Source organism: Triticum dicoccoides, chromosome 3B (assembly GCF_002162155.2).
Source record: "Triticum dicoccoides isolate Atlit2015 ecotype Zavitan chromosome 3B, WEW_v2.0, whole genome shotgun sequence".
In the NCBI taxonomy this organism is placed as follows: Eukaryota; Viridiplantae; Streptophyta; class Magnoliopsida; order Poales; family Poaceae; genus Triticum; species Triticum dicoccoides.
In genome coordinates this window covers 797,896,457-797,968,545 of record NC_041385.1, presented here as the reverse complement: position 1 = coordinate 797,968,545, position 72,089 = coordinate 797,896,457, and the positions used below count along the sequence as shown (strand labels likewise).

General features: G+C 47.8%; 2 protein-coding genes across 2 annotated transcripts; both read left to right on the top strand.

The window, feature by feature from the left end:
- The first annotated feature begins 34,417 nt into the window (after positions 1–34,417).
- Positions 34,418–36,134, top strand: LOC119282311. The gene has a single exon (XM_037562581.1). The coding sequence runs from the start codon at positions 34,496–34,498 to the stop codon at positions 35,753–35,755; it is 1,260 nt and encodes a 419-aa protein (XP_037418478.1). The 5' UTR covers positions 34,418–34,495; the 3' UTR covers positions 35,756–36,134.
- An 855-nt stretch (positions 36,135–36,989) lies between these two features.
- On the top strand, positions 36,990–40,189 carry LOC119278551 (homeobox protein knotted-1-like 11). The gene is made up of 6 exons (XM_037559882.1): positions 36,990–37,235; positions 37,879–37,999; positions 39,340–39,524; positions 39,614–39,745; positions 39,854–39,990; positions 40,080–40,189. Exons 1-6 carry the CDS (start codon positions 37,005–37,007, stop codon positions 40,117–40,119), a joined length of 846 nt encoding a protein of 281 aa, XP_037415779.1. The 5' UTR covers positions 36,990–37,004; the 3' UTR covers positions 40,120–40,189.
- The last annotated feature ends 31,900 nt before the right edge of the window (positions 40,190–72,089 follow it).

Here is a 72,089-nt window from a genome sequence, read left to right as displayed (position 1 = left end):
ATGCAGCAGTGGATTCGACACTGTAGAAGCAGTAGTAGTAACATCATTGTTCGTCTTCTCGAAGAGGCGAAGAGCCGAGCGCAAACCGAACATTGCAGTTGCGAACATTGGAGCACGCATATAGCCAGGCTCTTGCATGAGACAAAATTGCTATGTGAGCCCACTATTGTATTAGTACGTACAACTACTTGCTAGAATAGCCCTGTAAACCAGAAAGGAGTATTTGCCCTTCTAGAGATTTCAACAAGTGACTAGACTACATCGAGACGGAGTACATATGGAGCAAAATGAGTGAATCTGCACCGTAAATAAATATGTAGTAGTTCTATAATTTTCCTCTCCAAGGTGCACAATATTGAGTATACTGACTAGTCTCTTTTTGACATGCATTTACGTTTTTTTTGACACAGTACACACGTAAGAGCTCATATACACGCACATACACTCACCCATATGAACGCACACACGCACGGCACTAAGTATCATCTTGAAATTTATGAAGTCACCATAGGCACCTCGTCGTCGACGGGTCCATAGGTGCTAGAATGCCAAGGAGGAAGAGGGTAGCGGTTCCCGAGACGTTGAACGGTCAATGATGCATCCTCAATTACATGCAGAGGGAATTAATTGGAGAAGCAGACTAGAGCTAGCACGATGTGAATGCAACAGAGATTGGACTCTCATATAATAAAGGCGCCCCACCACTCCAATCCATCTACTCCCAAGTCTCTGCGCAACACTGCTCACTCCAATCCAAGACCAAGTGACCAGAAGCCACAAGCACCTCTGAAGGCGATGGACGCGAGCGGCAGTCGGCTGTGCCAAATCATCCAAGGTGCCAGCCTGCGGCCCTGCATCGCGCAGCGTTTCCAGACGGTGTTGGCGACCACAGGCATCGTAGCCCTCGCCAACGCCGGCTTCGCCTCTCGCATGGACGACATGATGGTCAACTCCATCCGCAAGTTCACCTCCGTCAAGAAGCGCGCAGACGACCTTGCCGTACTGCTCCAGCCCGCGCGCCCAGGCTCCTCATTGCCTGCAGGGGCCTGAGCGCTCGCTTTACTAGGGTTGCTCTCTTCATTCTCTCATCCTCTCCAGATATAAACAAGATAGCAGTAGCGACATTTTCTCTCTACTCACCGCTAGTCACAGATCCGGCTGGATCCCTTCAGCCGGTGTGTGTAGAGGACTAAAAGGTGCATCATTCACGCGGTCATCACCGCCGAGGGAGGAAACCCACAGCTGCCGGAGGGGCCCGATCCTCTGCCCGTGTCGTTCTCTCCGACACAGCACCGACTCGAGAGGTCCTCCGACCCTTCTTCCTCCCTGCCGTATTGTTCGCAGATCCGACCTGCCGCCGCCGACATCCCGGCGACCCTCAGGTATAAGTTTTTCGAAAGCAGCCTTGCTCTACTGCCCCAGCTCCCCACGTGTCTGCATGTGCATCTTTTTCTACTCCCATCAGCTCTTCCAAAGCCACCTAAAAATTTTAGTATTATTAGAGGTAAAGATACTTCATGCATTCGAATCTAGGGCTTTGTTCAAACAACGAAGAAAGGGGGGAAAGTTGTAGCATGAATCTAGGACTTGATTCAAAGAGGAAATAATATGGTGAAAGTGGTAGAGACCGGATACCCAACCGGTCTCTTGGTTGAAAAGGGAAATAATGGGAAAACGCAGTACAAACTGGATAAGGAACAGACCTATTATTGGTTGAAAAAAGGATAGAAAGTGGCGGTTGGTGGACAAGTCAACAGAGTATGTCCAGGATTAGATTTGTTGCCATCACATAGTAAAAGGTCTCTAGGATTAGATTTGCTGCCCTACCATAGTAAAAGGTCTAAGGATTAGATTTGCTGCCCTCACATAGTAAAAGGTCTCATGATTAGATTTGCTGCTCTCACATAGTAAAAGGTCTCAGGATTAGATTTGCTGCCCTCACATAGTAAAAGGCCTCCAGGATTAGATTTGCTGCCCTCACATAGTAAAAGGTATCCCGGATTAGGTTTGCTGCCTTCACATAGCGTGAACAAGCTCGGCATCACCACTTTATGCCTCCTTGTAGGTACATTGTGCTGATGCGTCCACTGTCGCATGTCCTTATACCAACCTTTTGCTGTTTTTTTGCGGGTAAACCAACCTTTTGCTGTAAGGGCGCATGTAAAATGAAGCGATCACACTGTTACCTTAGGGACGTGTCTAACCAGTGTTATTGTTAATCTAATGCCTCCAGTGATAAGATGCAATTAAATTGTGTTACAAATGGCACTCCTGCTATTGTCCCCAGTATGATAAGTAAGTTCCTCCTTTACGCTGCTAAGTGTCCTGGTGTCCCCACGGTCCCATGCCCTTAAACCAACTCTTAAGCTGCTGTTGATTTACTGTGTTTGGTAAACAAGCAATGCCACCATTAAAGTAATCCCATATCTGAGGAATCTCATTGTTGATCATAATGCTTCTGGTAACATGAAGCATTGCTGACGTTTTAAAATTTCTACTGTCCTTGCGTGATTGCCATGAACATAATTAAGATGCTTCTTTTCATTTTGTATATGTTTCTTATATTCTTATTGACCAGCAACTGTTTACTTTCTATCATTTTGTGCAGATAGGGATATCCATTTCACCTTGTTGCTGTTGTGACCTTTTGGTGAAATGCACAAAACACTTTTTTTTGGAATGAGTGTCTTGTGCAGTTCAACTAAAATGTCACGTGGGCAACATCTCTCAATTTTGGTGGAACTGCACAAAATGGTTAAACTAAAGTGAAATCATGCTCTCCTGTCTCCTTGTTTGTGCTATGCAAACATGTTGTGCAAACAGGAATACTCTACTACAGATGTTGTGACGGTCAAGAGCAACATCTCTCAATTTTGGTGGAACTGCACAAAATGGTTCAACTAAAGTGAAATCATGCTCTCATGTCTCCTTGTTTGTGCTATGCAAACATGTTGTGCAAACAGGAATACCCTACTACAGATGTTGTGACGATCAGGAGGATTCACCAAGTTCTTCGATTGTATGACATGGCTAGCCAAGATGGATTTAATCCCGATATTCACTTTATCAAAAGGCTCTAATGGGTTGGTTCTAAATCTTGCAAGCTGGGAATCAGTGAGATGTGTAGGAATCTTTGTTGTACTTATTATTTGAATCTTATTTGCTGGTTCTGAATCTTGCAAGCTGGGAATCAATGAGACGTGTAGGCATCTTTGTTGTACTTATTATTTGGATCTTATTTGTTGGTTCTGAATCTTGCAAGCTGGGAATCAATGAGATGTGTAGGCATCTTTGTTGTACTTATTATTTGGATCTTATTTGTTGGTTCTGAATCTTGCAAGCTGGGAAACACGGCATGATGATGCAGAGGACAGCAACCATAACAAACAATTCAAACTTGGTACTATTATCTTTGTGAAAGTGCGACAAATGTGCTGATCGTGTGCGTCCTAAGAATAATAATTCTAATTGTTGTGCATGTTGATCCCGTGGCACTGATAGAACGAGCCATTGCATTGCTTGTTTTAAGTATAAATTTCTATTAAAGCTAATTAAATTTAAGTAAAGTGACCACTAACTCCTGTTATTACAGTACCAATACAGACCCGCTCGTGAACCGACGTGTGGCCGGAGTAGGTTTCTTAATGGAGGCGTTTGAATGCACCGAGGGTGCATCTTCTGCCGGGTGTGCAGTGGACGAGGGAGGGGTAGTAACGGTTGTTGCATGTACACACTCAGCTTACTGTTGTATCTAGTTCCCCAAGAGCTGAAAAACGAACTGCTGCCGGCGCCTACACACGCGTTCACTCGAAGAGACTCCAATGGCGATCCGAGGGGTGAGCCTGCTGGATATGGACTTCAGCAAGGAGTTAGTTCGCCGTTCAGTCCTATGGCTGCACCAAGTTGAATGTGATGTACACCAACGATACGGACTCGATGAAGCTCCGCCTTGCCTCAGTCCTATGGTTGCACCAGGTTCTGGAGCATTCGCCCGTTTCATCGGCAGCGCCGACTGCATCTTCTCTATGGTGGAGAGAAGGAAGAACGCGATGATTCGGCCATCTGTTGCAACAAGCTTGTCGACATCTAGAAGCAATACAAGATCATCAGCAACGGGCAGGAGAAGGACTCTGTGGTTGACCTCGCTGAGACCATCATCGACCCCTGATACGCCAACATGAAAGAAGACGACCTGAACACATGGGAGGTACCTCTGAATCTAGCCTACATAACCTACGCGGCCAAGGACGTATACGCATGCCACGACATGTACAGGCAGATCTTGGACATGAGGGCGTGTCTGCTTCCCGTAACCGACGAGTACACGGACAGCCACAACGTCATGATGAAGCGTGCCAGGAAGGTCTAGATGTTGTACTTTATCTGTTTATAAGCACCTTTATCATCTGAGTGTTTCAAGCATTAGCCTATGTGTCGTAATTATCTGTTTTGTCCGAAATATTTCTTTTAAGAACCCATTAACCTGATTGCTTTTTTTAGTGGCTATTTGCTAATGTATGTAAACTAGTTCACTTGTCTGTAAAAAAAACTAGTTCACTCGGCTGCCGTGCTTTGAATCTCCTTCCTCCCAACATATTCCTCTCCTCAGGTGGACCCAGCAGGTCTCTGAATTTTCTCCCACTTTCTTTTTCGATGTAAACTGAGTTTTCTCCCAGTACTTTCCCCTAGAACCAACTCAACTGTCCCACGTCTAGCCTAAAAAATAAAAATACCCCACGTATTATTAACTCATCAAATTAAAATGATATTTATTTCGTAAGTTGAAAGTTCTTACAAAATAATAATAATAATTGTTTATATATAACTTGCCAAGTTAACTCCTAGTGATTGCGTACCTAAGCTTGCAAAGATTTTACTGACGTGCAATCATGTGTTTATGTTTTTATAACATTTCTCCGTCTAGCCCAACATGATATTTTCACCCAACCCAGCAAGTCCGCGGATTTCTAGAAAAATGCAAATGGGATTTAAACGGGCTGCATAGATGCTACATCATTGTTTCACCCAGCCCACCAAATGGACTAAAAAACAAATGGACTGGCTGACATGTGGGCCAGTAGGTCGAAGCCTAAGAAGGCGTTGGATTTACATCCAACGGCCAACATTCTTCTTCAATCTCTCGTCTTCTCCCCCCCAGCACTGCCGGAACTGCCTGCTCAAGCCTTCGGCATCCAGTGGCGTTGTTTTGCGCTCCTGAGCGAAACGCTACCCTGCCTACGGCCAGGCCATCCCTCCACTCCGCACCTCCTGTTATTCTCTGCCGAGTGTAGGCCCACCCCGCACCCGAACCAGTCAAGTTTTCCACTCCTCTTCGTCTGCGACTCCACTGCCACGTCTTCCCCATCTCCGGGTCGTTCCAGTCTGGGGCCTTGTCGTCGTACACCGCCTTGGTGCGCTCGACGCGGCATGGTCAACATACGAGAGTCATCGGAAGAGGACTGTACGTGGAGAGCCTGACGGCTGGGACCCACAAGGTCCATGGTCGCATGCAAGGAAAGTTCCTCCTTATTACACACTGTACGTGCACTGTACGTGGGAAGGGCTTCTGTATTTCGCGAAAAAACGCCCCCCCCCCCCCGCTGACAGGTCGGACCCACCAGCTATATCTTCGTATGCAAGGAAGTGCCTCCTTATTACGCACCAAAAAATGAATACCCCATGCTAGCTGGGACCCACCATAGTGGGTGGCTCACTTGTGGGCCTACTATGTTGACGAGGACGGAGGGATTTGTCAACTTAGTCAATATGAACGATTCTAGCTCCAGTGATCGTACAATGTCCATCCAACGGCCATAGTGCTTCTTCAACCTCTAGTCTTCTTGCTCCAGCCGCCCAAAGCAGCGCCGGTCGTGTCGCGTGCTCCTGCCTCTCGTGGCCGGCTGTGATGCCGCGGAGGCCTCACCACTCCCTACTACTCCCACCGCTGGCCCAGGGTATCCCTCTACTCACCCACACCCCCTGTTATTCTGCGGCGACAGTAGCCTCACGCCGCAGCGGAAGCAGTGAACCCACGTACTCCTCTCCGCGTGGGCATCCACTGTCGCGTCTTCCCTGGCTCCTCGTCTTCCCCTTCCTAGGCCTCGCCGTCGTCCATCGCCTTGGTGCTCTCGGTGCGGTGTGGTCAATGTGGTCAACGACCGACTTCCATCGGAAGAGTACTGTACGTGGAGAGGCTGACAGCTGGGTCCAAGGCCACAGCCCGATTTTTTTGTGATTTGCCAAGTATGTCGCTTTGTCAGGCCTGTTGGGCTGCAAATCTTTCATGACGAGGAGAGCTTCATTCGGCTGGCCGAGAAAATGGCCTATCAGTAATGAGAAATGGGATGTACATTTTTAAAACACATCAAACCAGCAATTAGTTTCAAATATCTTTTTTACATTTCGAGATTTTAAATTACATTAATTTTTATGCGTGGAGAATTTGTTGGATTTTATATTGATATACATTTATTTTTAAAATCAGTTTGAACGTGAGTCGAAATTTCGGGATTAAAAACAGTCCGGACTGCACCAAAATATGCAAAATTTCGTATAATTTTTTAACCGTGGCCACAATATGGGCTATAATGCTAACAAAAAGAATATGGTCTCCAAACAAAACCTTAAGAATTAGCAAATGGGCTGTAGATTATTAGAAATAATGGCAGATGGGCTGTATGCTGTTTTCCATAGATATGAGGCTTTCCTAAAAAAAGGTTGACGCACAAGCAGTGACTGTTGGATGGCCATCCAACGGCCGTCGTGCTTCTTCAATCTCTGCTCTTCCTGCTCCAGCCGCTCAAACAAGCACCGGCGGGACTGCCTGCTCCCTCCTCCCCGTGGCCGGCTGTGCTGCCGCGCAGGCCTCACCGCCCCATCGTACTCCCATCGATGGCCTAGCCATCCCTCTACTCACCCACACCTGCTGTTATTCTCTGACGACGGTAGACGAACCAGTAAACCCTCGTTCAGTCGTACTCCCCTCCGCGTGGGAAACAACTGCGGAGTCTTCCCTGCCTCCATGTCGTTCCCTTCCTAGGCCTCGCCGTCGTCCACCGCCCTGGTGCTCTCGGCACGGCCTGGTCAACGTGGTCAACGACCGACATGCATCTGAAGTGGACTGTACGTGGAGAGGCCGACAGCTGGGTCCATGGCCACATGCAAGGAAATGCCTCCTTATTACGCGCAAAATTATGATTCCTCCACCTGACATCGGGGACCCACCGAAAGGGCCTCAGTATTTCGAGAAAAAACGTTACCGTCGCTGACAGCTCGGACCCACCACCCATATCTTCGCACGCAAGGAAGTGCCTCCTTATTACGCACAAAAAAATGAATACTCCCCCTGTTAGCTGGGACCCAGTATAGTGGCAGGCTGACTTGTGGGCCTACTAAGTTGATGGGGACGGAGGGCTTTGTCAACTTAGTCGATATGCACGATTCTAGCTCCAATGACCGTACGATGTCCATCCAACGGCCGTAGTGCTTCTTCAACCTCTGGTCTTCTTGCTCCAGTCGCCCAAACAAGCGCCGGTCGTGCCTCGTGCTCCTGCCTCCCGTGGCCGGCTACGATGCAGCGGAGGCCTAACCGCCCCCTACTACTCCCACCGCTGGCCAGGCCATCCCTCTACTCACCCACACCCCCTGTTATTCTGCGGCGACGGTAGCCTCACACTGCAGCGAACCAGTGAACACTCGTACTCCTCTATGCATGGGCATCCACTGCCCCGTCTTCCCCGGCTCCGCGTCGTCCCCTTCCTAGGCCTCGCCGTCGTCCACCGCCCTGGTGCTCTCGGCGCGGCGTGGTCAACATGGTTAAGAAACAGCTTCCATCGGGCGTGGACTGTACATGGAGAGGCTGACAGCTGGGTCCACGGCCACAGCAAGGAAGTGCCTCCTTATTACGTGCAAAATAATTATTACTCCACCTGACAGTGGGGACCCACCGGACGGGCCACCATATTTCGTGAAAAAAAAACGTTTCCCCCCTGACTTTTGGGACCCACCAGCTACACCTTCGCACGCAAGGAAGTGCCTCCGGGCAAAAAAAATGATTCGCCCCCCTGACTGTTGGGACCTACCAGCTACATCTTCGCACACAAGGAAGTGCCTGACAGTCGGGACCCACATGGTCGAAGCGTACGTAGCGTTGTCATTCTGGTCGCGAACGTGTACATACATACTGGTCGATGTAGAGGCACGCACGTGTCGTAGATGTAGAGGCGCGCACGTGTCGTAGTAGAGGCGCGCACGTAGCATGTACACGTACGTACAGCGGCGAGGGTGCAAGAAAGAAAATACGGCCACGTACGTACATACGGGCAGGGTCTCGAACGCTTACTCGCGCATACGTACATAGAAGGGTCAAAACGGAGAAACAGCGTCATCGTCCTGTTCATCGGGAGCCAACCGGCTGGGTCGGAACGGAATGCGTGGTCGTGTTCATCAGGAGGGCTTGGACGGAACAGACGATGGAAACGAGGCCTGGCGTACCACACAACGGAGGAAACGACCTTGTGTTCGACTGGCCACGTTCCAAATGGGGTCCTCTTGATTGGGAGGGGCCTGGCGTACCGCAAAATGGAGGAAACGGACCTCCTACGGTCAAAATAGGGGTTCTGTTGATCGGGAGGGGTGTGGCATACCGCAAAGTGGACGAAACGGACCTCCTACGGTCGAAATGAGGGTCCTGTTGATCGGGAGGGGTGTGGCGTACCGCAAACCGGACGAAACGGACTTGTGTTGGAGCGCTACGGTCGAAACGCGGGGGAGGGATGTGGCGTACCGCAAAACGGGACTCCACGGGATATTGTTCATCTCCACCGTCGACCTCCTCCTGCCTCCACGGGCTCCTATTCATCCAGCCTCCACCGCGCGCTAGCTACTCCACCGGCTACTGTTTAACCACCCCTCCACGGGCACCCCTCCACCGTCTACTGTTCATCCAGCCCTCCACACCACGGGGTCCTATTCAACCACCCCTCCATGGGCACCCCTCCACCGTCTACTGTTCATCCATCCCTCCACACCACGGGTTCCTGTTCATCCAGAGGCAACGCCACCGCTCATTGTTCATCCAACCCCTCCCCCCCCCGCAACACTCACTGTTCATTCCAGAGGCAGCATCTATCGACTTCAGTTAGCAGCAGTAGCAAAGGAATGCTCCATCGGGTTCTGTTAACAGCCATCAATCGATCGCTCGGGTTCAGTAACGCGTAGGCTGCAGTGCGATCGCTCGGGTTCAGTTAGAGCCCAACACCTCGCTCGGCTTCACTTAGAGCCAACGCCTCACTCACACGCGCGTACGTACGAGAGAAACGCGCATCGCTCTGCCCCCGACCTCCCACCGTAACCGGAAACTCCTCAAAATTTTCCTCCCCCTCGCTTCTACCACGGTTTTCTCCGTCATGGACGGCCCAAAGAATGTCATGCAGCTGCATCTCTGGCCCGCCCAGGACGAAAAGCCCATTTTCTATCATGATTTTTAGTCATAGAAGTAGGAGCCCACCACATCTATGATGATACCGGGTTTTGTCACAATTATCGTCATAGAAGTGTCATATGTATGACAGAAAAAAAATTCATTCGGCCCAAAATGTCACGGATGTGTCTTTTTTTTGTAGTGGGGTAGGCTGCCCCGGCAAGGTCCTTTCGGGGGTCGTGGGGGGTCGCCCCGGCAAGGGCCTTGCCGGGGGAAACCACCTCGCCTTCTTGCTCTTTATGCCTCCGCCTTGGCGCTGCTTTGACATGTCCCGCGGCTTTGATTCCCTGTCTCTGCCCTGATTGAGTGTGGCCGCAGGTGCGGCTCTGACTGCCCGTTCACAAATAAGGGGTACAAAGGAGCACCCCTACTTTAGTACACCGACAAGAGCCCCCGGGCCTGGGCCACACATAAGCGCGACACGTTGTTGGGCCAAACCCAGAACGGTGCGCAAGCAGGCGGAGCGGTTTTATTTGAGGTGGCTTTTTCCGTTCGCTGCGTTCTCCCACGGCCCGTGTTGCACGCGTGACATGGGGGTCGCGCGTGCGTCTTCCCTTATCCTGCACGCCTGTCATTCGCTCTGCGTCGCGGATGCGGTGTACGTGGCACGAGAAACAGGCGTAGTGGGACGCGTGGAGCGACGGTTCCTAGGAAAGGAGAGTAAATGAGCAGCGGCAACGAAAGAACGACGCCGCCAACCATGAAGATTACGTGAGGGGCGAGAACATCTGGATCAGCCGCCTCGTCGATGTTGCCAATAGGATCACCAAGTAGTTGGCCGACATGAAGATGCCGGAAGTGAGGTACGCCCCAGAACCGGGCACTAGCCCCAACACCAAGCTGACCATGTTCTTCGAGGGCGTTCCTGGTGCCCTAGAACAACTCGACTCCAACCGGGCGAGCTCCTTGGCCAACGAGTCCCGGATACTTTACCAAGGCGCCATGACCAAGGTCCTCACCAAGCTGGCATACTAGAACCCTGACCTCAACTTCGATGCCGCGCTGGATAGCTTGCCGGGCGATGCAGACCTCTCGGGGCTCAAGGAGCGCATCGAGCCCATCATCAGCCTCGTCGGCGGAATTCAGAGGATAGAGGGCCAGCGCCGGGATTAGGCACCCCATTTCTTGTTGCCGCTGCGGGTTCACTACCAAGACAATTCATATTATTAGTTAGAACCACAGCAACAACTGATGTAACATAACTCTGCAGTGTTTTAAATTTGACGCATGTTATTCCCCTTCTCAACCCTTCCTTGTATGTCCACCCTACGCCAATTGGGCAGGCTTGCTGGTGCGCGAACCCAGACCGCAAGGCTTTGAAGGACAGATCGTGATGACTCACAAGTATAGGGAACCTATCATAGTCCTTTCGATAAGTAAGAGTGTCGAACCCAATGAGGAGCAGAAGGAAATGATAAGCGGTTTTCAGTAAGGTATTGTCTACAAACACTGAAATTGTAAGTAATAGATAGTTTTGTGATAAGATAATTTGTAACGGGTAACAAGCAATGAAAGTAAATAAGGTACAGAAAGGTGGCCCAATCCTTTTTGTAGCAAAGGACAAGCCTGGACAATTTCTTATAATGAGAAAACCGCTCCCGAGGACACATGGGAATTGTCGTCGAGCTAATTTCATCATGCTCATATGATTCACGTTCGTTACTTTGATAATTTGATATGTGGGTGGACCGGTGCTTGGGTACTACCCTTTCTTGGACAAGCATCCCACTTATGATTAACCCCTATTGCAAACATCCGCAACTACAAAAGAAGTATTAAGGTAAACCTAACCATAGCATGAAACTAGTGGATCCAAATCAGCCCCTTACGAAGCAACACATAAACTAGGGTTTAAGCTTCTGTCACTCTAGCAACCCATCATCTACTTATTACTTCCCAATGCCTTCCTCTAGGCCCAAATAATGGTGAAGTGTCATGTAGTCAACATTCACATAACACCACTAGAGGAGAGACAACATACATCTCATCAAAATATTGAACGAATACCAAATTCACATGACTACTAATAGCAAGACTTCACCCATATCCTCAGGAACAAACATAACTACTCACAAAGCATATTCATGTTCATGATCAGAGGAGTATTAATATGCATTAAGGATCTGAACATATGATCTTCCATAAAGTAAACCAATTAGCATCAACAACAAGGAGTAATCAACACTACTAGCAACCCACAGGTACGAATTTGTGGTTTTGATACAAGATTGGATACAAGAGATGAACTAGGGTTTTGAGAGGAGATGGTGCTAGTGAAGATGTTGATGGAGATTGACCCCATCCTGATGAGAGGATCGTTGGTGATGACGATGGTGATGATTTCCCCCTCCAGAAGGGAACTTTCCCCGGCAGAACAGCTCCGCCGGAGACCTAGATTGGTTCCGCCAAGGTTCCGCCTCGTGGCGGCGGAGTTTCGTCCCGTAAGCTTGCTTATGATTTTTTCAGGGTAAAAGCCTTCATATAGCAGAAGATGGGCACCGAAAGGCCACCAGGGGGGCCAGGAGACAGGGGGCGCGCCCAGTAGGGGGCGCCCCCACCCTCTTGGCCAGGGTGTGGGCCCCCTCTGGTACTTTCTTTGCTCAATAGTTCTTATTAATTCCAAAATTGACTTTCGTGGAGTTTCAGGACTTTTGGAGTTGTGCAGAATAGGTTTCCAATATTTGCTCCTTTTCCAGCCAGAATCCCAGCTACCGGCATTCTCCCTCTTCATGATAAACCTTGTAAAATAAGAGAGAATAGCCATAAGTATTGTGACATAATGTGTAATAACAGCCCATAATGCAATAAATATTGATATAAAAGCATGATGCAAAATGGACGTATCAAATCCCCCAAGCTTAGACCTCGCTTGTCCTCAAGCGGAAGCCGAAATCGAAGAATATGTCCACAAGTTTAGAGATAGAGGTGTCGATAAAAATAAAATACGGGCATGAGGGCATCATGATCATTCTTATAACAACAACATAAATAGATTTTCTCATATGATTTCTTATGCTCAAGTAACAATCTATTCAAAATGTCAAGTATGGTTCAGACACTTCATTGAGAACTAACAAACTATAATCTCAGTCACTGAAGCAATTGCAATTTATCATAACATCAGAAAGAGTCAAGAATAGATCTTTTCAGCAAGTCCACATACTCAACTATCATATAGTCTTCTACAATTGCTAATACTCACGCAATGCTTATTGTTATGGAGTTTTAATCGGACACCAAGAAAGATAGGGGCTTATAGTTTTGCCTCCCAACGTATTCACCTTTGGGTGATGTCAACAATAATAGTTCATGCAAACTTACATCCAATTGGATATATATATATCAGGATCTTCCCAACACGAGGTGCTTGCCAAAGGATAAAATGAAAAAGGGAAAGGTGAAGATCACCTTGACTCTTGCATAAAATAAAAGACATAAAGTAAAAGATAGGCCCTCGCAGAGGGAAGCAGAGGTTGTCATGTGCTTTTAGGGTTCGATGCACAAAATCTTAATGCAAAAGAACATCACTTTATATTGCCACTTGTGATATGAACCTTTATTATGCAGTCTGTCGCTTTTATTACTTCCATATCACACGATCGTATAAAGCTTACTTTCTTCGCACTAATAATTCATACATATTTAGAGAGCAATTTTTATTGCTTGCAACATGACAACTTACTTTAAGGATCTTACTCAATCCATAGGTAGGTATGGTGGACTCTCATGGCAAAACTGGGTTTAAGGATATTTGGAAGCACAAGAAGTATCTCTACTTGGTGCTAGGAATTTGGCTAGCATGAGGGAGAAAGGCAATCTCAACATGTTTGAAAGATCCATGACAATATACTTTAACTGAGATGTGAGAAAACATAACCCATTACATTGTCTTCCTTGTCCAACATCAACTCTTTAGCATGTCATACTTAATGAGTGCTCACAATCATAAAAGATGTCCAAGATAGTATATTTATATGTGAGAACCTCCCTTTCTTTATTACTTCCTATTAATTGCAACGATGACCAAAACTATGTTTATCAACTCTCAACAACTTTTAAGCCTCATACTCTTTTTATGTGAAGTCATCCATAAGATCAACATGAACTCTTTTATTCTTTTTATTCTTTCTTTTTTCTCAAGATCATAGCAAGATAGCAAAGCCCTTGAATCAACACTAATCTTTATTATATAGCTCACGGACTTGATTACATAAAGAGATCACAAGGCCAAACTCAAAACTACTTCATACCAAAATGTTATTCTACTAGATCAATATATTACTAAAAGGATCGAACTAAGAAAAAATGTAAAGATAGGAGTGTGATGGTGAAACGATACCGGGGAACCTCCCCCAAGCTTGGCAGTTGCCAAGGGGAGTGCCCATACCCATGTGATTATGTCCTTAGAGGTGATGAAGGTGGTGATGATGATGGTGGATAATGGCACATCGAGTGTAAAAGCTCCTCCAACTTGCGGATAATGCCCTTGAGTGCAACGATATGATCCTACAACAAAATATTTTCATGTGTGAGATACTTGTTTTGTATACGAGCTAACTCAATCATCTTGAAAGCTTCAATCTTAGTTGGGGTAAAGAGATTAGGTAGAGGTTGAGGCATGTCTTCTTCTTCCATAGCCAGAGCTTGGTCCTACATGGCCTTCTTGATCCCTTCATCCTTGTTGATCTCCTCTGGTTCTTCTCTTTTCAGCTCTATCTTCAATAGCCAAGCATCCTTGTCTTCATTGTTGAAGGAGGGTGACGTCATGATGCTCTAAATCTGTAACAGAAACACCTCAAAACGAAAACAGAGGATTTTTGCGTGATACGTTGGTCAAAACCTTCAGGAGATTATATATTGATTTTTTACCGACCAAGAGAAGTATTGTGCAAGAAAACAGAGTCCGGGAGGCACACGAGGTGCCCACGAGACAGGGGGCGCGCCCAATAAGGGTGGGCGCGCCCTCCACCCTTGTGGAGGCCTCGTGTCCTTCCCGGATTACTTCTTGCTTTCCAGAATTCTTAAATATTCCAAAACGGAGAAAATTTGCCATTAGAATTGTTGTGAAGTCGGTTTACATACCGTACCACATACCTATTCCTTTTCAGAGTCTGAAACATTCTGGAAAGTGTCCCTTATGTATTCCTCCGTGTTTACGGTTTCAATAATATTAGTTTCAACATTGATAGGATTACCTGAGATATAATGTTTGATTCTTTGACCGTTCACCACCCTCGGACTTGTGCCTTCGAAGTTGTTGATTTTTATGGGACCAGAACGATAGACCTCCTCGATAACGTAAGGACCTTTCCACTTAGAGAGAAGTTTTCCTGCAAAAAATCTTAAAAGAGAGTTGAATAGCAACACATTATCACCTACGTTAAACTCACGCTTTTGTATCCTTTTGTCATGCCATCTTTTAACTTTTTCTTTGAACAGCTTGGCATTCTCATAGGCTTGGGTTCTCCATTCATCAAGTGAGCTAATGTCATATAACCTCTGCTCCCCGGCAAGTTTGAAATCATAGTTGAGCTCTTTAATAGCCCAATATGCCTTTTTTTCAAGTTCGAGAGGTAAGTGACATGCTTTTCCATAAACCATCTTATACGGAGACATACCCATAGGATTTTTATATGCGGTTCTATAGGCCCATAATGCATCATCAAGTTTCTTGGACCAATTCTTTCTAGATCTATTGACAGTCTTTTGCAAAATTAATTTGAGCTCTCTATTACTCAACTCTACTTGACCACTAGACTGTGGGTGATAAGGAGATGCAATTCTATGATTAACATCATACTTAGCAAGCATTTTACGAAAAGTACCATGAATAAAATGTGAACCACCATCAGTCATGAGATATCTAGGGACTCCAAACCTCGGAAAAATAACTTCTTTAATCATCTTAATAGAAGTGTTATGATCAGCACTAGTAGTTGTAATAGCTTCTACCCACTTACTAACATAATCAACAACAACTAAAATATGTGTATATCCATTAGAGGCAGGAAAAGGTCCCATATAATCGAAGCCCCAAACATCAAATGGTTCAATAACAAGAGAATAATTCATAGGCATTTCTTGACGTCTACTAATATTACCAATTCTTTGACATTCATCACAAGACAAGACAAACTTACGAGTATCTTTGAAGAGACTAGGTCAATAAAAACCGGATTGCAATACCTTATGTGCAGTTCTATCTCCAGCGTGGTGTCCTCCATATGGTTTGGAGTGACACTTGCGTAGGATCTGTTCCTGTTCATGCTCAGGTACACAACATCTAATAACACCATCTACTCCTTCTTTATAAAGTTGTGGGTCATCCCAGAAGTAATGTCCTTAATCATAAAAGAACTTTTTCTTTTGCTGGTATGTGAAACTAGGTGGTATAAATTTAGCAACGATGTAATTAGCATAATCAGCATACCATGGAGTAGTACGAGAAGCATTGATGGCCGCTAATTTTTCATCAAGAAAGCTATCATCAATAGGTAGTGGGTCATCAAGAACAATCTCTAACCTAGACAAGTTGTCTGCAACGGGGTTCTCAGCTCCCTTTCTATCAATAATATGCAAATCAAATTCTTGGAGCAAGAGAACCCATCTAGTAAGTCCAGGTTTAGCATCTTTCTTTTCCATAAGATATTTAATAGTAGCATGATCAGTGTGAATAGTAACTTTAGAATAAAAAATATAAGGTCTGAACTTATCACATGCAAATACAACTGCTAAGGATTCTTTTTCAGTGGTAGCATAATTTCTCTAGGCAGTATCAAGAGTTTTACTAGCATACTAGATAACATTTAATTTCTTATCAACTCTTTGCCCTAGAATAGCACCTACAGCATAATCACTAGCATACATAATTTCAAAGGGTAAATTCCAATCAGGAGGCTGAACAATAGGTGCAGTAATCAAAGCTTTCTTAAGTATTTCAAATGCTTCTGCACAATCATCATCAAAGACAAAAGGAATATCTTTTTGCAATAAATTAGTCAGAGGCCTAGAGATTTTAGAAAAGTGCTTAATGAACCTCCTATAAAAACGGGCATGACCAAGGAAACTTCTTATACCTTTAATGTCCTTGGGACATGGCATCTTTTCAATAGCGTCAACTTTAGCTTTATCAACTTTAATACCTCTTTCAGAAATTTTATGCCCCAAGACAATGCCTTCATTAACCATAAAGTGGCACTTTTCCCAATTCAAGACGAGACTAGTATCTTCACATCTCTGCAAAACTCGATCAAGGTTGCTCAAGCAATCATCAAAAGAGGATCCATAAACAGAGAAGTCATCCATGAATACCTCATAAATCTTTTCACAAAACTCAGAGAATATAGCCATCATGCATCTTTGAAAGGTAGCAGGTGCATTACATAAACCAAAAGGCATACGTCTATAAGAAAAAGTACTGAAAGGGCAAGTAAACATAATTTTTGATTGATCCTCCACTAACACAGGTATTTGAGAGAAACCAGAATAACCATCTAGAAAGCAAAAGTGTGTGTGTTTGGATAGTCTTTCTAGCATTTGATCGATAAACGTAAAGGGTAATGATCTTTCTTAGTAGCTTTGTTTAATTTACAGAAATCAATTACCATCCTATAACCTTTAATAATTCTTTGCGGGATCAATTCATCTTTATCATTAGGAACAACAGTAATACCTCCCTTCTTACGGACGCAATGGACAGGGCTTACCCAATCACTATCAGCAACGGGATAAATTATACCTGCCTCTAGGAGCTTTAGTATCTCCTTTCTTACCACTTCTTTCATCTTAGGATTTAACCATCGTTGAGGATCTCTAACTGGTTTGGCATCTTTCTCCAATTTTATTTTGTATTGGCAAAGAGTGGGACTAATGCCCTTAAGATCATCCAGAGTATATCCAATAGCAGCACGGTGCTTCTTCAGAGTTTTCAATAATCTTTCTTCTTCCTGCTCTGAAAGGTTAGCACTAATAATAATAGATATATCTTCTTTTCATCAAGATAAGCATATTTAAGATTATCAGGTAATGGTTTAAGCTCAAACACGGGATCACCCTTGGGTAGAGGGGGATCCCCTAGGATTTCAACAGGTAGATTGTCTTTCAAAATAGGACCCTTGAGGGAGTCCTGGACTAGGGGGTGTCCGGATAGCCGAACTATCATCATCAGCCGGACTCCAAGACTATGAAGATACAAGATTGAAGACTTCGTCCCGTGTCCGGATGGGACTTTCCTTGGCGTGGAAGGCAAGCTTGGCGATACGGATATGTAGATCTCCTACCATTGTAACCGACTCTGTGTAACCCTAGCCCTCTGCGGTGTCTATATAAACTGAATGGCTTTAGTCCGTAGGACGAACAACAATCATACCATAGGCTAGCTTCTAGGGTTTAGCCTCCTTGATCTCGTGGTAGATCTACTCTTGTAACACACATCATCAATATTAATCAAGCAGGACGTAGGGTTTTACCTCCATCAAGAGGGCCCGAACCTGGGTAAAACATCGTGTCCCTTGTCTCCTGTTACCATCCGCCTAGACGCATAGTTCGAGACCCCCTACCCGAGATCCGCCGGTTTTGACACTGACATTGGTGCTTTCACTGAGAGTTCCTCTGTGTCGTCACCGATAGGCTCGATGCCTCTTCGATCATCAACAACGACGCAGTCTAGGGTGAGACCTTCCTCCCCGGACAGATCTTCATATTCGGCGGCTTTGCACTGCGGGCCAATTCACTTGGCCATCTGGAGCAGATCGAAAGCTATGCCCCTGGCCGTCAGGTCAGATTTGGAAGTTTGAACTTCACGGCTGACATCCGCGGGGACTTGATCTTCGATGGGTTCGGGCCAGAGCCAAGCGCGCCGCACTGTCACGATGGGCATGATTTAGCTCTGCAGCCGGACAGTACCCCGGAGGCCGCACTCGAGTCCGCTCTGATCTTCAATTCCGAGCCGGCTGCGGAGATCGAGGACGGATGGTTAGACACCGCCTCAGGAGCTACAACCTCTACGGCGATAGAGCCGAACACTGACCTTGTCCCTCATGAAGCTCGTGACTCCGAGGTGTCGAACTCCTTGCCGGACTCCGAACCTCCCGCGCCCCCTCCAATCAAATCCGGTTGGGCGCCGGTCATGGATTTCACCGCTGTGGACATCTTTAAACACTCACCTTTCGGTGACATCTTGAGTTCGCTAAAGTGTCTCTCGCTATCAGGAGAGCCCTGGCCGGACTGCGGTCAGGACGGTTGGGATGCGGACGACAAAGAAATTCAAAGCCCACCCACCACCCACTTAATAGCCACTGTGGACGATCTAACCGACATGCTAGACTACGACTCCGAAGACATCGACGGTATGGACGACGATGCCGGAGACGACCAAGAACCAGCGCCTACCGGGCACTGGAAAGCCACCTCATCATATGACATATACATGATGGATATCCCAAAGGATGGGAATGGCGAAGGAACAGTGGAGGATGACCCCTCCAAGAAACAGCCCAAGCGCCGACGTCAGCGGCGCCGCTCTAAATCCCGCCACAGCAAGAAAGAAGATTCCGGCACCGGAGATAATAACACCCCGGAAAGTGCCGAAGACAACCCACTCCAGCAAGATTCAGCACAGGAGGACGGAGACGCCAGCCCTCATGAGAGAGCGGCAGAAGAAGAGGTAGAGGACTATATGCCTCCCTCCAGAGACGAGGCAAGCCTCGACGACGACGAATTCGTCGTGCCTGAGGATCCCGTCGAACAAGAGCGTTTTAAACGCAGGCTTATGGCCACGGCAAACAGCCTCAAGAAAAAGCAGCAACAGCTTAGAGCTGATCAAGATCTGCTAGCCGACAGATGGACTGAAGTCCTCGCGACCGAAGAGCATGAGCTCGAACGCCCCTCCAAAAGTTACCCTAAACGCAAGCTGCTCCCCCGATTAGAGGAGGAGGCGTATGAACCTGCATCACCAGCAGACAATACGGCTGACCGACCATCCCGTGGTCGCGATAGAGAGGCCCCTAGGCCCTTCACTAGAACCGTACCCCGGCATCGCTCGAAAAGCACAAAGCCACAGGGGAACGCTCCGGACTTGCGAGATATATTGGAGGATAAGGCAAGACAATCAAGATCGATCTATGGATCGCGTGGGCGCCCCATGATACGTGACGACAACCGTCGCGCCGGACACAGTAAGTCCGGCCGGGCCGAACAAAATAGACAAAGCTCTTTCGAGCTCCGTCGTGATATCGCCCAGTACAGAGGCGCCGCACACCCACTATGCTTCACAAACGAAGTAATGGATCATCAAATCCCCGAAGGGTTTAAACCCGTGAACATTGAATCCTACGATGGCACAACAGACCCTGCGGTTTGGATCGAAGACTATCTCCTTCACATCCATATGGCCCGCGGTGATGATCTTCACGCCATCAAATATCTCCCACTCAAGCTTAAAGGACCAGCCCGGCATTGGCTTAACAGCTTGCCAGCAGAGTCAATCGGGAGTTAGGAAGACCTGGAAGCCGCCTTCCTCGACAACTTCCAAGGCACGTATGTGCGACCACCAGACACTGATGACCTAAGCCACATAATTCAGCAGCCAGACAAATCGGCCAGACAATTCTAGACACGGTTCTTAACCAAGAAAAACCAAATCATCGATTGAGCCCCAGTTGAGCTGGGCGAGCATCTCAGTCGAGAAAGCTAAAACTGACCGTCATGATGAGGCGAGAGCTAGTCGCTGTTCGAGAGGTTTTTTGCGAGTCCTTAAAGACTTATGCCGCTTAGAGCGAGGAGCCGACTTTATCCGGCCCGGGCGTGGATAGCGCCCAAAATTCGGCCTTCCGAAGACTAGGGGCTTCGCCGAAATTTAAAATTATAGAATTCTATGGCTAAGTGAGAGTGTTCAAGCATTATAAGTCCGGTTGCCTTGTTCGTTGTGTTGAGCGCCTCCCTAGATGGACCCAAATATGGGAACAAGAGTGCTCAAATTTATCCCGAACACCCCAGCACTCGTGGCATGGGGGCTGAAGCCGACGACTTGCCATCTGTCAGATTTGATAAATAGCCACACAGAAGGTAATATTTTAAATTAAAATGCGTTGCTTAGCGCAAATGAACTAAGTTTTCAGCGCACAAGATAACAAAATGCGAGTCTACTCAAATATTACATCTTTGGAGCACTCACCCGCAATAGTGCGGGCGCCCTTCAGCACACTCTTATAATACATTTCGGGCGTGCGATCCTCCTTGCCCTGCGGTGGCGGGTCCGTCACAAGCTTCTAGGCATCCATCTTGCCCTAGTGCACCTTTGCGCGAGCAAGGGCCCGATGGGCACCTTCAATACAGGCGGAGTGCTTGATGACTTCAACCCACGGGCACGCATCCACCAGCCGCCGCACTAGGCCGAAGTAGCTCCCAGGCATGGCCTCCTTAGGCCACAGCCGAACTATGAGGCCATTCATGGCCTGTTCGGCCGCCTTGTGGAGCTCGACCAGCTGCTTCAGCTAGTCGCTAAGGGGCACCGGATGTCCGGCCTCAGCATACTGAGACCAGAAGACCTTCTCCGTCGAGCTCCCCTCCTCGGCCCGGTAGAATGCGGCAGCATCGGACACACTGTGAGGAAGATCTGCGAACGCTCCTGGAGAGCTCCGAATTCGGGTAAGCAACAGGTAATTAACACTCACATGCTTACTTTGCATGAAAAATGCCTTACCCGCTGCTATTTTCTTCAATGCCTCGATTTCTTGGAGGGCCTTGTAGGCTTCGGCCTTAGCGGCTTTGGCACTCTCAAGAGCCGTTGCAAGCTCAGACTCTCGAGTCTTCGAGTCATGCTCCAGGCTCTCATGTTTTTTCACGAGATCCTGGAGCTCTTGCTGTACCTCCGCCACCCGCGCCTCCTGCTTCTCTCGCTCGGTGCGCTCTGCAGCCGCATTGTGTTCGGTCACGGCCACCGCCTCCTTCAGGGTAGCCACCTCGTTAGTGGCCCCTGCAATACCCACGTTATCCTTGTCATTCTTTTTGCAACCAAAATCCTTTTCTGTAAGGTACAATTTTAATAAGGTGTTACTCACCTTCCTTGTCCTCGAGCTGCTTCTTGGCACGGCCGAGCTCGTTCTCAGACCGCTCGAGGCTTTTCTTCAAAGTATTGACCTCCACAGTCAGTGCGGCAGAGGTCAGCAGCGCAGCCTGCAATCCCATATTGACATATTTTTTACGACTCCTGCGTATATCTTTTTAGATCCTCAGTCCGGCTTTTCTTGCCGAACACCGTACCGAGCATCAGGGGCTACTGTCTATGCGGTACTATTTTACATATATCAAAATTCTTACCTCAAAGCCTGTTAGAAGGCTGCTGCAGGCTTCGGTCAGCCCGCTCTTGGCGAGCTGCACCTTCTGAATCACCGCACTCATAACAGTGCGGTGTTCCTCTTTGATGGAGGCGCCATTGAGTGCCTCCAGCAAGCTATCCGGCGCCTCCGGTTGGACGGAGGCTTCCGGCATCACGGTCTTGCCCTTCTTACGAAGGGGCCGCCCGCTGGACTCCGGAGCCACTATGGGATCCGGAGCCGAGTCCGGTGCAAAGTCTGGGAGGTTGTCATGCGACACCTCCGGGGCCTCCTCCTCCTGGCGGGTCCCTTCCCGGGATCCGACCTCGGCATCGTCCGTGTCACGGGGGGTGGAGGCGGTCGGAAGAGAATCCATATCCGACGCACCTAAGGACCCGCTCGACGAAGCGGGAAGATCGTCCTTGGGCGGACTGCAGGGTTGTATGCGGCATTAGAAAGACATCGTGTGGCAAAAAAGAAAAACCATGAAGTTATTCGGGAGTCCGGATACTCACGATCTCGCCAGGGGCTTGGCCCTTGGAGGCCAGTCCTCGTTGTCGTCACTGGCGTTGGCAGAGCAGTCCGGGGTAGAGTTTTTCCCTTCTTGGACCCTTCGGCCTCCCTCGTTGGGGAGTCCTTCCTTTTCTTCCCTCCCCCACTGGGGGAGAGGCTTTCTTCTTCTCCTCCTCACCTTGGTGAGAGGAGTCGTCCTCGGAGTCGTCGTCCGATAGCACCTAAAAACGGGAACTCTTCCGAGTCCCCGTGGCCTTCTTCTTGGCCTTCTTCTCTGGCACCACGTGGGGTGCCGAGGCCAGCAGCCCTATTAGGCGGGCGTCCGCTAGGTCCTCTGGCAATGGGGCCGGACAGATAGTCTGCTCGGCCTTCGCCAGCCAGCCCTGTCAAAGGAAAGGGAGTTTAGATCCTGCATAGAGTCAAACTATGGAAAACAAGCGTCCCGTAAAGGACAAAATCGCTTACCTCGTCAGCCGGACGCTGCGAGCTGAATCCGCGATCTTCGGTAGCGGATGCGGGAGCCTCGGCGCCCTTGAACAGCACCTTCCAGACATCTTCATACGTAGTGTCGAAGAGCCCGCTCAAAGTCTGGTGCTGCGCCGGATCGAACTCCCACATGTTGAAGCCCCGTCGTTGGCACGGGAGGATCCGGCGGATGAGCGTGACCTGGACCACGTTGACAAGCTTGAGCTTCTTGTCCACCAGCTTTTGGACGCAGGCTTGGAGTCCGGTCAGCTCCTCCGAATCACCCCAAGTCCGGCCACTCTCTTTCCAGGAGGTGAGACGTGTGGGGATGCCAGATCTGAATTCGGGGGCCGCTGCCCATTTGAGGTCACGCGGCTCGGTGATGTAGAACCACCCCGATTGCCACCCTTTAATGGTTTCCACGAAAGTGCCCTCAAGCCAAGTAACGTTGGACATCCTTCCCACCATGGCGCCTCCGCACTCCGCTTGGCTACCCTTCACAACCTTCGGCTTGACACTGAAGTTCTTGAGCCACAAGCCGAAGTGGGGCTGGATGCAGAGGAAGGCCTCGCACACGACGATAAACGCCGAGATGTTGAGGATGAAATTCAGGGCCAGATCATGGAAATCCAGGCCGTAGTAGAACATGAGCCCCCGGACAAAGGGATGGAGTGGGAAGCCCAGTCCGCGGAGGAAATGGGTAAGAAATACTACCCTCTCATGGGGCCTTGGGGTGGGGATGAGCTCTCCCTCGTCGGGGAGCCGATGCGCGATGTTGCTGGACAAATATGCGGCGCTGCGCAGCTTCTGGATATGCCCCTCCGTAACGGAGGAGGCCATCCACTTGCCTCCCGCTCCGGACATAGTTGGAGAAGGTTGAGGTGAGATGTGCGGACTTGGGCGCTGGAGCTCGAGTTCGCAGAGATGGATAAGCCAAGGAGGAAGAAGGCACAGGTAAAAGGGTTGGATCTTTATCCCCTTATATGGGCGGACAAAAACATGTGTCCCCACCGGCCTGATAAAACTCATTTATCTCCCAAGCGCCACAATCAATGGCGCGGTTGGGTTACCCACGTCTGTATTGATGGGAATCCCAGAATAAGGGGAACATGATCTCTGCTTCGACAAGACGTGCCAAGGAAACCGCTTCGCTAAACGCGCTGAGGTGGTACAATAAAAACAATTCGAGTAAAGGCTTGGTAGTGGTGTGACGTCACGCCACGAAATACGTCAGCAGATTGAACTTGTGTAAATATTATTCTCTCTACGGTGGTATGTGGAAATTATTTTGCAGAGCCGGACACTATCCTGGTGTTCACAATCTTCTATAAATTATTCAGAGGAGGAACCCGCCTTGCAATGCCGAAGACAATATGCGCGCCGGACTCGTCATCATTGAAGCCTGGTTCAGGGGCTATTGAGGGAGTCCTGGACTAGGGGGTGTCCGGATAGCCGAACTATCATCATCGGCCGGACTCCAAGACTATGAAGATACAAAATTGAAGACTTCGTCCCGTGTTCGGATGGGACTTTCCTTGGCGTGGAAGGCAAGCTTGGCGATACGGATATGTAGATCTCCTACCATTGTAACCGACTCTGTGTAACCCTAGCCCTCTCCGGTGTCTATATAAACCGGATGGCTTTAGTCCGTAGGACGAACAACAATCATACCATAGGCTAGCTTCTAGGGTTTAGCCTCCTTGATCTCGTGGTAGATCTACTCTTGTAACACACATCATCAATATTAATCAAGCAGGACGTAGGGTTTTAACTCCATCAAGAGGGCCCGAACCTGGGTAAAACATCGTGTGCCTTGTCTCCTGTTACCATCCGCCTAGACGCACAGTTCGGGACCCCCTACCCGAGATCCGCCAGTTTTGACACCGACAACCCTGTTTAAGGAACACTTCATCTATTTCCTTTCTTTCATTCATAAACATATCATTTTCATGGTCTAGCAACTATTGTTCTAACGGATCAGTAGGAGGCACGACAATAGAAGCAAGACCAATAATTTCATCCTTACTAGGCAATTCTTTATCACTGGGTTGTCTATGGAATTTAGCAAAATTAAACTCATGTTTCATATCCCCTAAGCCAATTATAACAATATCCTTTTCACAATCAATCTTAGCATTGACAGTATTCAAGAAGGGTCTGCCAAAAATAATGGCACAAAAGCTATCTTGTGGGGAACCAAGAACAAGAAAATCAGCGGGATATTTAACTTTCCCACACAAGACTTCTACATCTCTAACAATCCCAACCGGTGCAATAGTATCTCTATTGGCAAGCCTAATAGTAACATCAATACCTTCTATTTCAGCGGGAGCGATATCATGCATAATTTCTTCATATAAGGAATGAGGTATTGCACTAGCACTAGCACCCATATCACATAAGCCATGATAACAATGATCTCCTATTATAACAGAAATAACAAGCATGCCTACAACAGGTCTATGTATCTTAGCATCTGGTCTAGCAATATTAGCAGCCTGTTCACAGAAGTAAATAACATGCCCATCTATATTATCATCCAAGACATCTTTAACCATAGCAATACTAGGTTCAACATTAATTTGCTCAGGAGGTGTATAAGTTCTTGTATTACTCTTACGAAAAATAGTTGAACCTTTAGCATGATCCTTTATTCTAATAGGAAAAGGGGGTTTCTCAACATAAGTAGTAGGAACAATAGGATCATCATAAGTGATAGTATTTTCTTCAACTGCAATAGGTATAACTACTTTTACTTCAATGGGAGGATTATATTTAAACCACTTCTCCTTAGGGAGATCAATGTGAGCAGCAAAAGATTCACAAAAAGAAGCTACTATCTCAGAGTCAAGTCCATATTTAGCGCTAAATCCACGAAAAGCATCGGTATCCATAAAACATTTAACACAATCAAACTTAGGTGTCATACCCGACTTCTTACCATCGTCAGAACCCCAATATTCAGAGTTGCGTTTAATTCTTTCCAATAAATCCCACTTGAATTCAGTAGTCTTCAGCATATAAGAACCAGCACAGGAAGTACCAAGCATGTTGTGATCATTGAGAGAAAGCCGAGCATAAAATATTTTGAATAATCATTTCTCTTGAGAGATCATGATTGGGGCATGAATATAGCATTGACTTAAGCCTCCCCCAGACTTGAGCGATGCTTTCTCCTTCGCGAGGCCAGAAATTATATATGTCATTACGATCACGATGAACAAGATGCATATGATAGAACTTCTGGTGAAATTCCAATTTCAGTCGTTTATAGTTCCAAGATCCTGTATCATCACATAGCCTATACCATGTCAATGTGTCTCCCCTCAAAGATAAAGGGAAGACCTTCTTGTTGACAACATCATCGGGAATACCCGCAAGCTTAAATAATCCACAAACTTCATCCACAAAGATAAGGTGTAAATCAGGATGAAATGTTCCGTCTCCTGCAAAGGGATTAGCTAGCAGTTTCTCTATCATACCCGAAGGAATATCAAAGTAAATATTTTCAATAGGTTCAGTAGGTTAAGGAGCAATTATTTGCTCTACTGGTCGGGGCGAAGATGCCCCGAACAAGCCCCTCAAAGGATTAGTTTCCATAGTAACAAGTGACAAAAAATTTCAGCGCACTATATAAATGTTTCCTTACCAAGTTCCACTCACCAAAGGCGCTTCACTCCCCGATAACGGCGACAGAAAAGAGTCTTGATGACCCACAAGTATAGAGGATCTATCGTAGTCCTTTCGATAAGTAAGAGTGTTGAACCCAACGAGGAGCAGAAGGAAATGATAAGCGGTTTTCGGTAAGGTATTCTTTGCAAGCACTGAAATTGTAGGTAATAGATAGTTTTGTGATAAGATAATTTGTAACGGGTAACAAGCAATGAAAGTAAATAAGGTGCAGAAAGGTGTCCCAATCCTATTTGTACCAAAGGACAAGCCTGGACAATTTCTTATAATGAGAAAAGCGCTCCAGAGGACACATGCACTACAAACAAAAGACACATCCCTAACATTTTGGGCCGAACGAATTTTTTTCTGTCATACATATGACACTTCTATGACGATAATTGTGACAAAACCCGGTATCATCATAGATGTGGTGGGCTCCTACTTCTATGACAAAAAATCATGACAAAAAATGGACATCCTTTGGGCCGTCCATGACGGAAAAAACCGTGGTAGAAGCGAGGGCGAGGAAAATTTCGGGGAGTTCCCGGTTACGGTGGGCGGTCGGGAGCCGAGCGATGCGCGTTTCTCTCGTATGCGTACGCGCGTGTGTGTGAAGTGTTGGCTCTAACTGAACCCGAGGGAGGCGTTGGGCTCTAACTGAACCCGAGCGATTGCACTGCAGGCTACGCGGCGCTACTGAACCCGAGCGATCGATCGATGGTTGTTAACTGAACCCGATCGAGCGATTCCTTCGCTACTGCTGCTAACTGAAGCCGATCGATTGGATAAACAGTGAGCGTTGCGGGGGGGTTGGATGAACAGTGAGTGGTGGTGTTGCCTCTGGATAAATAGGACCTCGTGTTGTGGAGGGCTGGATGAATAGTAGACGGTGGAGGGGTGCCCATGGAGGGGTGGTTGAACAGTAGACGGTGGAGGGGTGCCCGTGGAGGGGTGGTTGAACAGTAGCCGGTGGAGTAGTGCACGGTGGAAGCTGGATGAACAGGAGCCCGTGGAGGCTGGAGGAGGTCGACGGTAGCCCGTGAAGGCTGGAGGAGGTCGACGGTGGAGATGAACAGTATCCCGTGGAGTCCCGTTTTGCGGTACGCCACACCCCTACCGATGAACAGGACCCCCGTTTCGATTGTAACGCTCCAACACAAGTTTGTTTCGTCCATTTTGCGGTACGCCACACCCCTCCCGATCAACAGGACCCCCGTTTCGACCGTAGGAGGTCTGTTTCGTCTGTTTTGCGGTACGCCACACCTCTCCCGATCAACAGGACCCCCGTTTCAACCGTAGGAGGTCGGTTTTGTCCGTTTTGCGGTATGCCAGACCCCTCCCGATCAATAGGACCCCATTCCGAACGTAGGAGGTCCGTTTCCTCTGTTCTGCGGTACGCCAGGCCTCGTTTCCATCGCCTGTTCTGTCCAAGCCCTCTCGATGAACACGACCACGCATTTCGTTCCAACCCAGCCGGTTGGCTCCCACACGTTCAGTTGCCTCCCGATGAACACGACACATTATGTTGCCTCCCCATGAACACGACGCATTTCGTTGCCTCCCCATGAACATGACGCATTCCGTTGCCTCCCCATGAACACGACGACGATGTTGTTTCTCCGTTCCGACCCAGCCATGTACACGAGCCCTGGCCATACATATGCGCGAGTAGGCATTCGAGACACTGCCCGTATGTACATATGTGGTCGTATTTTCTTTCTTGCACCCTGGCCGCTGTACGTACGTGTACATGCTACGTGTGCGCCTCTACTACGACACGTACGCGCCTCTACTACGACACGTGCGCGCCTCTACATCGACCAGTATATATGTACGTACACGTTCTCGACAAGAATGACAACACTACGTATGCTTCGACCATGTGGGCCCCGACTGTCAGGCACGTCCTTGTCTGCGAAGATGTAGCTGGTGGGTCCCAGCAGTCAGGGGGGCGAATCATTTTGGTTTTTTCTTTGCCCAGGCGCACTTCCTTGCGTGCGAAGGTGTAGCTGGTGGGTCCCAGTAGTTAGGGGGGAAACGTTTTTTTGTGAAATACGGTGGCCCGTCCGGTGGGTCCCTACTGTCAGGTGAGGAATAATTATTTTGCGCGTAATAAGGAGGCACTTCCTTGCGGCCGCCGTGGACCCAGTTCAGACTCTCCACGCACAGTACTCTTCCGATGGAAGTCGATCGTTGACCACATTAACCACGCCGCGCCGAGAGCACCACGGCGGTGGACGACGGCGAGGCCAAGAAAGGGGACGACGCGGGGCTAGGGAAGACGTAGCAGTGGATGCCCACGCGAAGAGGAGTACGAGGGTTCACTAGTTCGGCTGCGGTGTGAGGCTGCCATCGCCGCAGAATAACAGGGGATGTGGGTGAGTAGAGGGATGGCCTGGCCAGCGGTGGGAGTAGTAGGGGCGGTGAGGCCTCGGCGACATCATAGCCGGCCACGGGAGGCAGGAGCATGCGGCACGACCGGCGGTGCTTTGGGCGGCTGGAGCACGAACACCATAGGTTGAAGAAGCACTACGGCCATTGGATGGACATCGTACGGTCACTAGAGCTAGAATCGTTCATATTGACTAAGTTGACAAAGCCCTCCATCCCCGTAAACTTAGTAGGCCCACAAGTCAGCCTCCCACCAAGGTGAGTCCCAGCTAGTAGGGGGAGTATTCATTTTTTGTGCGTAATAAGGAGGCATTTCCGGTGGGTCCGAGCTGATAGCGGGGGGAACGTTTTTTTTGCGAAATATAGAGACCCTTCCGGTGGGTCCCAGGCTCCCAGCTATCAGGTGGAGGAATCATTATTTTGCACGTAATATGAAGGCATTTTCCTGTGTGGGCCCCAACTGTCAGCCTCTTCCGATGGTTGTTGTTTGTTCACCATGTTGACCTTGCTGCGCCGAGAGCACAAACGCGGTGGACGAGGGCGAGGCCCAAGAAGAGAACCACCCAGAGCCGGCGAAGCCACCGCAGCGGATGCCCACGCTGAGGGGAGAACGAGTGCTGACTAGCCGGCTGCGGGGTGAGGCTGACGTCGTCGGAAAATAACAGGATGTGTGGGTGGTTAGAGGGATGGCCTGGCGGTAGCACAGCCAGCCACGGGAGGAGGGAGCAGGCAGTCCCGCCAGCGCTGGTTTGGGCGGCTAGAGCAGGAAGATCAGAGATTGAAGAAGCATGGCGGCCGTTGGATGGACATCCAACAGTCACTGCTGTGTGTTGACTAAGTTGACAAAGCCTTGCGTACGCATCAAAAAACAATTTAGGACAGCGTCATCGTCAACCTAGTAGGCCCAGAAGTCAGCCTCCAAATCTATGGAAAACAGTAGACAACCAATTAGCCATTATTTTCAATAATTTACATCCCATTTGCTAATTCTTAAGGATATTTGAAGCCCATATTCTTTTTATTAGCATTACAGACCATATATTCTGGGCACTGCTAAAAAATTCAACGAAATTTTGCATATTTCGGTGGGGTCCGAACTCTTTTAATCACGGAATTTCGAGTCACGTTAATAATAATTTTCAAAAAATTATATCAAAATAAAATTCAAAAAACAATTCTCCGCAAAAAATGAATGAAATTTAGAATCTTAACTAGAAAGATGCCCGTTCGTTGCACGGAACATGAAGATGCATTTGTATGAGTAGTTTATCTTGTGGGAGAAAAGATGATATTTTAATGTAATTGCCAGTTGGCTTTGGTTTTTATAAGAGTAGGTAGTAGAGAAATCCTGAAAAAATGATATTTTAATGCAATTGTCGGTTGGCTTTGGTTTAAAAATTTACAGCCCATTTCTTACAACTTATAGCCCGTTTTCTGGGGAAGCCCATCTCTTACTACTTACATCCCTCCTCGTATTGAAAGATTTGCAGCCCAGTAGGGCTGAGAAAAGCAAGTAGGCCTCGGTTTTGGTATTCTCCAAAAAAAGAACTAGGCTAGCTAATTTCAGAAAGAAAAAATATATCAACTGGGCTCGTCATGTGCTTAATAAAAGCGTAAGCGTGGGCTAGACGGGTCATAGCCCCCGCACAACGCGCAGTTGAGCTCCGTCTCTGAAACTGAAAAACAACTGGGCGAGCTGATGGGTCCCTGGTGTTATCCGTTCGTTGTGTAATTTTCTCGTTTATTGACTACATTGACAATGGCGTGGAACCTAGTTGTCAAACAATTAGGAGGAAGTATTTTTTTTGGCTTGTAATAACGAGGCACCTGCTTGCAAAATGCAATGACCCTGGTGGGTCCCTACTGTCAGCCTCTCCACGTAAAGTCATCCCCCGATTCCTCTTGGTTGTTGACCATGTTGACAACGCCAGACAGCGGCCGGCACAGCGAGCTAAACAAGGCGGAGAACGACAGCAAGGCCTCGGACAGGAACAGACAGCAGCCATGGAAGATGCGGCAGTGTAGTGGCAGGTGATGACCCACAAGTGTAGGGGGTCTATCGTAGCCCTTTCGATAAGTAAGAGTGTCGAACCCAACGAGGAGCAGAAAGAAATGATAAGCGGTTTTCAGTAAGGTTTTCTGCAAGCACTGAAATTGTGGGTGATAGATAGTTTTATGATAAGATAAATAGTAACGAGTAACAAGTAAATAAGGTGCAGCAAGGTGGCCCAATCCTTTATGTAGCAAAGGATAATCCTGGACAATTTCTAATAATGAGAAAGGAGCTCCCGAGGACACATTGGGAATTATCGTTAAGCTAGTTTTCATCACGCTCATATGATTCGCGTTCGGTACTTTGATAACTTGATATGTGGGTGGACCGGTGCTTGGGTATTGCCCTTACTTGGACAAGCATCCCACTTATGATTAACCCCTATTGCAAGCATCCGCAACTACAACAAAAGTATTAAGGTAAACCTAACCATAGCATGAAACATGTGGAGTCAAATCAGCCCCTAACAAAGCAACGCATAAACTAGGGTTTAAGCTTCTGTCACTCTAGCAACCCATCATCTACTTATTACTTCCTATGCCCTCCTCTAGGCCCAATAATGGTGAAGTGTCATGTAGTCGACGTTCACATGACACCACTAGAGGAGAAGACAACATACATCTCATCAAAATATCGAACGAATACCAAATTCACATGACTACTAATAGCAAGACTTCACCCATGTCCTCAGGAACAAACGTAACTACTCACAAAGCATATTCATGTTCATAATCATAGATGTAATAATATGCATTAAGGATCTGAACATATGATCTTCCACCAAGTAAACCAATAAGTATCAACTACAAGGAGTAATCAACACTACTAGCAACCCACAGGTACCAATTTGTGATTTTGGATACAAGATTGGATACAAGAGATGAACTAGGGTTTGAGAGGAGATGGTGCTGATGAAGATGTTGATGGAGATTGACCCCCTCCCGGTGAGAGGATCGTTGGTGATGACGTTGGTGATGATCCTCCCGGAGGGAAGTGTCCCCGGCAGAACAGCTCTGCCAGAGCCCTAGATTGGTTCCGCCAAGGTTCCTCCTCGTGGCGGCAGAGTTTCGTCCCGTAAGCTTGCCCATGATTTTTTCCTGGGTAAAAGTGATGATATAGCAGAAGATGGACGCCAGAGGCCCACCAGGGGGGCCAGGAGATAGGGGGCGCGCCCTATAGGGGGGGGCGTGCCCCCCTGTCTCCTGGACAGGGTGTGGGCCCCCTGGCCCATTTCTTTCGCTCAGAAATTCTTATAAATCCCAAAAAGTTGTTTCGTGGAGTTTCAGGACATTTGGAGTTGTGGAGAATAGGTTTCCAACATTTGCTCATTTTCCAGCCAGAATTCCAGCTGCCGGCATTCCCCCTCTTCATGATAAACCTTGTAAAATAAGAGAGAATAGCCATAAGTAATGAGATATAAGAACAGCCCATAATGCAATAAATATCTATTATATACATAAAACAGAAGTCAAATAAGCCATCACGTTCATCCACATATGCTAATATTTTTTACACCGTTTGATTAGAATAATAACGGCCGAGATTTAAAGATTTTACGTAACATCTTAAAATATATCTAGCAATAGTATTGGACTTCCATGTTGTCATGTTATATGCCTATGCATAAGTTGCGTGAACGGAAAGATGCATTAGTCAATATTGAGAACGAAAAAAAGCGACAGAGAAGTCACGATATAATCTGGATCCGATGTCCTAGGAGAGGAAGTTATGCACGTACGCACACATATGCATTGTACAGAAACAAAAATCCTCTATAAAGCACCCACGCTATAGAAAAGAAGAGAAAAAAAAAACCGATCTGAAAACAATCAGAATCCACCGAAAAAAGGTAATAGAGAAGTCACCATATGTCACGCACTTCCGCACATATGAATTGTACAGAAATAAAAAATCTTTTGGAAAGCACCCACGCGCTATAGAAAAGAAGAGAAAAAAACCAGTGTGAAAACAATCAGAATCCTTACAAAAGGAAAGAAAATTGATTGGAAGATCGATTCCTATGCAAAATACGAACGATCACAATCCTAGCAAAAGGAAAAAAATGATTGGAAGATCAATTCCTAAGCAATACGGCCTACAGCAGCACATGGACATGGAAACTATTAACTTTTTAGGAAAAGTTACTATACAATTGCTTGATTTCCGGTGACTACACGTACATGGAAGTTTAGAAGGATGCAGACTCCAAACGATACAAGTCCGGAGGCCAAGCGTTCAAAAGGATACACGTCCGGAGGTCCATCGAATCGAAATCATACGACGCCCGGCGAATCAAAATCGCACGATATCGAGGGATCCACCTTTTCCTCAGATGATAACCATGGTGGCAATCTCATCTCAACAATCACGTTTTGCATGGTGTGCATGAGGGATAAATAAGGTCACCGATGTGGCTTCCAAACAACTGCATAAGCATGGGTGCAGCAGCAATAGCCTTGAACAATGCCCATCAAGTGGATATTGGCATCGCGGCGCAACGCCAACATAAATACCTCACACAAGGAACACTGGGCGCAGTCCTCTCGCGGAGCGCGCTCCCTCCCTGCTTCCGCCGGCGGCCACTCCGGCCCCGGCGTCCACGCCTCCCTGCCGGTGACCACTCCGGTCCCGGCGTCCTCGCCGCCCGCCTGCGCTCTCGTGTGTTCCTTTTCCTCCCTCCCGGCCCTCTCCCTCTCCCCTCAGGTTGGCGTCCATGGCTTCCGGATCACGCAGCCCTCCCTCGGTCTCGTCGGCCTTCCCGCGCGACAGGCCGGTGGTGTCCGGCCTCGGCCTCTCTGCTTCGCCGGGGTCGGCTGGCTCCTCGTCGGTGGGCGCTGCGGTGGTCGGTACGGCGGCCCAGGAGGCTCTGGCGCCCGAGGCTGCTGGCTGGCACAAGCCAGGGCCTCCGCGCAAGGCCATGTGGCGTCGCCTCATGCGCTGCGGCGCCAGCAGGGTGCGGGAGCGCAGGATGGCCGGGCCTCCCCCACCTCGTCCGAGCAGCGTCAGATCCCGTCGGGCCTTTGGGGTCTCTGCTTCAGATGTTTCGGGGACGGTCACCGGCGGCAAGACTGCACGAACGACCCCATGTGCATTCGCTGCGGGCTCTCTGGTCATGTCTCCTCCGAGTGCAAGAGGCCGCGCAGTCCAATCTCGGCTGACGAGCTTCGTCGCGCGGTGATCTCCAAGGTTGCCAGGACTGGGCCGCTGCCGGCGATGCAGCCCGGTGTGGGGGGGTTGCTGTTGGAGCCTAGGCAGGACGCACCGCAGGTGCCGTCCTCGCCAGTTGCGCCCAGCTTCCCTCCCACCGTGCCCGTCTTCGCGCCCGCAGCCGCGGTCCCGGCGGCGGAGGTCTGCATCTTGCCGCGCTCGGAGGGGATGGATGACCTTGAGCGTCGTCTGTAGTTGGCAGTGGTAGCTTATGTTGGTGGGTCGAGACCGTCGGTTTCCTGTTTGGATGCGTCCATTGCCATCTCGGAGCAGCTCAACATTCCGCGCTTTCGTTTCTCAGTGCACAAGTTCCACCCGAAGGATTTCCTCATTGTGTTCGCTTCGCATGAGCTCCGCAACAGAGCGTTGGCAGTCCCATCGGTGGAGCATCGGGGCTTCATGCTTTTCATCAAGCCATGGCTGCGGCAGGCGCATGCCAAGTCCAGGCTTATGCGGGTGCAGGTGGACCTGATGATTGAGGGTGTTTCCTCCCATGCTTGGGCCAGATCAACGGCAGAGGAGTTGCTGGGCAGTTCTTGCCTAATCGAGAGCCTGGCGCCGGAGACTGAAAGCAGAGATGATCTCTCTCTGTTCAAGCTGCGTGCTTGGTGCGTCGACCCGGAGGTGATTCCCGCGTGTCATAGGTTGTGGGTGCCGGAGCCACCGATGTTGGGAGGCAACCAGGAGGGGTGCTGCCCGTCTCTTCGGCAGCTGCTAGAGTACCCGATTCTGATTCACATCGGTAGGCTGCGTGACTTCTCGCCGCCGGAGCTCTGGCGTCGCTCGCCTAGCTCGGACAGTGGCAGTGGACAGAGCGGCTTGCCGGACAGCTCCCCGGCGTCCCAGGGTGGAGAATGGTTGGTGCTGAACTGGACGCGCGGCGTTTGTGACTACCGGGGTTCTGGCCGGAATTCCCCCGGTCAGGGCGGCGGCGGCGGAGTGGGCAGAACCTATCGACAGGCTCTAGAAGGACGGGTGGGGCCCTCCAACTGGCGTATCCCTCCAATGAGTAGGCCGGGTCCGGCGGTGGTGGTTGTTGCCAGTGGGGTCCACGAGGTCCACAGAGAGTCAGCGCCCACCGAAGGGGTCGCGGAGTTTTCGAATTTGCATCCGGTGGCTGGGTTGGCGACAGCTGGAATGCAGGGTGTGCAGAACCAATCTGGTGGCGTGGCTGATACGGTCACAGTTCCAGATAAAGTGGTCGTGGCTGATACGGTCGTGGGTTGCATCGAGACTGCCCTGGGTCCCGAGACGGCCCGACCAACCGGCCTTTCGAAGGATCAGGTTGGACAGAATCCCGAGGAGAATTTGACCGCGAGCATTTCTGTTCCTGACGCTGTGCCCATAGCTGCCCCACGGGACGCAGCTGTGGTTGGACAGCCCTTGGAGTTGTTGCCGTGGGGTGGCTCTGATCCCCTGCGGCTGGTGGATCCTGTGCACTCGAGTCCGCTGCTGGGTGTGGCAGCTACGCCGGCACAGTCGATCCGGCTGGCTGTAGCTGATCCGCTGTCGCGGTCTGCTGGCTGGGACCCGGTGGCTGAGATGCTGGCCAATACAGTAATGCAGAAATGGAGACTGGCTCGGTGGTGGCACCTGCACCAGCCTCGGTTGCGGTGCCATTGGACCCCCCGCAAGTTGCATGCGAGCCGGCTGAGATGACTACGTTGCATGCCCATGCATGCATTGCCCCCACGTCCCTGGATGCTAACACCGGAGTTGTTGGATCGGAACTGATTCAAGCATCGGAGGCAGCTGCTCTTTCGTCCAAAGAGCAAGCAGCTCTCACCAATATCAAATCGTTCTGCTCAGGTCTCCTCAAGAAGCTGGCTCCACCACTACTACGTGAGATTGAGGTGGTGAATGGATTTCGCCCTGGCCAAGACCCATTCACCCCGCGGAGGAATACACGCTCTACAAGCTCTTCAAGTACCAAACGATCGAAAGCCTCGACCGCGGAGACGGTGTTTCTCAAAGCGCTGGGGATTGCACCGGATGATTTGGAGATATCGGAGGATTCCCTCACTACTAGGAAAAGGGCTATAGATGATATGGACACTAATGGCGCACCAGACATGTGGTGCGCCACTGCTATATAGCAATGGCGCACCAGATATGGGTGCGCCATTAGTGGCCATATTACTAATGGCGCACTTAGTGTGTGGTGCGCCATTAGTAGTTTTGTCCTGGCCCCACACCCCTCCCCAGACTTTCCAATGGTGCACCAGGGAGAAAGTGCGCCATTACTAGTTTTAACTAGTAATGGCGCACCAGTAAGAGATGCGCCATTGCTATCTATACGTATGGCGCACCCCCTACCGGTGCGCCATTGCTATCACCCCTTATCCCCTCCCTCTAGTCACGTTCTCTCCCCTCCCCTTCCTCCTGACACAGCCACCCGCCTCTCCTCCGGCTCTGACCCAACGCCGCCGCCGATCTCCTCTTCCGCATCACCTCTCCGGCGGCCTCCTCTCCCCATCCACGCCGCGCCGGCGACCTCCCTATCCTCTCCTCTGTCTGCCTGGTCGGGCCGAGACCCTAGCCCGATGCCATGGCGACCATGGCAGCAGGAGGAGCCCGGTCATGGCGGCCTCCTCTCCCTGTAGCGCTGCCGCACCTCACCTTCTCTTCTCTTCTCTCCTCTTCTCTCGCAGTAGAGGAGAGGAGGGGAGGGAAGGGAAGGCCTTCTCCGGCGAGCTTCCAGGGAGGTGAGGAGCGCCCAGATCCAGATCCACGGCGCATCGTTCCGTCGTCGACCTGAGCCGCGACCATCCATCCAGGGCCGACAGAAGCCAGGACGGAGATGCCAGAAACCCTAGCCTAGCCTAGCCATGGAGGTACGACGCCTCAACCTCCGGGCGACAGACGACGGCTGCAGGCCATCACCGGTGACGGATCTCCGACCCCGACCATGGTGCGTGTGGCTGCAGGCCATCTTCTTCATCTCCCCTCCCGTCCCCTCATTGGTTCGTTTTATGTGCAGGGCAGGCTGCTGCTGCTGGAGGCGCACGTCGCCTGCCTCCGCGTCGCCACCCCTGTCGACCAGCTCCCCTGCATCGACGCACAGATCGCCGCGCGCGCCCCGCCGCCCGTGCCCCCCGCCGCCGCGCCCGCCGGCGGCGAGGAGCTCGACCTCTTCATGGTGAGCTGCTACCACCACCAGGCCTCCTCGCCTCACGCTCACGCCGCGTACGGACGCCCCGCGCCGGCTGGGCCGGGCTGCCCCGCGCGTGCTCTATGTTATGTGTAGTAGATTGACGCGGCGTGCGTGCGTGTGTGGTTCGAAAATTTGGGGATTGGATGGGATTTGGCGATGAAATTGCCCCGCTCGTGTTGGGACTGGGATTGGGATTTCAAACAGGCTAAGCCAGGTTACCTTTTTCTTCCAACGCACACAACATGTTTGATTGGTTGCGCACGAGCTCACATGGGATTATTAGCACTCGCTAACCTCCGCCGGTGGATTTGGTTAAAGTTAGCTTCTTCAACTATGAGTATTATGCTAGTTCATCCCTTGATTGCTACCCATCCCACCTCCAAATAATTTACTGCGTCCTCTAGGCTCTAGCTTTGAGCAACTTTGTTTCCTCAACCACAAGCGCCTCACCTCTGCGATAGAGACAAAAGCAAACCCCAAAAAACAACTACAAGTGTCCCTTTGCTAGGCAAGCAGGGGCTCCTTCCTTTGCCTGGAAATGGCAATTCTCCTTGTGTAAAGGTTATTATCGACCACCTGCCTTTTTCTCTATATATGTGTTCTAAAGGTTCTGTTTTCCTTGTTGCAGACACACTATGTGCTGCTCCTCTGTTCCTTCAAGGAACAGCTCCAGCAGCATGTGCGCATCCACGCCATGGAGGCGGTGATGGCCTGCTGGGAGCTCGAGCAAACTCTGCAGAGTCTTACAGGTACCATACATCATCTTAACTTCATCAGTTCAGCAGCAAGATAAGTGCTTCTTAAATTCTCTAGGAAGAGGGTTTTACAATCTCTACACTACATGCTTATTAAGAGGTTGATAGTCACAGTAAGTATCATGCTACATGAGGGGCGCCGTTTCATAGGATCTCAACCACAGGGGAATTCTTTTTTAAAAGAAGGGATCCATTGCTTCTGCTCTCTGCATCCAGCGAGTACAAACATAACACAAATACTACCTCTGTACCAGAATATAAGAACTGCAAAAACGTCTTATATTTTGTTTTTCAACTCAACTAGAAAGAGCTCGATGACTGGCCATTTTCCTGTATTATTGCGCGTCGTGACAGAAAATATAGGTCATAATTCACACCCTTGTAGGTCCTATGAGATACTAGGTCCACCTTTATAGTAGTACCGGTTCCTTCTTATATATTATTATTAGTTACAAGAGTTGCAGACTTTGAGCTGTTGGACCTGGCTTCAAAGCTGTACCTTTTGAGATTTAAGTTCGGTGTATGTGGCAGTTATTCATGAACCTTGTGTTGCACCAACCATGCAACTGAACTGACAGTACCTTGCGTTCATAATCTTAGCTAAGTTGTCCTGATAAAGTCTCTCTTAATATGTCTACTGCAATTAGCTTCCACACGGAACAGTCACGGACTATATAATCGGGAACCATCACACAAGGGTTACCCTTTCAGATACTTTATGTTGCTTGTCAAAATGACATATAATCCATATAGGAAAAGAAGCCCCTTGCGTAGTGCAAAAAAAGTGTTGCATATTGAATAATGCTTCATCGTCAAAATGAACTGACATGGCTACAAAATTTCTAGTGGAATTGTACTTTACTTGAATTTAATTCACGGATATTGATTGTCTGCATATAGTACTATTTTTAGTTCCTTTTGCTACGTCACATTTTCCACCATTCTGCCTATAGGCATCACGAGGCACACACCTATGAGAAAACCATGCCAATATCCAGTCACACTGGAAACTGGTGTCGCTGTCAAAACCAAAGGGAGTGATTTTTCTTTTTTTTTTGTTGACAATAGAACTTTGCATAATCTGTTTGTATGTGTAATCATCAATGAGAGGAATATGCTTGAACATGGAAGTTTGCCTTCAGATAATAATGAGAATTGTGTCAGAAAAAAAAATAGAGCAAGATTAAGCCTGGATAGGCTTAGTTATATATTGTACTGAAAAAAAACTAGAGCAAGAATAAGTACCTGCCAAGGCAAGACGCAATATAAATGTGACCAGGATAAGTTGGAGATTGGCCAGTTCTGAGTTTTGCTAATATCGATTCTTCCTATAGGGGCATCTCCTGGTGAAGGCACCGGGGCAACTATGTCCGATGATGAAGACAATCCGGTCGACAGTGAGAGCAACATGTTTGACGGGAATGATGTGTCAGATGGCATGGGCTTCGGAATGCTAACCGGGGGTGAGAGATCCTTGGTCGAGTGCGTGAGGCAAGAGCTGAAGCATGAGCTTAAACAGGTAAAAGTCGTTGCCTTCCATTCTGTCAGCTGCCACTATGTTGGTGTCCAAACTGAACTGTAAACAAAATTATTTTCCTGACTTTGCAGGGGTATAGAGAAAAGCTTGTGTACATCAGGGAGGAGATACTGCGGAAGCGAAGAGCCAGAAAGCTCCCAGGGGACACGGCGTCTACCCTGAAAGCTTGGTGGCAAGCCCACGCCAAATGGCCGTACCCAACTGTATGTGACAGACATCCCGCATATACCGTCATGGCCAGCAACTTTGTCACCATTTTACATGCAATTCTTGTTGTGCTACTGATGAGCATCGCTGGTGGGTATTGCTAGGAGGAGGACAAGGCGCGGCTGGTGCAGGAGACGGGGCTGCAGCTGAAGCAGATCAACAACTGGTTCATCAACCAGCGCAAGCGGAACTGGCACAGCAACCCTACCTCGTCCTCGTCAGACAAGAGCAAGAGAAAAAGGTACGGCGATCGGCCCAAAAACAATCCTTTCATCACATGCTTGAAATCGCTCAGGTTTTCATTCCCTCTCTTTCATTCTCAAAAAAAAGGAACAATGCAGGTGAGGGCAACACCGAGCAGTCCTGGTAGGGTGGGTGCGGTCGGTCGGAGAGCGAAGAACGAAGAACGAATGCCCCATATATGTACATAGCGCTTCCATATTGTCGATGATTAGTGTTGAACCTCATATGTCCTCTGCAATTCATTTCCATTATAATCTTACTCATACAATATTCACACCATGTAATTCTGGAAAAGACAGTATTGACATGTTATAAAAAATGACAATATTGACATGTTATAAATAGTTTGTTTGTATTTCTATTTATTTTGTTACATTTTGCAGGGATAAAGTGAAGAAAAAGAAGAAAAGATTACTAGAAGATTAGTTTTAGGAATTTTTTTTATTTCCTTGCAATTTTCCTTTTATTGGATACTTGTAAAGACATTGTAATATTCTTACTATAATAAAAAATATGATTCTATTTCATTTTTTGTTTTTAAATTATTTTCCTTATAGGTTGTTTTCTGTAAAATTGGATTTTTTTTGTTTTCCAAATACATTACTAGTGGCGCATATAAGCCCTTATTAGTGGCGCACCTTCCTTTATTACTAGTGGCGCACCTATAAGGTTATTAGTGGCGCACCTAGAGGGAATATCAGTGGGGCACCGAATGGTATACTAATGGCGCACTGCTAGGTGCGCCATTAGTATACCAGATACTAATGGCGCACCAGTGGTGCGCCATTAGTAAAAATTACTAATGGCGTGCTAGTAATGGCGCACCACTGATGCGCCATTAATGGCCATATTAGGTGCGCCATTAGTAGGGGTTTTTCTAGTAGTGCCTGGATCAGTTGCATGGATTGTTCAACTCGCCGCTGCAGGAGCGGCATCTGCGCACCATTGCGGCCATTTTTGGGAAGTCATTGCCTTTGGACTTTGGAGCGGACAGCACTGCGGAGGCCATGGCTATGGCCTAATCGTGCTGACTGTTGGGAGTGCCCCTGTTTCCCAATGTCAAGCATCAAAGTGGAGTTAGTAAGTTGGAATGTTCGTGGCTTGAACAGTCCGACTAAACGGAAGGCGTTGCGGGAGTTCGTAGACTCTAGTAGGCCGGCTATCCTTTGTATCCAAGAATCTAAACTCGATGTAGTGGACCAGTGTATGATGGGTTTGCTTACTTGCCGGCGGTGGGTACTAGAGGTGGTATCATTCTGGCGTGGGATTCTTCGGTGGTTGGCATATCTAACCAAGTGTGCGACACCAACTTCATCACGGCGTACGTGGTTCCTTCGGAGGGGAACCCGTGGTGGCTTTGTGTGGTGTACGGGCCTCAAGACGATAACAAGAAAGTTCAATTTTTGGAGGAACTTTCTGCGAGGCGCATGCTCTGCCCTGGTCCATGGCTAGCAGTTGGTGATTTCAACCTTATCCTTCAGGCCTCTGACAAAAACAACTCGTTGTTGGACAGGAGGAGGATGAGTAAATTTAGGAGGTTTATCGACGACAATGGTCTGAAGGAGCTCTTCCTCCACGGTCGACAGTTCACTTGGAGCAACGAAAGAGAAGTCCCCACTCTGACTAAGATCGATCGAGCATTCGTGTCGGTGGACTGGGAGCTTGAGCATCCTGACTGCATGCTTCAGGCTCTGTCAACTGCGACATCAGATCACTGCCCGCTCCACTTGGCTTTAGACGATCACCTTCAGCCGCACAGGAGATTTCGCTTTGAGGCATTCTGGACCAAGTTGGAGGGCTTTGAGGAGGCAGTCAAGGAGGCCTGGATCTGTGATCCGGACATAACAGAGCCGTTCCATCGCCTGGATGTATTGCTGTGTAACACGGCACAACACCTGACGGCGTGGGGTCAGAAAAAAGTTGGGAATGTTAAGTTGCAAATTGCAATCGCGAATTGGGTGATATTGCAGTTGGACAGAGCCATGGACCATCGTGTGCTTTCTGCTGGTGAGCGGTGGCTGCGCTACAATCTCAAGCTGGCATCCCTGGGGCTAGCATCGCTTGAACGCACGATTGCCCGTCAGCGCTCTCGGATTCGTTGGCTTTGTGAAGGGGATGCCAATACCAAATTGTTCCATCTCATGGCCAATGGCAGGAAACTAAGGAACTTCATCCCGGCGCTGCACCTTGGCGATCAGATCATCACAGAGCAAGAGGGCAAGGAGGAGGCGTTCTTTAACGCGTACAAGGAGTTGGTGGGCACGTATCAATCCAGAGATCTAACCCTCAACTTGGATTTTTTTTGGGGTGGAGCCCTTAGATATGCATGAGCTAGACAACATCTTTACGGAGGAGGAGATCTGGACGGTCATCAAAGGTATGCCATCGGATCGCGCGCCCGGTCCTGATGGATTCATTGGTCTCTTCTTCTGCAAAGCTTGGCAGATCATTAAGGGGGATGTCATGGCTGCGATTCACAAATTTTAGTTGGGCAATGGCCGGGGTTTTGGCAGGCTTAATCAGGCTATTATCACTCTCATCCCCAAGAAACCGGATGCTTGCAGAATTGGAGACTTTCGACCAATCAGCCTACTTCATAGCATACCCAAGATTAACTCTAAGTTGATGGCTTCGAGGCTCTACCCTCGTATGGGAGATTTGGTGCACGTGAATCAGTCGGCTTATATCCATGGGAGGAATATTCATGACAACTTTCTACTGGATAGACAGTTGGCTCGAAATCTGCATAAAAGAGAGGCGAAAGGTGTCATGATAAAGCTCGATATCTCACGCGCCTTTGACTCCATCTCCTGGTCTTTCCTGTTTGAGGTGTTGATAGCCAAAGGCTTCTCTGAGCTTTGGGTGTTGAGGCTGGCTACGCTGCTCACCACAGCCAGCTCACGGGTGATTGTCAACGGCTGCCAGAGCAGGAAGTTCAGACATGCAAAAGGGCTACACCAAGGGGACCCAGTCTCCCCTCTTCTGTTTGTCATTGCCATGGACACTCTCTCCTCGATGATGATCAAGGCTCAACAGATGAGGGCCATCAGCGCGATGCCAGGATGCACTCCTCTTCAGAGACTCTCGATTTACGCAGACGATGTAATCCTTTTTATCAGGCCCACTATCAGCGACCTTTGCTTTGTCAGGGAGGCTTTGCAAATTTTCGGCAGAGCGTCAGGTTTACATGTCAACTTTGCCAAGTCTTCGGCGATCATGATCAGATCTGAGGAAGCTGACACACTGCGAGTTTCACAAGCTTTACCTTGGCGCATGGAATCCTTCCCATGTAAATATCTGGGGCTGCAACTTTTGATCAAGCAGCTTACGAGAGCAGAGTGGCAGCCTATTGTTGACCAAGTGCTCAACTTCCTTCCGGGATGGCAAAGGGGGCTGGTCACGAGGCCAGGGAGACTGATTCTGGTTAACAATGTGGTGCGTGCTAGGCCTACGCATCATCTCATGATTGCAGATGCCCCCAAATGGGCGCTGAATCAGGTTGATAAGGCATGTAGAGCTTTCTTTTGGGCTGGTTCGGAGCAAATCCATGGAGGCAAATGTTTAGTGGCTTGGCAGAAAGTTTGCCGACCCAAACAACTTGGAGGGCTTGGAGTGATCGACCTCAACAGGCAGGGGTTGGCTCTTAGATTGCGCTGGGAATGGTTGAAACGCACGGATCAAGGGAGGCCTTGGCAAGGCCTCTCACTTGTGATGGATAAACAGACTCAAGTGGTGTTTACTAGCCTTGTGCAATGGAACATTGGAGATGGAAGGAGCATTTTATTCTGGAAAGATAGGTGGCTCAATGGATCCACCGTGGCTGAGCTGGCGCCCATGGTCCGTGCACAGGTGCGCACACAAGTGGCCAACCGGAGGACGGCCTCGGAGGCTCTGCAACTCCATCGTTGGGCCAATGATGTTTGTGGGGAGTTATCGGCCGATGGCATGCTGCATATTGTTCGGTTATGGGAGATCATGATCAACATTCAGCTTGATCCGACACTTTCAGATGTTCCTACTTGGAAGTGGAACAATCTTGGGGTATACTCCTCGGCATCCACCTATGTGATGTTGTGGGAAGGGAGTATCGGTTTCTCCCCGGCAAAGGCGATCTGGAAGTGTTGGGCGCCTCTCTCGTGCAAGCTGTTCATGTGGCTAGCAACACATTATCGTCTCTGGACAGCTGATCGCAGATTCTGACATGGGCTACAGGAGGAACGCTCACCATGCTTCATCTGTGCTCAAGATGAAGATACGGTGGACCACATCCTTGTCCAGTGCGTGTTCGCTCGACAAGTGTGGCACAGGTGTTTTCTTCAGGCCAGAGTGGATACCTCGCTGATCCCTACGTCGAGGGACACCCTGGAAGCCTAGTGGATGGCTTGTCGCGCTCGTATCCCTGCGGCACATAGGAAAGCGTTTGACTCGTTGATCATGTCGATCTCCTGGCAGCTTTGGAAGCTGAGGAATGGGATCGTGTTTGGCCCGCGGACCTCAATTGATACGGTGCAACACTTCACCTTGCAGATTTTCGAGATTTTACGCACTTGGCTGTTGGCAGGAGGCCGAGGAGTCAGCATCTTCTGTGAGTAGTAGAGTTTAGGTTTAGGAGTTGAGTTGGGGGTCCCGGGCAACGGTCTGTCGTGTGCTAGGATATGCCTCCTTTTTGTAAGACTGCTTGTACATATTTCTGCCTTCTATAAAGCTAAGGTACGCGATTGCGTACTCTCAAAAAAAACATAAATACCTCAAAAGAGTAGCCTAAGATGAGTTCCAACGACAACCACGATCGATCTCGCATCGGCAAGAAGTTGATGAACACACAAAGTTGCCTTGAGTCTGCGGCAAGAATTCCAGCATGTCCAGCCGGCAGAATACTAGCGAGTCACTCGCAAGGTCTAAAACAAGTCCTTATCAACCAGGTTGTCCCCTTGCCATTGACACAGAAGTAACATGTTCTTACAAGACGAGCCTAGGTTGGCGATATCGACTAGTCCAATATAATACGACAAGATTGATCTGGCGAGAGCGACGATGTAGGAAGGCCATGAAGTTATTTGAATAGATGATGACCCAAGTCAGCTAACAAAATCACAAGCATAACATTCATGCTCCACCTGTCTCGCAACCGCAGACTGCATCAGTTATTTTCTAATCAAATGAATCGACTCTAGGCTTGAGTTCAGTTCCATACAAATTTTGGTTTGATGGCGCCTAGCTAGGTTGATTGTAGAGGACTGATGGATGTATAACAAGGTCAAAGTGTAGAGGTCATAGCATGGATCTCGAGCATCTTTTCTGAATCCTTGGGCTTTGGAAGACCATGTCCTTGAGAAACAATATGATGATTTGGTTCTTACGGGTGGTAATCAAAGAAGCTTATGTCTCGCATGCTATAAAACCCACTTATCTTTTTGACCCACAAGCAAATCTAAAAGAGCAAGGTTTTCCTTACTGCGAGAGAGAAACTTATAAGAAAAAGAAGCAGGTTAAAAAAGCATAGATAATAATAATTTAGCCAAATTATACACGCAAGAAAAAAAATGTTCATAAGGACCCATCACACACGCCAAAGCCATAATCAAATACATGCAGCTAATCATCAAATTATTCAGTTTCTTTTTTGTGGTAAGTACTCAATAATATTATAGTATAAAAGCGATCAATATGAAAAAAGAAGGCATGACATTAAGTTGAAATATATCTGCATATCGTGGTGGCTCTCAATCCAAAATAAATTCTGGCCGACTTTGATTATTTAGTGTTTATATTAACACGATTCGAGAAGAAATCACCATGTTCGATGACATACGATGAAATATATTTTGCACAGCTGTGGAGATTACAATGTTGTAGAACTGTAGTTCAACTAAGATGTTTATAAAAATCCATAGCAAATACAACTCTGTGTTGATATGATAAAGAATACAAGTATAGTTAGTGACCAGAAATTATGGTTTTGTATAAGAAGTAGACTACAATTGTGGTTGAGGAGAAGATAAACTTGAAAATAAATTATATATACAATTAATAGTCGATGATTCATATAACTAATGAAAACATATACAAGATGATACAAAGAATCACAGACATGATTAGCATGAATAAGATTTGAAATGAGTGAGTTAAAGAGAATATTTAATCTAAAAGTTATCAATATACAACTATATGGGGTGATAGTAAGATAAGCATCTATTGGCGCCTATGTAGGTAGGCAGGATATTTCATTAATATAGAAAGGCATCTAAGAATGCAGCAGTCATCGACTTGAGTGGGAGAACATAACTTTACATATGCAACGTTCATGTTTAGATTTAATTCTTGGTGAGGGATCATTTAAAAACATATTGCTGAAGAGATATAAAATGAGAGAAGAGGAGAAGTTGGCCAAAGAGGAGAAAAGTGAAGATATAATGCAATTTCTTTAATAATATAATGCACTAGATGTTTCATTGTGATTTCAGTTTTCTCCATAATCTTTTTATATGACATAAATAATTTGTGGCCAATTAGATCAAACAGTAGTTTATTGGGAGGCTGTATAGTGGTCAGAAGGAATGAACAAGAAGGTTTACTCTAGCCGCGCAAATGTGCGGGTGACATTTCTAGTTGATATAAAAGCATGATGCAAAATGGACGTATCAGCAGGTGGTGGGAGTACGAGGGCAACAACATGCAAGTCAAGCATAGAAATGGTACAAAAAGCCCAAGGATTAATTGTTCATCAAATTTTTAGACAAAACCCAGATTGAACATGACAGTAACATCTAACCCAACCACTCTTTTTTGCAGTCACAAACAAATGGATCGGTCTCATCCATAAAATCAACTTCTTGTGCAAAAAAATATATTTTAGGATGTCTACAACTTATTGTAAATAGAAGCCGAGCACGCTTAGAAGCCCATTTGTCCACCTGAAACTTCTTTTTTTGCTGTTCAACATGCTCGTCCGTGAGAAATCTCTTGCTGTAAAAATTAAGCCTCATGGACAATAGTAACATCGCATTCAACAGGAAAAATGTGACAAAGCTTCTGTTTGCCCCGTTGGATGCATATCGTCCCATCGTTATTGTCCTCAAACGAATGTCATGAGAACTGAGAAAATCCTTGTGCTTATTACGCCAACGATTGGTTATATGTTTTTCTCCATGTGGTTCTGCCTAAGTAGACATGAAGATTGAAAACAGTTAAGGTCTAAAAAAAGAGTATGTCGAAAGAACGACAGCTGAACAGTTAATTCTAGTACAATATATATGGGCTTTCAATGTGCATGAAATCATCACCTCTATGTATAAATTCTCCAGAGATCGAAAGCATCGCAGCAAGCCAATAATTATGTCCAGATCAAAACTATACATTCTGATATATATGATCTTGACAGAATCCAGCAGCATTAATAGGCTATCAATGGACGAACTCTTCATTGAGCATATAACATAATATTAGTACCCAAAGTGTACTCCAAGATGATATAGAAATTATGCACACAAATGAAAAATGCAGCATATGATTACAAATGTGTAGATGATAATATACGGTACCTGAAAAAGTGAGGAGCCAAACACCAACTCCTTGTGATTATTAAACGGGTCACAAATTACACCCAAGGTCTCCAGTTTGGGCGCAAAGACAACAGTTATTTCTGAAGGTGTATAACAATTATGAAGGAGCAACCTTTCAAGTGAAGGGGCATCTTGGATGATGAGCTGTTGTCCTTCAAAACAAATTCCAATGCTTTTAAGGTGAGGCGACTTTATTTGGAGACAACTGATACCGATTTCTATTCCCAAAACAATCAGCAAGCGCTCCAGGGCAGGGCAACTGGAGTGGATGATGTTGTGCAGTGAGGCCTCCGATAGATAAACCACCACAAGCGAAAGTTTTTTTTAGCAGTGGGAGTCGAAGCATTTGTACCAGATCGTCTGGTAGATGGCACCGGGCGAAGGTGGCGGTGTGGAGAGAGGAGGAAAACCGCGAGATGGACAACAGTGGTGTGGGCACGAATTGTTGGTATGTTCGTGGTATGAAACTTTCGTGGTAATGATAGAACTCAAAGTGCTGGAGTTTTCCGAATTCAGGGGATATCAGCCAAGCGTCCACCTTGCCGGGTATGGACAATAGGTAGCTTGTCGGGATGCAGAGGCATTGAACGGGGCCCTGCTGGTGAGAAGAGACGATGGCTCTGAGGAGATCAAATTCAAGAAGGATAGATATCTGAGGACAGTCGAGATTGAGGGGCACGGTGCGCCATAGAGGGCGCCACCGATTTGAGAGGACTTGTGTGCGGCAGCAATCCTTGGTGGGGAGAAGCGAGATGATCTCCTCAAGGATGACGCCCGGGAGATCGCTGATGCTGTCCACAAGAGATTCTACTGGTTCCTCAGATCCGGGTGGGGGTGGGCTCACCGCTTCTCCCCGCGCTATCGGGTGCGGCATCTACAATCGGCGTCGCAGCTGGTGGGAGCCTCATCTTCTTGGCGCTTGGGCCAGCCGACTCCATTTTCCTTGTGGGCGTCACGCCGAGCTCACGTGTTTGAGCAGAGTAGCCAGAGATGAGCCTAGTGGCAGTGCGAGTGGGGAAGAAGTAGGGCTGGGGATTTCTGTAGGAGTGGAAGAAGAGGAGCAGGCGTTTTCTGTATGAGTGAGGAAGAAGGTGAGCGGGGTTTTCTGGACGAGTGAGGAAAATTAGGGAGCGGGGAGAATTGGGTGGGGAGACGGAAGCGGGAGAGCGAGTTGTTCGTGTTTATAAGGCCCGCTGCACTAACTACTCGCTTTTTCCCAAGAACCACTCTCTTCTTTTGCGTTGCTGCATTGGAGCTGGCGCATGGGCTTGGCTGACTGGCCATGCATGTAGGATGCATGTGCCCGCCGGCCACTTCATGCGCCTGGTTTGTTACTAGGCCTATTTAATAGGATGGTTATGGAGTAAATTGAGGAGATTTATTTTCTCTGTGTGCATCCACCAAATTAGAGGATGCGGTACTGGATGCAGACACTCACATTAAACTAACATTCAGAAGAACAAAATTTCAGCATGTCTATGCATCTCAATGATTCACCATACTATAACCAATATACAAAGCTGTGAGAAGGTGTGGAAATAAAGAAAATCGGTTCATTTCAAAAAAATAAAGAAAATCGGCCGATGCTTCTCTGAGCAAAGGGCCTCCCTGCGCACGCATTAATTTCCTGGGCATGCTTGTTTCTTCTCAATGTTGCAAGCACTTTGAGCATGTTGGCAACTCCACAGCTAGCTAGCTGCCTCATCTTGCAATTGATGCTGACACATTTGCAGTAAACACATGAGGCAATAGAGATGACTCAACATGGGTCCATATTGTGCAGTTCCCCTGATATCATATTCATTGTCCTGAATCTGAAAAGATAGGAAAACAGTAGCTATATTTAAACGGTGTTGCAAAACAGTAGCACATATCAATAGCTCGGCATGACAAAACACGATCATCTGGACGAAGGGGATACTGACCTACCTAAGAAAGATTACATATAATTTCATAAGTCCTTGGTTGATTTCCACCTTCGGCTGCACTGCTTGTTTGCTCCTCCACACATGACAGGATCATTTCGCACTACATTCAGCAAGTCAATGTATGAATAAGCTAATTTCATCTTATGGTGGTCATTGTACCTAGTTATGAATGTAGGAATACCTGGAGCACCATGAGGTTAGCTGACAGCAGGTAGATGCAGCCATATAAATTTTGTGCGGTGCTACGAAAATTGAGGTTTGTATCCCTTCCCGTTATGAGATTTTTTCTTGAAGTTGGTAGAATGTGACGGCTTGTTCTTTGCATCAAACTTGCCTTTCCCCTGAGATTTGTTCTTGTTGTTTTGGGGATGGTTGGGCTGGAAGTTCTTCTCGTGTACCATGTGGGCACTAGAAGCTCCCTCAGTGACCCGAGCACGTGTGTCTTTTGATCTCGCCTTCTCCTCAAAATCAAGAGTGCTAATGAGATCCAAAACAGAAAACTCATGTCTCTTGTTTTTCAGAGAAGTAGCAAAAGCGTTCCACGGAGGTGGAAGCTTGGCAATGATGGTCCCAGCAACAAATTTGTCCGGCAATACACAGTTAAAGTACTCAAGTTCCTTAGAGAGTGACTGTATCTCATGAGTCTGCTGAACAATAGAGCGCTAATCAGTCATCTTGTAGTCACAGAATTGCTCCTTGACATACAACTCGTTGTCAGCGCCTGAGGGCCCAAACATGGCCTCGAGCGCAGGCCACATGTCTTTGCCGCTGTCAAACGACATATATGAATCCACAATGGAATCATCAAGAACAATCAGCAGGGCGGCTTTGAAGAGGGTATCCATGTTCTGAAAAGCTTCCTGCTGTGTAGGATTAAGATCGCCCTCAGGCTTACCCTTAGTGGCGTCATAGCAGTACAAGATATGAAACCAATATACTGCTCTTGTGCGCCACCTTTTATATTGCACCCCCTTAAAAGTAGGTGGCTTCAAAAGCGCAGCAAAACCACTCGGAGTAAATTGCCTGTAATCAGGTTTTTGGATTGGATTGTTGAATATATGAGCAATTTAGTATGAGATTTAATCCTAATCAGCAGTAAATAGATCATGACGACAATTGAAAACATCATAGTAATGATGTGGACTAAACTAGGAGGACAGAATCACATACTGTACAGCGGGAGCAGAACCGATGTGGTTGATGTTGTCACTCATGTCGTTGATGAAGAGGTTACCGAGGTCGGGGAAGAAGGCTGTCGTTGAGGAAGTCGTCGCTGGCAGCAGTCACAGGAGTCCGCTCCCCAAAAACCTGATCACCCCTCTCCCGTACAGGATCACGAAAGGCGGGCTTCGGAGGACTGCTGTCCCTTCTCGCGGTGCACGCCAGAAGGAGGGCTGGAGAAGAATTGCGTGGCAGCGCTAAGATCTGGAACGGTGCGAAACCATATGATACAGCGGTGGCTAGGGTAGAGCATGTCAGGTCGGTCGTGCGAGTATAATACTAGGCCTTTGGCTCCCAAACCCCGCGTCCAAGTCAATAATAGCTCAAAAAAGTCAATAATAGCCCCACCAAGGTTTGTCTGAAAAAAAACAGAGTAATTAAGGCGTCCGTTAGTCCCTTTAGTATAAATACAATATCATTAATAATGGCCCCACCTTTTGTCTCACAAGGTATGTTGGAGTACAACCGGCTACTCGTTTACAACCAGCTTCTCTTCTCTCTCCTCTTGTCTCTCCTTCAACTAAGCCCAAATACTATATTTAAATCCTTATATCCTGCTTATGTCATCTAATTGTAGTACTTGCTCTAAAGTTACTATCCACTGTGTAGTCTGAAATGTCGGGCGTGCAGCGGGCGGTGCCCTCGGTCGGCGCGCTGCTTCAACGGCGGAAGCAGTGAGAGGTCGCGTCGCCCTGACTTGCCATCAATGTGGAGCGGCGGGCTCAGCTGGTCCCGGGAGGGAAGCGCATGCGGGAGGGGGGAGGGGTTTTAGTTCGGCCAAGAAGATGAGAAGCCAACTTGGGATCAGTCCGGACGAGGAAATATCATGTGCTCCCATACTCTGCATATGACACTAGTCTATGTTACTACTCCCTCCTTTCCGGTTTATAGAGATGTTTAGAGTAACATAGTAATATGTTACAGTACAAGTTACTCCCCACTATGACCAGCCTTGGCCTCTCCCAGTGATCCACTATGTATAGCTGCTAAGCCTGCCACGTAGGCATAAAATATGATGTGGCACCAATAAACTAAGCACCTATGCATTGAAGACTTGAGTTACTAAGCCATTTAATGCACTTAGCACCTCATCTAAAGAGCATTAATAGTATAGCCAGCTGCTGGCTATAAGCCAGTGCCATGTCATCTACCGCCCATCTTATAGTCAACATGTACAATAGTAGATCAAAAGAGTGTACTACTACTTTTTTATTCTGTGGCCCACCTTTCATTCTCACAAAGTGCCTAGGAGCACGTGCTAGAGCTGGCTCTTCACGAAGAGCCCGCTTACCTTCTCTCTCCTCTTCTCTTTCCTCCAAGTAAGCAGAAATATACTAGTTTATTCCTTATAGCCCGCTGACTCAGCTCTATTGTACTTGCTCTAAGCACTTACTAGCACCCCCTTGACCGTGGACCTTAACAGTGTACGTCACCTTGTATCTCATAATTTTCCTCGTCATCATCTGAGTCCTAGAAGATCTCACCCACATCATCATTAGCATGCAGCCGCCTTGATAGACAACGTGCGCAGAAGGAGTAGAGGCGACTGGGGACGCACCACCACCACATCGTGGGCACTCCATATGTGCTCGTGTGCGTGCAGCGTGCATGTTTTTCCATCGGTGCTAGCTCTAAGGCCGAGGCTGCGGTCGTCTTCGTCTCCGACAAGTAGTTGAGCAACAACGGCAAAGAGGTGCTGCAAGAGATGTGTATGCGCCATTGCGTGCGAGCTTCGCTGTAGCATGACGAACCGGACGTCGCCGCGGATGGCGCACGCCTCCATCCAGCTGAGTGTGTGCGCATGCATGTGTTATTCACGTGCATTCTGCGGCTGAGCGTGTGCGCTTGCACGTCTTGTGCACGTGCGTTGTGTGCTCCATGCTGTGCGCGTATGTGCATGAGTTGGATCGGATGGAGTTAGTGTGTTGGCTTGTGTTCATGCGTGGCTGCATGCGTCCTGTACATGTGTGGCTTGTTGCGTGGTTATCAATAATTCAATATAAACTACTCCCTTCGTTCCTAAATATAAGTCTTTCTAGCCATTTCAAATAGACTACAACATACGGATGTATGTAGACATATTTTAGAGTGTAGATTCACTCATTTTGTTTCGTATGTAGTCCCTTATTGAAATATCTAAAAATATTTATATTTGGAAACGGAGGGAGTATAAAACATATTCAACTTAGCATCCTGATGTACCATTTCAAGTGGTTAGCGAAAAGTTCATGTTCTTTTATTTGTTTATAGGTGGGCAGGCAGCAAAAAACAGGGGAAAACGGGCAAGGTTCCTTGCAGACGCTCCACCGTGAGGTTCCTTGCTCCTCCTCGGTCATTGGGAATCTATGCTCTTCAACTCTTTTCTTTTACGTGAGCTTTGTTCATCCTTTCCCCAACACGCGAGACATCTAGCATCAAGGTGCACGTGTCATGCAAGAAAATGGAGATAATCAGATAAGCAGTGCGTAAGTGAGTCGTGCGGGGGGTGGGGGGGAAGCGGGGGGGAAACCCTTTTTCATAAGTGAGTCGTGCACTTCAATTGCACCTACGCAATATTTTTTCTCCTCGATGGCACGTGAATAGTGCACGTACTCAACGACGGAGCACGGGATGGTAGCAATGACATGGTCAGCCCTTTTTGGAGAGAGTACGTACTACTAGTAAATAACTTTGATGTGTCCCGTCAACTCACAGAACGACAAGAATCTTGATTACGCCTTCTCCCTCACCAACGCGTGCATGGTGGCTCGCAGCACGAGGGGAAACTTTTGCTTACAAGCGGTGGACGTGCAGCAGTTCATTTGGTGTCAGATTGCCAGAAGCACTACTCTAGAACCATCGACTTCCGGAAGAGGCGAAGAGCCAAGCGCAAGGTCACCTACTAACCTTAGGCTAGGCGTAGTGGGAGTAACATAAGTAGGGGTACCTCCTTTTTTTATTCTAGAAACAACCACATGCGAATATCAAGGTGCTGGTTACGTAGAACAAATTTCCTGCAGTCCGTGCTTAGCCCTCCTCTATCTCTCTTCTCAGCCAGCCAGCGGACGCGTGGAGCCCATCGTCTGTTTGCTCACATGCGGTCCCACATGTCAGTGAAAACGCAAGAGGACCCACTGAACTTGCACATCTTTCACCTCGACGTGCTGGTGATGAAAAACAAATCCAATAAAGATCTTCGGTGGCCGCTTTTGGAGTTACTCAAGAGTGGTAAGATTGTATTTACAGTTTAACCCAAGATGCACATCTCGTGGCTTCAACTACCACTCTATTTTCTTTCATGACACGACCTGGATGCTGGATGTCCCACGTGTCGGCAAAAGGAGGAAGAACCCGACCAAATCTTCGGTTGTGCTCTCGGATTAGACTAGTTGTGCTAATTTAAAAAAATATTGTGTACTCCCTCCATTCCAAAATACTTGACTTCCATTTGTCCAAAAATGGATGTACCTATATACTAAAACATGTCTACATACATATATATATTGACAAATAGAAGGCATGTATTGTGCAACGGAGGGAGTAGAATGGATGCAAGTTTTTGTATTGGGAAGAAGAGTACATCCATATATTGATAGAGCGTTGGAGTTGGCATTACAAGTGGGACCGCAGTTGAGGAAACCGACTATCGGCAAACCCCCACCTCGCCCGCCGCGCGATGGCTGAGTTAGAGAAACGATGAGGTTGAAGAGATTGCTCTAGCACGGACTCCAAGAAATATGGTGTCAGATGGAAGTCGTGATGGTGGCGTGTGCCGTACTCCTGGACGTGAATGCTTGTTCTGGCCCATGCCACCCTACTACTCCTACTACTTACTATATAGTACTAGTATCGAGGATTCGAGGTGCTGGTTACATACAATATGGCTACAGTAAAAACACCCGCACAACGTGCGAAGCATGTGAAGCTAGTACAAATAGTGTACTACTATTGTTGATTGGCCTCATCCGATAACCTGTTGCAATGCACGTACAATTATGTATTCGGAACATATTTTTTTGCCTCGTCGCACCACTCACTCACAGAAGCAACTCGAAAGCCATTCATAAATTTAGTAAGTTTATCACAAGCATATCATTTTATTACATACAACAGGTCATCAACCCACATCGACAACGAGGATACATTATAAATACTAAAGTTTTCACCACACAACAAATAACAAGCAATGGAATGAACTTCAACTCAACCATTCCTCGGTGTTGGAAACGCTTGCTTTGAACCACAAGTGATTCTCTGGGACGGGCCATCTATTGTCGATCTCGAGACCAGCACAGGACTGATCATCCAGGCTCGAAGCGGCCTACTATATCAGTACCAGGGTAGGGAACCACCCTAATGTCCGAGGTATAGACACAGTTGCTTCTCATAAATGATACTAGTAACGTTGTGTCAACAGCAGTTGGATCGCCTTTCACCATCATCGGATAGTTTTGTCCAAGGAAGAGCGAGTTTTCTCCAAGACTATCAATTCTGTACCAGGGAGAAGGTGTTGGCGCTAGCACACTAGTATCCATCCCGAATACCATGCAACGGGTGTTAGAATAGGTCCGGAGAGTGCGACCATGGGAGACAACACGTGGTCCCTCAGTAGTAACATCATCAGTGGGTTGTATACACACAAGAAGAGGTGATCCATCGGAATTAGTTGCCAGGCGCCACTGAGTATATACGTTCTTCTCGTCCTCATGCTCGTGATCATCACCATCGCCATCACCCCCTTGGTTATAAAAATTTTCAAGTATAGGTGGTGGAATGTTCATAGGACCTTGGAAACACAAGAAGAAGGTTAATTAGTAAAGGGAAACTTGCTAACCCGCAAGCATGTGGATGAAACAATTATAATTACGGTGGAAGACCAACGTACCGAAACTACGAGGATCCCATGCAAAAACAGTGCCATGAGCGGTGGAAGCAAACACAAGACCCTCGTATTAAATTGCATCACAGTACACATCCATGTATAGAAACTGATTTTTGAGCAATATCCATCGAGTCAAACCACCAAGTACGGTAACAAGCTTGTCGAAGATAGCAACAACTTCATAGTTGTTGTAATTCCAAGAGCAGGGGAACTCCACAAATTGCTATCTTTCGTAGAAGACAGTCACCATGATCGTATTTGAACGTCCGTACAGTACCGGTGTGCTCAACCTCTGGGCATTCTGCTGAGATTTTTGGAAGTGGAACCCGATCACGAGTGTACACATTCACAAGTTCCCACTCGCAGTTGGACCCAATGTAAACAACCCAATCTCCATTTGTGCCTGCCCAAGCCTTGCCCTCAAGCGATGGCATCTTAACATCATACGACATCAACTTGCACAGGGCGAGGCCTCCGTCGTGCCGGCGCCAGTCATCAGGGTCACGGCGAAGAAGATAGGGGAGATCAAACCGCTCCTTGACTCCTGGGTTCCTTGTAATGATGTTATTAGTTTAGTCGAGGATGGGCTTGAACGAACCTGCCATGCTAGCCGAGGTGATGATGTCACACCGATCAATGAGTTCCTCCACCACGTCATCTTTCAGATCGGGGCAAGAATAACTGGGTCATTTCTGGCCTGTTCCCTCCATGGAGAAGACGATCGAACAATGGCAGAAGAAAGGGTGAAGGGCTGAAGGAAAATGGAGGAGGGAGAGGAAGAGTGTGCGACAGCAGTTCCAAATCGAGAGGGAAAGGCGAAGAGTCGGTGGACGGTTGCTAGTTTGCCACGGTTCTCGAAGAGGCGCCCCGGCCTACACGTCCGTTCAGAAATACTCCTACTACTTGCCGTCGTCTCACTGATATGTTGGAACGGGACCACATGTCAACGAAACATGGTGTGTAATTTCTCGTGCAAAATGCGATCTGGCCGCGTTGGCCCGAGGTGCCGCATTTGGTTTTTTTTTGAAAGTTTGCCGCATTAGTTATCGACCTTTATTTTTTTTAACATGCAATCTGAATGGATAGCTCCTGTGGTCATCACACATGAGCGGATATAGTGATGGTTGATTCGCCCGAGCAACTTATTACTGTGGGAATATGGGAGTACCAGCAGATTCAAGGAATAGAGAAATGATGGTTGCTTCGTCCGAGCAACTTACTGTGGCGAAGGTGGGGCTCTGTGATTTCACTTCTCAATAGTCATTACTACTGCGGTGCAACGACCGGGGTGAATCTTTCCAATTATGTTGTGCACTCAATATTGCTGCATGGCAGGTGGAGCCGGATGAAGGATGTCCAACATGTCGGCGAAACGAAGTTGAATTGTTTCTGGCATTGCTATCAATCCTTCAGGATTTTTTTATATGTACGCATAATTTTGATGAAATTGTACTGTGATGCTATGAAGGTTTCAACTTTGGTTCCCGCAGGAAAAAAAAGGCTTCAACTTAGGATTCATGTGTCTTGCCTCGAGATTATCTCGTTACAACATTCCATCAAATACAAATGAAACTACCATGGCTAATGCATCTCAATGGTTCGCAGATCAGCGCCAATATTCACATCACAACTGAAGACTAAGTTGTGAGAAGGTGTGCAAATATAGAAAAAATATATAATTGATCGATGCAATTCATAGGCATGGCTCCATTTCCTTGGCACAGTGTTCATTGCTTGGCAGCTAGTTTCACCCAGCTCTATAGCCAAAAAAGAGGTGTATGAAGGACACCACAATCCGATCATTTTGTGCAGCTCCACTAAAATCGAGCGGACCATCCCTGTTTGCAAAGATATCCAGTCAGTGTGATTACAATAATAGTGGAACTAGATGATGAAACATAACACACATAAATAGAAGCCGATCACCTCTACGATCTCTCTTTAGGACTAACTTCTTGTTGGAGAAGATTAGGCACGGAGTTGGATGAGGAGGATAGCAAAACCAATCTCCCTTTCCGTAGTCCCACAGAAATGTAAAAATGTTGTCCGTGTGACATTTTGGCGGAACTGCACAAAACACTCTTCAGAAAAGTGATTCGTGCAGTTCACCAAAAGGTCGCAATAGCAACAAGGTGAAAGTGGATAGCCCTATTTGCAAAAGGAGGTCGAAAGGAAATAATTACTACCCAATAACACGAGTTGAAGACACATACGCCGACAAAAAAGAAGCATGTTCCATGTAAAATGGAAAGATAGCACATGGCGGTTTATCAAAAATGGTTTGAGGATGAGATTGCGAGATGGAAAGTACGTCGGCCGAGATATGATTTAAGCAAACAACTAAAGAAGATCCACATGCAGCAATGTGGGAAGATGGGCAGTGGAGCAAGGCCGGAGGAAGCTGTACCTGAGGGTCGTTGGGATGTTACTAGGAGGGCGCCGGCGGCCGGGATCTGCCCATACTGCGGCAGCGAGCAAGTGGCGAAGGCCCTACCGTGCTAGAGCTTGGTCAGAGAGAATGGCGGGTACCGTAGATCGGGACGAGCTGCCTCAACGCCGTCGAACGGAGAGACGATGCAAATCCTCCCTTTCCACCGGCGGACGGGATGCGGCTGGATCACTGATCAACGTTGAGAGAGAGAGGCCACGGCGGCCTTGTGTGAGATGGTTTGACGCGAGACAAACCCATTTTTTCATTTTCCCCACGGCAATCGTTTTATATTCTAGGTGTGGTACCCGACCCTCCTTTGAGTAAACAACTGCTACACGCGTCAAATTATCACGTGGGCTGCCTTTTCATACAGAAACGAACTCCACCGTGTACCCGCACGGGTGTGGCCGAGAACGAGACGTGAGTACGTGTGTCCTGCGTGCACTTCTTCTTTAGGTGCAGGTATGTACGTGGGTGGGTGTGAGAGAGATGGTTTGTGCGAAACAGAGGCAACGTTTTGATGATATCTCAATCAGAAAACCGTAACATATGCAATGTGTGTGAAATGGAGGCATGGACGTGAGATATCGATAGAATGGAAAACAAGGATGAAGTGTGTGGCTGCGCGATCGATAAAGAGTGCCATCCAATTTGTGTTTTCCCACATCAAAGATACAGGGCGGCTGGCCTACTGGAATTTGAGGGGGCAGAGGTGCAGTTCTTCTCTGTGGAATGGATACCTACCTACAATGTTCGACTATCGGTGTGTGTGGGGGTAGAGACCGGTCGACTAGTATATGTGTGGGGAAGGAGAGAGACCTAGCTATGTATTGAGGGAGATCGATCGACTTCCATGGATATGTGTAGCAGAGGAATAAGGTTGGGAAAAAGACAAAGGTAGAGCGTCGGAGGGTTGGTGGTGGAGTGGCGTCTCACAAATGGTGGGAGAGGCCTGCTAGACAAACGGAGGGTATGAGTGCAATATCAATAAGAGAGGGCAGGGGATGTTTGTCTGTCTATGCACGTGCGTGTGAGAGACGGGTCGGGAGGTATTCAAGGATGATGAGGAAGAAGATATGGTTGTGGTAAGCATGCGTAACTACATAGGAAGATCAACCGTCGTGTGTCCGAGACAAGGAGAGACATAACTAGCGAGGTAAGTGTATCGGTGCTTGGTGAAAATGAATTATAGTCGACCTGGCTATATGTAGGGAAATCAGTTCATATACACGCCTGCATGTGTTAGAAGCAAATAAGGTCCGGAGAGGCAGACAAGGGGATAGGGTGTGGCTAGGAGGTGGTGCGAGAGGCCTACCATGTCGAGGGGGGGAGGAGTGTGCGAGCATGTGATAAATGAAAAGAGGGGCGGGAGTGTGCACCTGTGTGGAATCGTATTGGACATATGGGGGCATGGACGGTGAGAAGAGAAGAGGGGAAGTATATATGTGTTTGTTGTAGGCACACTTGGCTAGAGAGGTATATCGACCGGTGTGTGCGAGAAAGAAGGAGCCGGGGGCCTACACACACCGCTGGTGGACGACCTAAAGAGAAATAATGAACGTGTGCGATGGAGGGGACGCTAAGTGTGTGTGAGGGGGGCGGGCGTGTGCATGCACGATAGAAAGTTAGCGCTAGCTAGCTACAAATAGAAGAGGATCGTGAAGGTCTAAAAGACGAACAAATATCATAATTCATTAAAAAAAGTGGATACAAATACTTGAAGAAGATATCATAATGTAGAACATTGATTATAATTTGGGCTAATGTGTGGCTTTTGCAACTCAGGTCTAAATACTTGTCATAATGTAGGGGGCGGGGCACTATACTTTGTGTGATAAACACGGTGTACGTATGGAACATGGTTTAGATTATGAATATATAGTTAGTACATCAAATGTACTATTATTTGGAATCAACATCAAGTGTATTCAAAAAATAGAATTCGAGTTCATGTAGTACACATAGTTCATATCTATCTCTATAGTAATCATGTGGTGTGTTATTAAGGTAATACACGAATGATGGTTGAAGTTGGCAACAATCATGATTGTAGATTCTTATTGAAATAGAGAAACGAATTCAAATTTAGTTCGAATTGCAGCGGTAGTATAGACATTTGGAATGCACTAAAATGTTGGTATGAGTAGGTTACATGCATTATACAGCAAGCGAAAAAATTTAATCAGACATAACATGGATTCATACTCCCTCCTTCCATCTATATAGGGTGTAATGAGATTTTTAAGACCGCCTTTGACTATTGACAAGATTAATAGTACATGACATGCACAATGTGAAAATTATATCATTGAAACCTTTCACAAACGAATTTAACGGTGTGCTTTGTGTAAGTTGCATGTAATATATCATTGCTCTAATATTTGGTCAAAGTTAGCATCAAAAAACGCATTAGGCCCTATATAGATGGAAGGAGGGAGTAGCTTTGAATAGCATTTGTATAGTAAAACGGGGCAAGACTCTCTCTTTGTGTGGTGTGAATAGTTTTATTTTTTCGTTTTATTTTTGGTTGAGGGAAGTGCGAATTGATTTGGTACGTACAAGTACAATATTACTACACGTTAGGCTTGTCCCTAAAATTCAACCCGCATCTTGTTATATCCCGAAAATTCAGATATCGTGCTCTCAAAACTGGTGCCTTCACAACCCGCGCCTTGCTATCCCGAAATTACAACGCGCGCGAAAACTCCCTCCAGCTGCCAAATCCCGACACGCGAAATCCCCCTTCTAACCCTGAGCCGAAAGGGCCGCTAGTTCAAATCGGTGGTGGGTACTTTTGTACCACACACCTACATTTTGGACAAGCGCGTCCCTAAGTCATGCTTCACCCCCTCCCATCGCCACCTTTTCACCATTCGAAATCCGAGGCCGCCATAACCTCTCCGCTCCAGCCACGAAACCCCACCCCCCTCCGTCCGCCACGTCACCGCTGCCCTGCCGGAGCCTCTTCCCCGACGACATCGTCCACCGCAACAGCTCGACGTCCCTCGTCCACCTCCCCGGATGAGGATCCGTCATCCATCTCGCCGTCCCGCCGGTTCAGTCGCCCCGTCCTCCACCTCCAAGGAGCTGCTCCGACGATCGCCTCGTCTATAGCGGCTGCTCCATCCCCACAGCGCCGCCTTAACCTGCTCCATCGAAACCGCAGAATCCTCACCGACTCCTCGGACGAAGCCGAGTCCTACTCGGCGCCACCAAAGAGGTTGTACACTCATCGCATCACACCTTCTCCTTAACTCAACCTCCCGGCACCGACGGTGCTCCATCCTGCACCCCCATGGAGCGGCTACCTTGAACCTGGCGCCGCGGGTGACATCTCCACGGCGGCTCTCCCCTAGTGTGAGGCCCCTTCGACGGTGGTGTCCATACCAGCTGGATCTGCTGCTGCTGCTCCGGCTCTCGCTCGCTCGCTCGCGCTGCTGCTGCTGCTCCGGCTCTCGCTCGATCGGTCGCTCGCCCAGCTGATGCTGCTGCCCTCCCCCTCGCTCGTGCTGCTGCTCTGCTCCTGCCGCGACATCGTCCACCTCACCTAAGCTGCTCCATCGACAGAAGCATCCACCAAACCAGACATCACGACTCCTGACCGTCTTTCGCCGCCTCAGATCTCCTTCCCTGCCACTGGCACCCACCACAATGGAATCACCATCATCGACTCAGCAGATGAACCTCAGGAGTACACGGGTCCACAAGAGAGGTCGCACTCTTTTGTTTCTGCTTATGTTATGCATTGCTTAAACTTACCTGCTACTTTATCGTCTTGTTCAGCTCTTGGACTCCCAAGTCAGGTCCAAATTAATGTTCAAACTTGAGTTCTAAATTAGTTGTGGGGCACATATCGAGGCATCAATGAATAGTATGTATGTCTAATATATGGTTCACCTAGGGTATGCCTAGGTTGTTCATCTTGGGTGGGAAACAAATAGTAAAGCAATCATCATCTGCCTTTTTATTAATTTAAAGCAATCATCAGCCTGCTATCATTATTTTTGGATCCGTCCACTGGTTGTTACCATCCCTCTAAATTTTTTCATGCTCTCCTTACATAATCTCACCATATTTTTTTCATATTCATGTCAGATATTGTACACAGTCATGTTGAACATGTAGAGAAAAAGAGAAGAGTTTTGTGCAGCAATACAATGTCATGCAGACATTGCTCCATGGTGGGTTCAATGGCAAACCCTCCCCACCCCTCTCCAGATTGTAATCCAGAGGAAGATATCTGCTCTGAGGCGGATTCAGACGCCGCTGACCACTCCTATTTACCCCCCCCCCCCAAGGTGTTTTCTCTACCTTGGCATGATGATGTTAGTCATATCATGCATATGTTGCCTTGCAGTGCCTATTTTTGACATCATATATGTCATCTGCTTAGTTTAGACATGTTCTGTAATGCCACCTGTTTAGTTTCTATATCATATATGGGAATTATGCAGTCTCATGTCTTTTAGCCAGCCATAATATATGTGAAATGTGCAATGCCATCTTGTTTAACCTGGCATCATATATTTGAATGATATCTTGCCCATCCTTTTCTTCATTACATTTCCATTTGTCGACAATGTTTGTACATTAAACTACTCTTCCTGTGAATCAGCCATTTGGGTGGGAGATGGAAAAATCTGGAGTGAAAACAAGGCCTTCAGAGCACACAGTGCTACCTGTCGAAGTAGATCTCTTGTTGGGTCCTGATAGCTCCTCAGAGATGAATTCAGAGACAGATGACCAGTCCTATTCCCCCACTGAGGTGTATGCTCTAACTTGGCACGGTTATACTGCTCATATCATGCATACGGTGTCTTGCATTGCATAGTTTAGACATCATATACACAATATTCAACACCATGTTCTTAGTTCAGACATCATATCGAATGCCCTCTATTTAGCATATAAATCACGTATGTGAATTAAATGATGCGATCCTGATTACTTAGATAACATGTAGGTGAATTATGTCATGCGATCCTGTTTAGTTATTCATCATATCTTTGAATTATGTTATGCTATGCTATCCAGTTTAGATAGACATCATATATGTGAAATTATGTCATGCTATCCATTTTAGATCAACAATATACATGTCAACTATTTCATGCCCTCTTTTTTCCACACTATATATTGCATCTGTCTCTCATACAATGTCTGTACATTCAACTATGTTTCCTATTTATCAGCCATTTGAATTGGAGCGGGTGATGCTAGTATCTAGCGGACTAAAAACACGGTCTTCAAATAAAACAGTGCTACCTCTTGGTGGAGATAGCACCCCGATTGTACATGCACAAGAACCAGCCCTACCACACATAACACAAACTCTCATAGATTGTACCCCTACTGCGATGGACAGAGAACCAGCTTCACCCAATCTAACCCCAACCCCAGCCGATAGTAACCCAGTTCCTGTTGACACAGCACCCACCACAGAGCTCCTAAACAAGAGTAGTTAGTAAGGCAGCTCCAGTGCCCAAAGGGCCAGTACTATCACGGCGAACCCCAACTCCACCAGTTAGTACGCCTATTCCTGTGGAGAAAGCACAACCAGCTAGTCGTAGTTTAGCATCTGTCGCATTTGATGTTGTTAAATCGTATGTGCGTATCTTCCCATCTTGGAAATATTATACTGAAGATGAAGGAAAATTCCAGTTGCAGGTGTTTGTCCAAAAGTTATGTGTAAGTAATGTTATTCATGGCAATTACTTTGCTTCGTCCCATACATCCTAACTCCATGATGGTTATAATACAGCAAATTTTCCCATTTTTCTCTATAGAGAAGGACCGATTTGGAAACTCAGGATGAGGTAACCTGTGCTAATACCTCTGCTATCTTCAAGAATGCTTGGTGGCAGTATTGGAGTTACCTGAAGAAAACGTACTTCACTGGCAAAGAAACTCATCAAATTCCCTTACGTTCTCCTGAGACACATTTACTGGACGATGACTGGGAACGCCTTGTTCTGTACTGGTCCCGAACCCAGAATGTGGTAAGGTCTATGAGCTCATTTTCTATTTTTAAGTATTATATTCTTGCGTCTTACTATACTCTATTCATGTAGAACAAGTGCCTAAACCTGAAGAACAACTGTTCTAATTTAAGATTCTATTGCTATAGTAGTTCAAAAAAGCACTAGGCGTTAATTGTGCGTTTTGCCACCGCCTTGCGCTTTCCGGACCAAAGCGCATGCTTATGCACAGTTATGCACAGATTAAGCGTAGTTATGCACAATGCGTTTTGCCAACGCCTAGAGCCTAGGCGCGCTTAAGCGCTCGCTTAGGCGCGCCTTTTTTAACTATGATTGCTTTGCTCTTGTATCACTTTATTTACTCATACAAACTTATTTTTAAATTGAAGGATCCAATCAAAACTCCAATGGCACAGCAGGTATGTTCACGCATGTTTCTTTAACAGGTTTGCTCTTATCAATAGCTCTTTTGATTTCAATTCCAATTGTGTATACAGTTGACTTTCATATCATGCACATTACTAGCATCACAACAGAGCCAATAGTGTTGTTGTACATGTAGACCCGTGGTACCCATCTGAAATCTTGTTGTGCCGTGTAGTTTCCCACGTTGTGTATTCTTTCACTGCTGCTTTGTCTTGAACTGATATGATTTGAACCGTGTCTCTATTTTGATTTGGCAAGACAATGCAGTGACCAGAAGACATAGATATATGTTTGTTTGATGCTTTTATTATGTACTAGAACTTGGCAATAGAAGACTTGGTAGTTTAATCTTGTCCACCTTACTAATAAACTGGTTCACCGAAATGAGTTTCATATACTAGTACGTGCTAACCTTGTTATGTGTCTGCTTGTTTTCTTCTTTTAGAATGCTGACAGGATATTGGGGAAGAGTGCCTTATTAAGCAATGGTAAAGGAAGTAATGCAGATAAGGTTCAGGATAGTGACACATCCTTGTTGGTCTCCAACAAAGCTGATAAAACAACTAAGGAAGACTATCTTGAAGACAGCAAGACAACCCCAAAGTCCTGTCTTGGTTTAGTGTTCGAGTTACTGGCCACTACCGCTTGCACAAGCTATTCAAACTTACCGTCTGAATCAGTTCGGTTTCTTGAGTCTCAACTACAAGCTGAAAGACATCGATCAGCTGTGCTACGACAAGAAGCGGAAGGACTGTGGAAGTCCCTAGAGCATTCAGATGCATACTTTCTGGTGCAACAGCAAGCGTTGGAGGATTTTAGCGCCAAACAGGACAAAGCTAATCAGCTTGCTAAGCTTATTTCCAGCATGGTGGATACCCAGGATAACGTTTCTTGAGCTCTTCTGAAGTTGTTTCAGTTATGCTCTTGTTCTGCTGCCGCGTTTATTTGCACTGGTGGACAATTTTGACGGCCAGTGTATGTAATATGCTGCTTTGTTCCCTATATTTGCACTGGTGGCAAACTTTGATGCCCAGTGGATGTAATATGTGTACTAGCGGTAATAGGCTAGCGTTAATTGTTTGCTTATTTATTTTCTTATTGTCTTGTTTAGGATTTTGCTTGTAGTCACTACAGTTCTTTTTCTGTGTTTTTCTAGTGGCCACAATAGCCTATTTTTGGTAAATAGGCCAAAATAATCATGGCAACACACAAACTGATGTAACCATGGGCCTCCTGCAGGCCGTATGATCCATGGGCCTTCTTCCGGCTGTAGGATCCATTGGCCTTCTATACGGGCCGTAGGATCCATTGGCCTTCTATATGGGCCTTCTAACGGGCGTATCATTATTTCGCCAATCATGGGCCATACTATTAGTGGACCATAACTGGCCGTTAAAAGACCATATTTGATAACTCTATGAAAACAGCCCAACGGGTTTCTTTTACATGAAAACGGCCCAACATATTAACGGTCTGCAAACGGGCCGACTGTAACAACGGGTTGAATTTGGCCCAGAAGTAGAAAATGACAGTAACGGGCCGTATGTAACCAAATGCTGCAAATGAGCCCAAGAATCAATGGGCCCTGAGAAGGCCGAAAGATAACTTGGGCTGGAAACGGCCCAATAGAATAACGGGCCGTTAATGGGTATAAAGTGATACATTGTTCATTACGGGCCAGTTTCACCACGGGCCGTTAATGGGCCAAGAGTTACAAAGGGCCTCATATGGGCCGAAAGAAGTCATGGGCCACACATGGGCCGGAAGTTAAAATGGGCTGGAATCATATTGGATGGCCTAGATGACGCTACTGGGCCTAATTCGGATAGGGCATAACGGGCCCTGGGTTAGCGGGCTTTAAATGGGATATATGCGAACAGGCCGTTAACAGGCTTTCCGTGGGCCGGCCCGCCACTTTTGACCAAGTCAAATGGACCGGCCTTTTCACAGGAATGGGCCTCTGTTGGGCCGTGCCACGTGTCGCCGTATCATAGGCGCCTTCGGTCCAATGAGAGGATGACATCTGTCCCAACGGTGAGCCGACACGTGTTTCCTCCAGCCAATGATGATTTTACACATGGAAAATCCCCATTGGTCGGGGCTGTTAACGGGTTATCGGATCCAAAACATAACCCGATATCTTAACGGCGTTCCGTAACGGTGGATGCCACGTGTCGGTCACCTTTGACGAAAGCACTTCTATGACGCGCGATTTATCGTCATGGAAGTGGACACTTCCGTGATGATAATTTTGGTAATGTCATGGAACACTTCTACGACAGCACAGGTATGACTATCTTGATTCTGTCATAAAATCGTCATGGATGTACATGCATGACAAAAATTGCAACCTACTGTGACGAACACGTATCATCACGGAAGTGTATTTTTTTGTAGTTGTGGGAATTATCGTCGAGCTAGTTTCATCACGCTCATATGATTCGCGTTCGTTACTTTGATAATTTGATACGTGGGTGGACCGGTGCTTGGGTACTGCCCTTTCTTGGACAAGCATCCCACTTATGATTAACCCCTATTGCAAGCATCCGCAACAACAAAGAAGTATTAAGGTAAACCTAACCATAGCATGAAACTAGTGGATCCAAATCAGCCCCTTAGGAAGCAACACATAAACTAGGGTTTAAGCTTCTGTCACTCTAGCAATCCATCATCTACTTATTACTTCCCAATGCCTTCCTCTAGTCCGAAATAATGGTGAAGTGTCATGTAGTCGACGTTCACATAACACCACTAGATGAGAGACAACATACATCTCATCAAAATATCGAACGAATACCAAATTCACATGACTACTAATAGCAAGACTTCACCCATGTCCTCAGGAACAAACGTAACTACTCACAAAGCATATTCATGTTCATGATCAGAGGAGTATTAATATGCATTAAGGATCTGAACATAAGATCTTCCACCAAGTAAACCAATTAGCATCAACTACAAGGAGTAATCAACACTACTAGCAACCCACAGGTACCAATTTGTGGTTTTGATACAAGATTGGATACAAGAGATGAACTAGGGTTTTGAGAGGAGATGGTGCTAGTGAAGATGTTGATGGAGATTGACCCCCTCCCGATGAGAGGATTGTTGGTGATGACGATGGTGATGATTTCCCCCTCCCGGAGGGGAGTTTTCCCGGCAGAACAGCTCCGCCGGAGCCCTAGATTGGTTCCGCCAAGGTTCCACCTCGTGGTGGCGGAGTTTCGTCCCGTAAGCTTGCTTATGATTTTTTTTCAGGGTAAAAGCCTTCATATAGCAAAAGATGGGCACCGGAGGGCCACTAGGGGGCCCAGGAGACAGGGGGCGCGCCCAGTAGGGGGGGCACCCTCCTGGCCTGGGTGTGGGCCCCCTCTGGTACTTTCTTCGCTCAATAATTCTTATTAATTCCAAAATTGACTTTCATGGAGTTTCAGGACTTTTGGAGCTGTGCAGAATAGGTTTCCAATATTTGCTCCTTTTCCGGACAGAATCCCGGCTGTCGGCATTCTCCCTCTTCATGATAAACCTTGTAAAATTAGAGAGAATAGCCATAAGTATTGTGACATAATGTGTAATAACAGCCCATAATGCAATAAATATTGATATAAAAGCATGATGCAAAATGGACGTATCAGATCCTTTAGCGGCCGGCAGGGTGTGCTTGCTGCCGTGCGAACCACCTTGCCGTTCTCAGCGCGGTCGCTCGAACTGTCAAGCGGACTCGGGACAGAGCAAGAGAGTTGCCAATAGAGTAAGGCCACCCTGCCATTCTCGACGCAGTCGCTCGATCTGTTGAGCGGACTCGAAATAGACCAAGGGCGTTGCCAAAAATGGACGGGCCCCACTGCGTGCAGGCTTCTCATACAACTGAAAGATCTCCGAGGAGGATAACCTTATATAAAAAGGAATTACTCCAAGTTTTGCATGACTTAGCTTTTTTTGTCGTCGTGCGAACGCTTGCTGCACCTGCTGACGGAGTTGCTCGCTTGGTCACCTTCTCCTTTGGAAGCCATGGCGATGAGGAACTGCTCGACCAGCTGCTAAACCAGATTCACTACCGGAGCCCCTACCTGGCGCGCCAAAGATATCGATGGGAAACGACACCTATAGGATCACAAGAATCCCTACTACGGTTGCGGGGCGCAGGGTGGTGAGAAGAGAGGGATCAACAGTCAGCACGAACACTCAAGTCGTTTACCCAGGTTCGGGCCGCGAGGATGCGTAATACCCTAGTCCTGCTTTTGTGCGTATATTTGTGTTCTAGAGTTCTTGAGCTAGCTACAATGATTGTAACTTGTCAAAGGGTCCCAATCCTCCTCCTGGATGCCTTGGGCCTTATTTTATAGGCAAGGGGATCACCAAAGTGGCACACAGGTGGCATCGGGGTACTGTGGTTAAGCCTATCGCTAGCTACAAGACACATTTAATGCACCTCTGACGTGTCCCCTTCACTTTACCGCCGCTTCGCCCTGCCTTGACACGCGCCTGGGCCAGCGAGGCGGTCAGTGCCATGTAGGCTGGCACGCTGCTGAGGTGGCACGGTGGTAGGGCCTTCACGAATATTTGCATGCCACCACGTAGGCATGCGCTGAGTTGGCTGAGAAGCCTCATGCCGACACGCAGGCGCCTACCCAGCTGGTGGGCTGGCAGCTGCATGGGAGCGGTGGTAGAAGCTTGGCGGGTGCGGGCCTGGCTGTGGACTCGCGGACGTCCTCGGCAAGGGCCTTGCCAGGGCCCCGGCAAGGGTCTTGTCGTGGCATTGCAATCGTCCCCGGCAAGGATCTTGCCGGGGGTCTTGTGGGTTTACTCAGCAAGGATCCTCGTCGAGGTTCGTTGTCTTCTAATCCTCTTCTAATTTGGAGTGTTTCTTGTCTTCACAAAGATCTGCATGCCATCATGGAGGCGCCTCCCAAGCCCAGGTCCCAACGTGGTTGGCGGTGTTGGAAAAATTGGGGCTCAAGGGTGGCGTGCTTCGCTGGCATCGGGTAGGCTGCCCTGGCAAGGTCCTTGCCGGGGCCGTGGGGGTCGCCCCGGCAAGGGCCTTGCCGGGGGAAACCACCTCACCTTCTTGCTCTTTATGCCTCTGCCTTGGCGCTGCTTTGACCTGTCCCGCAGCTTTGATTCCCTGTCTCTACCCTGCTTGAGTGTGGTCGCAGGTGCGGCTCTGACTGCTCGTGCACAAATAAGGGGTACAAAGGAGCGCCCCTACTTTAGTACACCGACAAGCGTCCTTGAGAGCAGTTTTGGCCGTGGTCTCCGTGTTCGGGCTAAACATAAGAGCAGACTTCTCTAATTTGATGCACTGAACTGAACAATCCTCGTACAGATCCAGGACACGCCGGAGCTCTAGGGCTTCCTCCTGCTTCGCTTTCAGTAACAACATTGAGTCGTTTGCAAAAAGCAAATGTGATAGCACCAGTGCCCTTTGGCAAATCCTGACGCTTGTAATCTTGCCCGTCGCTTCCTTGTCATGCAGTAGGGACAATAAACCCTCCGCGCAGATGACGAACAGATAAGGTGAGGCCGGGTCACCCTGCCGGAGACCGTGGGATGGGGAAAACTGTTGCGACAGCTCGCCGTTCACTTTAATCTGGTACCGTACTGAGGTCACACAGGTCATGACCAAATCGATCCATCTTGTCCTGAAGCCCAACTTGCTCAACATAGCTCTTAGGAAGTCCCATTCGACCCTATCGTAAGCTTTACTCATATCCGCTTTGACTGCTACAATCCCTTTGTCGGTGTCAAAACCGGCGGATCTCGGGTAGGGGGTCCCGAACTGTGCGTCTAGGCGGATGGTAACAGGAGACAAGGGACACGATGTTTTTACCCAGGTTCGGGCCCTCTCGATGGAGGTAAAACCCTACTCCTGCTTGATTAATATTGATGATATGGGTAGTACAAGAGTAGATCTACCACGAGATCGGAGTGGCTAAACCCTAGAAGCTAGCCTATGGTATGATTGTTGTTCGTCCTACGGACTAAAACTCTCCGGTTTATATAGACACCGGAGAGGGCTAGGGTTACACAGAGTCGGTTACAATGGGAGGAGATCTTCATATCATATCGCCAAGCTTGCCTCCCACGCCAAGGAAAGTCCCATCCGGACACGGGATGGAGTCTTCAATCTTGTATCTTCATAGTCCGGGAGTCCGGCCAAAGGTCTTAGTCCGGCCATCCGGACACCCCCTAATCCAAGACTCCCTCAGTAGCCCCTGAACCAGGCTTCAATGATGACGAGTCCAGCGCACAAGTTGTCTTCGGCATTGCAAGGCGGGTTCCTCCTCCGAATATTCCATAGAAGATGTTGAACACCAGGGTAGTGTCCGGCTCTGCAAAATAAGTTCCACATTCCATCGTAGAGAGAATAATATTTGTATCAATCGGATCTGCTGACATATTCTGCGGCATGACATCATGCCACGGCCAGGCTTTTATTAATTTTATTGTTCCACCTCAGCGCATTTAGCGAGGCGGTTTCCTTGGCACATCTTGTCAAAGCAGAGATCATGTCCCCTTACTCCGGGATTCTCATCAATACGGGTGTGGGTAACCCAACCGCGCCATTAACCGCGGCGCTTGGGAGATAAGCGAGTTTTATTAGGCCGGTGGGGGGCTCGTAGTTTCGGCCGCCCATATAAGGGGATAAGAATCCGCCCTTTCCATTCACGCCCTCTTCCTCCTCTGCTTATCCGTCCCTGCGCGCCCGAGCTCCAGCGCCCAAGCCTGCACTTCCCACCTCAACCTTCTCCAACCATGTCCGGAGCGGGAGGTATATGGATGGCCTCCTCCGTCACGGAGGGGCAAATCAAAAACCCGAGGAAGGCCGGATACTTGTCTAACAACATCGCGCACCGGCTTCCAGATGTGGGGCAACTCATCCCCACCCCCAGGCCCCATGAGAGGGTTGTTTTTCTTCCCCATTTCCTCCGCGGACTGGGTTTTCCTCTTCACCCGTTCGTCCAGGGGCTCATGTTCTACTACGGCCTGGACTTCCACGATCTGGCCCCGAACTTCATTCTCAATATCTCGGCGTTTATCATCGTGTGCGAGGCCTTCTTCCGCATCCAGCCCCACTTTGGCCTATGGCTGAAGATCTTCAGCGTCAAGCCGAAGGTCGTGCAAGGTCAACAGGCGGAATGCAAAGGTGCCATGGTGGGCAAGATAGTCAACATCACCTGGCTCGAGGGTGCCTTCGTGGAAACCATCAAAGGGTGGCAATCGGGGTGGTTTTATATCACCGAGCCGCGTGACCCTAAATGGGCAGCGGCCCCCGAATTTCGATCCGGCATTCCCACCCGGCTCACATCTTGGAAAGAGACGGGCCTATCATGGGGCAATCCGGAAGAGGTGACCGGACTCCAAACCTGCGTCCGAGACCTGGTGACCAAGAAGGTCAAGCTTGTCAACATGGTCCAGGTCATGCTCTTCCACCGGATCCTCCCGTGTCAACAACGGGACTTCAATTTGTGGGAGTTCGACCCGGCCCAGCACCAGACTCTATCCCGACTCTTCTAAACGAAGCACGAGGACGCCTGGAAGGTGCTTTTCAAGAGTTCTGAGGTCTCCCCTCCCGTCACCGAGGATCGCGGATTCTACGCCAAACGTCAAGCCTCCGAGGTAAGCTTACATTTGGTCCCTTAGGGGATACCCGAATTTCATAGTGTGACTTTATGTGGGATCTAAACTC

Bases quoted from the DNA above. Each gene is read 5' to 3' on its own strand.
- LOC119282311 (XM_037562581.1), top strand. From the start codon at position 34,496: ATGCTTTTCATCAAGCCATGGCTGCGGCAGGCGCATGCCAAGTCCAGG.
- LOC119278551 (XM_037559882.1), top strand. From the start codon at position 37,005: ATGGTGCGTGTGGCTGCAGGCCATCTTCTTCATCTCCCCTCCCGTCCC. The intron at 38,000-39,339 runs GTACCATACATC...TTCTTCCTATAG, and splicing joins AACTCTGCAGAGTCTTACAG to GGGCATCTCCTGGTGAAGGC. The intron at 39,525-39,613 runs GTAAAAGTCGTT...CTGACTTTGCAG, and splicing joins TGAAGCATGAGCTTAAACAG to GGGTATAGAGAAAAGCTTGT.